A 72,089-nucleotide genomic window follows, 5' to 3' on the forward strand; every position below is an offset into this window, starting at 1 on the left:
TATGTCCAAAAATCATGTTTTGGTGCTTTTTGAACCTTTTTATTCCGGTCAAAAACATCGCACCCGTTTGGGGCAATATTGGCATTAATGGACAAAAGTTCGCCGCGCGAATCAAGAAGTATGTTTTTGCCACAAACGCACCCAATATGTCCAAAAATCATGTTTTGGTTCTTTTTGAACCTTTTCTTTCCGGTCAAAAACATCGCACCCGTGTGAGCCAATATATGCCAATATTGGCATTAATGGACAAAAGTTCACCGCGCGAATCAAGAAGTATGTTTTTTCCACGAACGCACCCAATACACTCCAATATGTCCAAAAATCATGTTTTGGTGCTTTTTCAACCTTTTCGTTCCGGTCAAAAACATCGCACCCGTGTGGGCCAATATATGCCAATATTGGCATTAATTGACAAAAGTTCGCCGCGCGAATCCAGAAGTGTGTTTTTGCCACGAACGCACCCAATACACTCCAATATGTCCAAAAATCATGTTTTGGTGCTTTTTGAACCTTTTTATTCCGGTCAAAAACATCGCACCCGTGTGGGCCAATATATGCCAATGTTGGCATTAATTGACAAAAGTTCGCCGCGCGAATCCAGAAGTGTGTTTTTGCCACGAACGCACCCAATACACTCCAATATGTCCAAAAATCATGTTTTGGTGCTTTTTGAACCTTTTTATTCCGGTCAAAAACATCGCACCCGTTTGGGGCAATATTGGCATTAATGGACAAAAGTTCGCCGCGCGAATCAAGAAGTATGTTTTTGCCACGAACGCACCCAATATGTCCAAAAATCATGTTTTGGTGCTTTTTGAACCTTTTCATTCCGGTCAAAAACATCGCACCCGTGTGGGGCAATATTGGCATTAATTGACAAAAGCTCGCCGCGCGAATCAAGAAGTATGTTTTTGCCACGAACGCACACAATACACTCCAATATGTCCAAAAATCATGTTTTGGTGCCTTTTGAGCTTTTTCATTCCGGTCAAAAACATCGCACCCGTGTGAGCCAATATATGCCAATATTGGCATTAATTGACAAAAGTTCGCTGCGCGAATCCAGAAGTGTGTTTTTGCCACGAACGCACCCAATACACTCCAATATGTCCAAAAATCGTGTTTTGGTGCTTTTCGAACTTTTTTATTCTGGTCAAAAACATCACACCCGTGTGGGGCAATATTGGCATTTATGGACAAAAGTTCGCCGCGCGAATAAAGAAGTAAGTTTTAGCCACGAACGCACCCAATACACTCCAATATGTCCAAAAATCTTGTTTTGGTGCTTTTTGAACCTTTTCATTCCGGTCAAAAACATAGCACTCGTGTGGGCCAATATATGCCAATATTGGCATTAATTGACAAAAGTTCGCCGCGCGAATCCAGAAGTGTCTTTTTGCCACGAACGCACCCAATACACTCCAATATGTCCAAAAATCATGTTTTGGTGCTTTTTGAACAGTTTCATTCCGGTCAAAAACATCGCACCCGTGTGGGGCAATATTGGCATTAATGGACAAAAGTTCGCCGCGCGAATCAAGAAGTATGTTTTTGCCACGAACGCACCCAATATGTCCAAAAATCATGTTTTGGTGCTTTTTGAACCTTTTCATTCCGGTCAAAAACATCGCACCCGTGTGGGGCAATATTGGCATTAATTGACAAAAGCTCGCCGCGCGAATCAAGAAGTATGTTTTTGCCACGAACGCACACAATACACTCCAATATGTCCAAAAATCATGTTTTCGTGCCTTTTGAGCTTTTTCATTCCGGTCAAAAACATCGCACCCGTGTGAGCCAATATATGCCAATATTGGCATTAATTGACAAAAGTTCGCCGCGCGAATCCAGAAGTGTGTTTTTGCCACGAACGCACCCAATACACTCCAATATGTCCAAAAATCGTGTTTTGGTGCTTTTCGAACTTTTTTATTCTGGTCAAAAACATCACACCCGTGTGGGGCAATATTGGCATTTATGGACAAAAGTTCGCCGCGCGAATCAAGAAGTAAGTTTTAGCCACGAACGCACCCAATACACTCCAATATGTCCAAAAATCTTGTTTTGGTGCTTTTTGAACCTTTTCATTCCGGTCAAAAACATAGCACTCGTGTGGGCCAATATATGCCAATATTGGCATTAATTGACAAAAGTTCGCCGCGCGAATCCAGAAGTGTCTTTTTGCCACGAACGCACCCAATACACTCCAATATGTCCAAAAATCATGTTTTGGTGCTTTTTGAACAGTTTCATTCCGGTCAAAAACATCGCACCCGTTTGGGGCAATATTGGCATTAATGGACAAAAGTTCGCCGCGCGAATCAAGAAGTATGTTTTTGCCACGAACGCACCCAATATGTCCAAAAATCATGTTTTGGTTCTTTTTGAACCTTTTCTTTCCGGTCAAAAACATCGCACCCGTGTGAGCCAATATATGCCAATATTGGCATTAATGGACAAAAGTTCGCCGCGCGAATCAAGAAGTATGTTTTTTCCACGAACGCATCCAATACACTCCAATATGTCCAAAAATCATGTTTTGGTGCTTTTTGAACCTTTTCGTTCCGGTCAAAAACATCGCACCCGTGTGGGCCAATATATGCCAATATTGGCATTAATTGACAAAAGTTCGCCGCGCGAATCCAGAAGTGTGTTTTTGCCACGAACGCACCCAATACACTCCAATATGTCCAAAAATCATGTTTTGGTGCTTTTTGAACCTTTTTATTCCGGTCAAAAACATCGCACCCGTTTGGGGCAATATTGGCATTAATGGACAAAAGTTCACCGCGCGAATCAAGAAGTATGTTTTTGCCACAAACGCACCCAATATGTCCAAAAATCATGTTTTGGTTCTTTTTGAACCTTTTCTTTCCGGTCAAAAACATCGCACCCGTGTGAGCCAATATATGCCAATATTGGCATTAATGGACAAAAGTTCACCGCGCGAATCAAGAAGTATGTTTTTTCCACGAACGCACCCAATACACTCCAATATGTCCAAAAATCATGTTTTGGTGCTTTTTCAACCTTTTCGTTCCGGTCAAAAACATCGCACCCGTGTGGGCCAATATATGCCAATATTGGCATTAATTGACAAAAGTTCGCCGCGCGAATCCAGAAGTGTGTTTTTGCCACGAACGCACCCAATACACTCCAATATGTCCAAAAATCATGTTTTGGTGCTTTTTGAACCTTTTTATTCCGGTCAAAAACATCGCACCCGTGTGGGCCAATATATGCCAATGTTGGCATTAATTGACAAAAGTTCGCCGCGCGAATCCAGAAGTGTGTTTTTGCCACGAACGCACCCAATACACTCCAATATGTCCAAAAATCATGTTTTGGTGCTTTTTGAACCTTTTTATTCCGGTCAAAAACATCGCACCCGTTTGGGGCAATATTGGCATTAATGGACAAAAGTTCGCCGCGCGAATCAAGAAGTATGTTTTTGCCACGAACGCACCCAATATGTCCAAAAATCATGTTTTGGTGCTTTTTGAACCTTTTCATTCCGGTCAAAAACATCGCACCCGTGTGGGGCAATATTGGCATTAATTGACAAAAGCTCGCCGCGCGAATCAAGAAGTATGTTTTTGCCACGAACGCACACAATACACTCCAATATGTCCAAAAATCATGTTTTGGTGCCTTTTGAGCTTTTTCATTCCGGTCAAAAACATCGCACCCGTGTGAGCCAATATATGCCAATATTGGCATTAATTGACAAAAGTTCGCCGCGCGAATCCAGAAGTGTGTTTTTGCCACGAACGCACCCAATACACTCCAATATGTCCAAAAATCGTGTTTTGGTGCTTTTCGAACTTTTTTATTCTGGTCAAAAACATCACACCCGTGTGGGGCAATATTGGCATTTATGGACAAAAGTTCGCCGCGCGAATCAAGAAGTAAGTTTTAGCCACGAACGCACCCAATACACTCCAATATGTCCAAAAATCTTGTTTTGGTGCTTTTTGAACCTTTTCATTCCGGTCAAAAACATAGCACTCGTGTGGGCCAATATATGCCAATATTGGCATTAATTGACAAAAGTTCGCCGCGCGAATCCAGAAGTGTCTTTTTGCCACGAACGCACCCAATACACTCCAATATGTCCAAAAATCATGTTTTGGTGCTTTTTGAACAGTTTCATTCCGGTCAAAAACATCGCACCCGTTTGGGGCAATATTGGCATTAATGGACAAAAGTTCGCCGCGCGAATCAAGAAGTATGTTTTTGCCACGAACGCACCCAATATGTCCAAAAATCATGTTTTGGTTCTTTTTGAACCTTTTCTTTCCGGTCAAAAACATCGCACCCGTGTGAGCCAATATATGCCAATATTGGCATTAATGGACAAAAGTTCGCCGCGCGAATCCAGAAGTGTCTTTTTGCCACGAACGCACCCAATACACTCCAATATGTCCAAAAATCATGTTTTGGTGCTTTTTGAACCTTTTTATTCCGGTCAAAAACATCGCACCCGTTTGGGGCAATATTGGCATTAATGGACAAAAGTTCGCCGCGCGAATCAAGAAGTATGTTTTTGCCACGAACGCACCCAATATGTCCAAAAATCATGTTTTGGTTCTTTTTGAACCTTTTCTTTCCGGTCAAAAACATCGCACCCGTGTGAGCCAGTATATGCCAATATTGGCATTAATGGACAAAAGTTCGCCGCGCGAATCAAAAAGTATGTTTTTTCCACGAACGCACCCAATACACTCCAATATGTCCAAAAATCATGTTTTGGTGCTTTTTGAACCTTTTCGTTCCGGTCAAAAACATCGCACCCGTGTGGGCCAATATATGCCAATATTGGCATTAATTGACAAAAGTTCGCCGCGCGAATCCAGAAGTGTGTTTTTGCCACGAACGCACCCAATACACTCCAATATGTCCAAAAATCATGTTTTGGTGCTTTTTGAACAGTTTCATTCCGGTCAAAAACATCGCACCCGTGTGGGGCAATATTGGCATTAATGGACAAAAGTTCGCCGCGCGAATCAAGAAGTATGTTTTTGCCACGAACGCACCCAATATGTCCAAAAATCATGTTTTGGTGCTTTTTGAACCTTTTCATTCCGGTCAAAAACATCGCACCCGTGTGGGGCAATATTGGCATTAATTGACAAAAGCTCGCCGCGCGAATCAAGAAGTATGTTTTTGCCACGAACGCACACAATACACTCCAATATGTCCAAAAATCATGTTTTGGTGCCTTTTGAGCTTTTTCATTCCGGTCAAAAACATCGCACCCGTGTGAGCCAATATATGCCAATATTGGCATTAATTGACAAAAGTTCGCCGCGCGAATCCAGAAGTGTGTTTTTGCCACGAACGCACCCAATACACTCCAATATGTCCAAAAATCGTGTTTTGGTGCTTTTCGAACTTTTTTATTCTGGTCAAAAACATCACACCCGTGTGGGGCAATATTGGCATTTATGGACAAAAGTTCGCCGCGCGAATCAAGAAGTAAGTTTTAGCCACGAACGCACCCAATACACTCCAATATGTCCAAAAATCTTGTTTTGGTGCTTTTTGAACCTTTTCATTCCGGTCAAAAACATAGCACTCGTGTGGGCCAATATATGCCAATATTGGCATTAATTGACAAAAGTTCGCCGCGCGAATCCAGAAGTGTGTTTTTGCCACGAACGCACCCAATACACTCCAATATGTCCAAAAATCATGTTTTGGTGCTTTTTGAACAGTTTCATTCCAGTCAAAAACATCGCACCCGTTTGGGGCAATATTGGCATTAATGGACAAAAGTTCGCCGCGCGAATCAAGAAGTATGTTTTTGCCACGAACGCACCCAATATGTCCAAAAATCATGTTTTGGTTCTTTTTGAACCTTTTCTTTCCGGTCAAAAACATCGCACCCGTGTGAGCCAATATATGCCAATATTGGCATTAATGGACAAAAGTTCGCCGCGCGAATCAAGAAGTATGTTTTTTCCACGAACGCACCCAATACACTCCAATATGTCCAAAAATCATGTTTTGGTGCTTTTTCAACCTTTTCGTTCCGGTCAAAAACATCGCACCCGTGTGGGCCAATATATGCCAATATTGGCATTAATTGACAAAAGTTCGCCGCGCGAATCCAGAAGTGTGTTTTTGCCACGAACGCACCCAATACACTCCAATATGTCCAAAAATCATGTTTTGGTGCTTTTTGAACCTTTTTATTCCGGTCAAAAACATCGCACCCGTGTGGGCCAATATATGCCAATATTGGCATTAATTGACAAAAGTTCGCCGCGCGAATCCAGAAGTGTCTTTTTGCCACGAACGCACCCAATACACTCCAATATGTCCAAAAATCATGTTTTGGTGCTTTTTGAACAGTTTCATTCCGGTCAAAAACATCGCACCCGTGTGGGGCAATATTGGCATTAATGGACAAAAGTTCGCCGCGCGAATCAAGATGTATGTTTTTGCCACGAACGCACCCAATATGTCCAAAAATCATGTTTTGGTTCTTTTTGAACCTTTTCTTTCCGGTCAAAAACATCGCACCCGTGTGAGCCAAAATATGCCAATATTGGCATTAATGGACAAAAGTTCGCCGCGCGAATCAAGAAGTATGTTTTTTCCACGAACGCACCCAATACACTCCAATATGTCCAAAAATCATGTTTTGGTGCTTTTTCAACCTTTTAGTTCCGGTCAAAAACATCGCACCCGTGTGGGCCAATATATGCCAATATTGGCATTAATTGACAAAAGTTCGCCGCGCGAATCCAGAAGTGTGTTTTTGCCACGAACGCACCCAATACACTCCAATATGTCCAAAAATCATGTTTTGGTGCTTTTTGAACCTTTTTATTCCGGTCAAAAACATCGCACCCGTGTGGGCCAATATATGCCAATGTTGGCATTAATTGACAAAAGTTCGCCGCGCGAATCCAGAAGTGTCTTTTTGCCACGAACGCACCCAATACACTCCAATATGTCCAAAAATCATGTTTTGGTGCTTTTTGAACAGTTTCATTCCGGTCAAAAACATCGCACCCGTGTGGGGCAATATTGGCATTAATGGACAAAAGTTCGCCGCGCGAATCAAGAAGTATGTTTTTGCCACGAACGCACCCAATATGTCCAAAAATCATGTTTTGGTGCTTTTTGAACCTTTTCATTCCGGTCAAAAACATCGCACCCGTGTGGGGCAATATTGGCATTAATTGACAAAAGCTCGCCGCGCGAATCAAGAAGTATGTTTTTGCCACGAACGCACCCAATATGTCCAAAAATCATGTTTTGGTTCTTTTTGAACCTTTTCTTTCCGGTCAAAAACATCGCACCCGTGTGAGCCAATATATGCCAATATTGGCATTAATGGACAAAAGTTCGCCGCGCGAATCAAGAAGTATGTTTTTTCCACGAACGCACCCAATACACTCCAATATGTCCAAAAATCATGTTTTGGTGCTTTTTGAACATTTTCGTTCCGGTCAAAAACATCGCACCTGTGTGGGCCAATATATGCCAATATTGGCATTAATTGACAAAAGTTCGCCGCGCGAATCCAGAAGTGTGTTTTTGCCACGAACGCACCCAATACACTCCAATATGTCCAAAAATCATGTTTTGGTGCTTTTTGAACCTTTTTATTCCGGTCAAAAACATCGCACCCGTTTGGGGCAATATTGGCATTAATGGACAAAAGTTCGCCGCGCGAATCAAGAAGTATGTTTTTGCCACGAACGCACCCAATATGTCCAAAAATCATGTTTTGGTTCTTTTTGAACCTTTTCTTTCCGGTCAAAAACATCGCACCCGTGTGAGCCAATATATGCCAATATTGGCATTAATGGACAAAAGTTCGCCGCGCGAATCAAGAAGTATGTTTTTTCCACGAACGCACCCAATACACTCCAATATGTCCAAAAATCATGTTTTGGTGCTTTTTGAACCTTTTCGTTCCGGTCAAAAACATCGCACCCGTGTGGGCCAATATATGCCAATATTGGCATTAATTGACAAAAGTTCGCCGCGCGAATCCAGAAGTGTGTTTTTGCCACGAACGCACCCAATACACTCCAATATGTCCAAAAATCATGTTTTGGTGCTTTTTGAACCTTTTTATTCCGGTCAAAAACATCGCACCCGTGTGGGCCAATATATGCCAATATTGGCATTAATTGACAAAAGTTCGCCGCGCGAATCCAGAAGTGTCTTTTTGCCACGAACGCACCCAATACACTCCAATATGTCCAAAAATCATGTTTTGGTGCTTTTTGAACCTTTTTATTCCGGTCAAAAACATCGCACCCGTTTGGGGCAATATTGGCATTAATGGACAAAAGTTCGCCGCGCGAATCAAGAAGTATGTTTTTGCCACGAACGCACCCAATATGTCCAAAAATCATGTTTTGGTTCTTTTTGAACCTTTTCTTTCCGGTCAAAAACATCGCACCCGTGTGAGCCAATATATGCCAATATTGGCATTAATGGACAAAAGTTCGCCGCGCGAATCAAGAAGTATGTTTTTTCCACGAACGCACCCAATACACTCCAATATGTCCAAAAATCATGTTTTGGTGCTTTTTGAACCTTTTCGTTCCGGTCAAAAACATCGCAGCCGTGTGGGCCAATATATGCCAATATTGGCATTAATTGACAAAAGTTCGCCGCGCGAATCCAGAAGTGTGTTTTTGCCACGAACGCACCCAATACACTCCAATATGTCCAAAAATCATGTTTTGGTGCTTTTTGAACCTTTTTCTTCCGGTCAAAAACATCGCACCCGTGTGGGCCAATATATGCCAATATTGGCATTAATTGACAAAAGTTCGCCGCGCGAATCCAGAAGTGTCTTTTTGCCACGAACGCACCCAATACACTCCAATATGTCCAAAAATCATGTTTTGGTGCTTTTTGAACAGTTTCATTCCGGTCAAAAACATCGCACCCGTGTGGGGCAATATTGGCATTAATGGACAAAAGTTCGCCGCGCGAATCAAGAAGTATGTTTTTGCCACGAACGCACCCAATATGTCCAAAAATCATGTTTTGGTGCTTTTTGAACCTTTTCATTCCGGTCAAAAACATCGCACCCGTGTGGGGCAATATTGGCATTAATTGACAAAAGCTCGCCGCGCGAATCAAGAAGTATGTTTTTGCCACGAACGCACACAATACACTCCAATATGTCCAAAAATCATGTTTTCGTGCCTTTTGAGCTTTTTCATTCCGGTCAAAAACATCGCACCCGTGTGAGCCAATATATGCCAATATTGGCATTAATTGACAAAAGTTCGCCGCGCGAATCCAGAAGTGTGTTTTTGCCACGAACGCACCCAATACACTCCAATATGTCCAAAAATCGTGTTTTGGTGCTTTTCGAACTTTTTTATTCTGGTCAAAAACATCACACCCGTGTGGGGCAATATTGGCATTTATGGACAAAAGTTCGCCGCGCGAATCAAGAAGTAAGTTTTAGCCACGAACGCACCCAATACACTCCAATATGTCCAAAAATCTTGTTTTGGTGCTTTTTGAACCTTTTCATTCCGGTCAAAAACATAGCACTCGTGTGGGCCAATATATGCCAATATTGGCATTAATTGACAAAAGTTCGCCGCGCGAATCCAGAAGTGTCTTTTTGCCACGAACGCACCCAATACACTCCAATATGTCCAAAAATCATGTTTTGGTGCTTTTTGAACAGTTTCATTCCGGTCAAAAACATCGCACCCGTTTGGGGCAATATTGGCATTAATGGACAAAAGTTCGCCGCGCGAATCAAGAAGTATGTTTTTGCCACGAACGCACCCAATATGTCCAAAAATCATGTTTTGGTTCTTTTTGAACCTTTTCTTTCCGGTCAAAAACATCGCACCCGTGTGAGCCAATATATGCCAATATTGGCATTAATGGACAAAAGTTCGCCGCGCGAATCAAGAAGTATGTTTTTTCCACGAACGCATCCAATACACTCCAATATGTCCAAAAATCATGTTTTGGTGCTTTTTGAACCTTTTCGTTCCGGTCAAAAACATCGCACCCGTGTGGGCCAATATATGCCAATATTGGCATTAATTGACAAAAGTTCGCCGCGCGAATCCAGAAGTGTGTTTTTGCCACGAACGCACCCAATACACTCCAATATGTCCAAAAATCATGTTTTGGTGCTTTTTGAACCTTTTTATTCCGGTCAAAAACATCGCACCCGTTTGGGGCAATATTGGCATTAATGGACAAAAGTTCACCGCGCGAATCAAGAAGTATGTTTTTGCCACAAACGCACCCAATATGTCCAAAAATCATGTTTTGGTTCTTTTTGAACCTTTTCTTTCCGGTCAAAAACATCGCACCCGTGTGAGCCAATATATGCCAATATTGGCATTAATGGACAAAAGTTCACCGCGCGAATCAAGAAGTATGTTTTTTCCACGAACGCACCCAATACACTCCAATATGTCCAAAAATCATGTTTTGGTGCTTTTTCAACCTTTTCGTTCCGGTCAAAAACATCGCACCCGTGTGGGCCAATATATGCCAATATTGGCATTAATTGACAAAAGTTCGCCGCGCGAATCCAGAAGTGTGTTTTTGCCACGAACGCACCCAATACACTCCAATATGTCCAAAAATCATGTTTTGGTGCTTTTTGAACCTTTTTATTCCGGTCAAAAACATCGCACCCGTGTGGGCCAATATATGCCAATGTTGGCATTAATTGACAAAAGTTCGCCGCGCGAATCCAGAAGTGTGTTTTTGCCACGAACGCACCCAATACACTCCAATATGTCCAAAAATCATGTTTTGGTGCTTTTTGAACCTTTTTATTCCGGTCAAAAACATCGCACCCGTTTGGGGCAATATTGGCATTAATGGACAAAAGTTCGCCGCGCGAATCAAGAAGTATGTTTTTGCCACGAACGCACCCAATATGTCCAAAAATCATGTTTTGGTGCTTTTTGAACCTTTTCATTCCGGTCAAAAACATCGCACCCGTGTGGGGCAATATTGGCATTAATTGACAAAAGCTCGCCGCGCGAATCAAGAAGTATGTTTTTGCCACGAACGCACACAATACACTCCAATATGTCCAAAAATCATGTTTTGGTGCCTTTTGAGCTTTTTCATTCCGGTCAAAAACATCGCACCCGTGTGAGCCAATATATGCCAATATTGGCATTAATTGACAAAAGTTCGCTGCGCGAATCCAGAAGTGTGTTTTTGCCACGAACGCACCCAATACACTCCAATATGTCCAAAAATCGTGTTTTGGTGCTTTTCGAACTTTTTTATTCTGGTCAAAAACATCACACCCGTGTGGGGCAATATTGGCATTTATGGACAAAAGTTCGCCGCGCGAATCAAGAAGTAAGTTTTAGCCACGAACGCACCCAATACACTCCAATATGTCCAAAAATCTTGTTTTGGTGCTTTTTGAACCTTTTCATTCCGGTCAAAAACATAGCACTCGTGTGGGCCAATATATGCCAATATTGGCATTAATTGACAAAAGTTCGCCGCGCGAATCCAGAAGTGTCTTTTTGCCACGAACGCACCCAATACACTCCAATATGTCCAAAAATCATGTTTTGGTGCTTTTTGAACAGTTTCATTCCGGTCAAAAACATCGCACCCGTTTGGGGCAATATTGGCATTAATGGACAAAAGTTCGCCGCGCGAATCAAGAAGTATGTTTTTGCCACGAACGCACCCAATATGTCCAAAAATCATGTTTTGGTTCTTTTTGAACCTTTTCTTTCCGGTCAAAAACATCGCACCCGTGTGAGCCAATATATGCCAATATTGGCATTAATGGACAAAAGTTCGCCGCGCGAATCCAGAAGTGTCTTTTTGCCACGAACGCACCCAATACACTCCAATATGTCCAAAAATCATGTTTTGGTGCTTTTTGAACCTTTTTATTCCGGTCAAAAACATCGCACCCGTTTGGGGCAATATTGGCATTAATGGACAAAAGTTCGCCGCGCGAATCAAGAAGTATGTTTTTGCCACGAACGCACCCAATATGTCCAAAAATCATGTTTTGGTTCTTTTTGAACCTTTTCTTTCCGGTCAAAAACATCGCACCCGTGTGAGCCAGTATATGCCAATATTGGCATTAATGGACAAAAGTTCGCCGCGCGAATCAAAAAGTATGTTTTTTCCACGAACGCACCCAATACACTCCAATATGTCCAAAAATCATGTTTTGGTGCTTTTTGAACCTTTTCGTTCCGGTCAAAAACATCGCACCCGTGTGGGCCAATATATGCCAATATTGGCATTAATTGACAAAAGTTCGCCGCGCGAATCCAGAAGTGTGTTTTTGCCACGAACGCACCCAATACACTCCAATATGTCCAAAAATCATGTTTTGGTGCTTTTTGAACAGTTTCATTCCGGTCAAAAACATCGCACCCGTGTGGGGCAATATTGGCATTAATGGACAAAAGTTCGCCGCGCGAATCAAGAAGTATGTTTTTGCCACGAACGCACCCAATATGTCCAAAAATCATGTTTTGGTGCTTTTTGAACCTTTTCATTCCGGTCAAAAACATCGCACCCGTGTGGGGCAATATTGGCATTAATTGACAAAAGCTCGCCGCGCGAATCAAGAAGTATGTTTTTGCCACGAACGCACACAATACACTCCAATATGTCCAAAAATCATGTTTTGGTGCCTTTTGAGCTTTTTCATTCCGGTCAAAAACATCGCACCCGTGTGAGCCAATATATGCCAATATTGGCATTAATTGACAAAAGTTCGCCGCGCGAATCCAGAAGTGTGTTTTTGCCACGAACGCACCCAATACACTCCAATATGTCCAAAAATCGTGTTTTGGTGCTTTTCGAACTTTTTTATTCTGGTCAAAAACATCACACCCGTGTGGGGCAATATTGGCATTTATGGACAAAAGTTCGCCGCGCGAATCAAGAAGTAAGTTTTAGCCACGAACGCACCCAATACACTCCAATATGTCCAAAAATCTTGTTTTGGTGCTTTTTGAACCTTTTCATTCCGGTCAAAAACATAGCACTCGTGTGGGCCAATATATGCCAATATTGGCATTAATTGACAAAAGTTCGCCGCGCGAATCCAGAAGTGTGTTTTTGCCACGAACGCACCCAATACACTCCAATATGTCCAAAAATCATGTTTTGGTGCTTTTTGAACAGTTTCATTCCAGTCAAAAACATCGCACCCGTTTGGGGCAATATTGGCATTAATGGACAAAAGTTCGCCGCGCGAATCAAGAAGTATGTTTTTGCCACGAACGCACCCAATATGTCCAAAAATCATGTTTTGGTTCTTTTTGAACCTTTTCTTTCCGGTCAAAAACATCGCACCCGTGTGAGCCAATATATGCCAATATTGGCATTAATGGACAAAAGTTCGCCGCGCGAATCAAGAAGTATGTTTTTTCCACGAACGCACCCAATACACTCCAATATGTCCAAAAATCATGTTTTGGTGCTTTTTCAACCTTTTCGTTCCGGTCAAAAACATCGCACCCGTGTGGGCCAATATATGCCAATATTGGCATTAATTGACAAAAGTTCGCCGCGCGAATCCAGAAGTGTGTTTTTGCCACGAACGCACCCAATACACTCCAATATGTCCGAAAATCATGTTTTGGTGCTTTTTGAACCTTTTTATTCCGGTCAAAAACATCGCACCCGTGTGGGCCAATATATGCCAATATTGGCATTAATTGACAAAAGTTCGCCGCGCGAATCCAGAAGTGTCTTTTTGCCACGAACGCACCCAATACACTCCAATATGTCCAAAAATCATGTTTTGGTGCTTTTTGAACAGTTTCATTCCGGTCAAAAACATCGCACCCGTGTGGGGCAATATTGGCATTAATGGACAAAAGTTCGCCGCGCGAATCAAGATGTATGTTTTTGCCACGAACGCACCCAATATGTCCAAAAATCATGTTTTGGTTCTTTTTGAACCTTTTCTTTCCGGTCAAAAACATCGCACCCGTGTGAGCCAAAATATGCCAATATTGGCATTAATGGACAAAAGTTCGCCGCGCGAATCAAGAAGTATGTTTTTTCCACGAACGCACCCAATACACTCCAATATGTCCAAAAATCATGTTTTGGTGCTTTTTCAACCTTTTAGTTCCGGTCAAAAACATCGCACCCGTGTGGGCCAATATATGCCAATATTGGCATTAATTGACAAAAGTTCGCCGCGCGAATCCAGAAGTGTGTTTTTGCCACGAACGCACCCAATACACTCCAATATGTCCAAAAATCATGTTTTGGTGCTTTTTGAACCTTTTTATTCCGGTCAAAAACATCGCACCCGTGTGGGCCAATATATGCCAATGTTGGCATTAATTGACAAAAGTTCGCCGCGCGAATCCAGAAGTGTCTTTTTGCCACGAACGCACCCAATACACTCCAATATGTCCAAAAATCATGTTTTGGTGCTTTTTGAACAGTTTCATTCCGGTCAAAAACATCGCACCCGTGTGGGGCAATATTGGCATTAATGGACAAAAGTTCGCCGCGCGAATCAAGAAGTATGTTTTTGCCACGAACGCACCCAATATGTCCAAAAATCATGTTTTGGTGCTTTTTGAACCTTTTCATTCCGGTCAAAAACATCGCACCCGTGTGGGGCAATATTGGCATTAATTGACAAAAGCTCGCCGCGCGAATCAAGAAGTATGTTTTTGCCACGAACGCACCCAATATGTCCAAAAATCATGTTTTGGTTCTTTTTGAACCTTTTCTTTCCGGTCAAAAACATCGCACCCGTGTGAGCCAATATATGCCAATATTGGCATTAATGGACAAAAGTTCGCCGCGCGAATCAAGAAGTATGTTTTTTCCACGAACGCACCCAATACACTCCAATATGTCCAAAAATCATGTTTTGGTGCTTTTTGAACATTTTCGTTCCGGTCAAAAACATCGCACCTGTGTGGGCCAATATATGCCAATATTGGCATTAATTGACAAAAGTTCGCCGCGCGAATCCAGAAGTGTGTTTTTGCCACGAACGCACCCAATACACTCCAATATGTCCAAAAATCATGTTTTGGTGCTTTTTGAACCTTTTTATTCCGGTCAAAAACATCGCACCCGTTTGGGGCAATATTGGCATTAATGGACAAAAGTTCGCCGCGCGAATCAAGAAGTATGTTTTTGCCACGAACGCACCCAATATGTCCAAAAATCATGTTTTGGTTCTTTTTGAACCTTTTCTTTCCGGTCAAAAACATCGCACCCGTGTGAGCCAATATATGCCAATATTGGCATTAATGGACAAAAGTTCGCCGCGCGAATCAAGAAGTATGTTTTTTCCACGAACGCACCCAATACACTCCAATATGTCCAAAAATCATGTTTTGGTGCTTTTTGAACCTTTTCGTTCCGGTCAAAAACATCGCACCCGTGTGGGCCAATATATGCCAATATTGGCATTAATTGACAAAAGTTCGCCGCGCGAATCCAGAAGTGTGTTTTTGCCACGAACGCACCCAATACACTCCAATATGTCCAAAAATCATGTTTTGGTGCTTTTTGAACCTTTTTATTCCGGTCAAAAACATCGCACCCGTGTGGGCCAATATATGCCAATATTGGCATTAATTGACAAAAGTTCGCCGCGCGAATCCAGAAGTGTCTTTTTGCCACGAACGCACCCAATACACTCCAATATGTCCAAAAATCATGTTTTGGTGCTTTTTGAACCTTTTTATTCCGGTCAAAAACATCGCACCCGTTTGGGGCAATATTGGCATTAATGGACAAAAGTTCGCCGCGCGAATCAAGAAGTATGTTTTTGCCACGAACGCACCCAATATGTCCAAAAATCATGTTTTGGTTCTTTTTGAACCTTTTCTTTCCGGTCAAAAACATCGCACCCGTGTGAGCCAATATATGCCAATATTGGCATTAATGGACAAAAGTTCGCCGCGCGAATCAAGAAGTATGTTTTTTCCACGAACGCACCCAATACACTCCAATATGTCCAAAAATCATGTTTTGGTGCTTTTTGAACCTTTTCGTTCCGGTCAAAAACATCGCAGCCGTGTGGGCCAATATATGCCAATATTGGCATTAATTGACAAAAGTTCGCCGCGCGAATCCAGAAGTGTGTTTTTGCCACGAACGCACCCAATACACTCCAATATGTCCAAAAATCATGTTTTGGTGCTTTTTGAACCTTTTTCTTCCGGTCAAAAACATCGCACCCGTGTGGGCCAATATATGCCAATATTGGCATTAATTGACAAAAGTTCGCCGCGCGAATCCAGAAGTGTCTTTTTGCCACGAACGCACCCAATACACTCCAATATGTCCAAAAATCATGTTTTGGTGCTTTTTGAACAGTTTCATTCCGGTCAAAAACATCGCACCCGTGTGGGGCAATATTGGCATTAATGGACAAAAGTTCGCCGCGCGAATCAAGAAGTATGTTTTTGGCACGAACGCACCCAATATGTCCAAAAATCATGTTTTGGTTCTTTTTGAACCTTTTCTTTCCGGTCAAAAACATCGCACCCGTGTGAGCCAATATATGCCAATATTGGCATTAATGGACAAAAGTTCGCCGCGCGAATCAAGAAGTATGTTTTTTCCACGAACGCACCCAATACACTCCAATATGTCCAAAAATCATGTTTTGGTGCTTTTTCAACCTTTTCGTTCCGGTCAAAAATATCGCACCCGTGTGGGCCAATATATGCCAATATTGGCATTAATTGACAAAAGTTCGCCGCGCGAATCCAGAAGTGTCTTTTTGCCACGAACGCAGCCAATACACTCCAATATGTCCAAAAATCATGTTTTGGTGCTTTTTGAACAGTTTCATTCCGGTCAAAAACATCCTACCCGTGTGGGGCAATATTGGCATTAATTGACAAAAGTTCGCCGCGCGAATCAAGAAGTAAATTTTTGCCACGAACGCACCCAATACACTCCAATATGTCCAAAAATCATGTTTTGGTGCTTTTTGAGCTTTTTCATTCCGGTCAAAAACATCGCACCCGTGTGGGGCAATATTGGCATTAATTGACAAAAGTTCGCCGCGCGAATCCAGAAGTGTGTTTTTGCCACGAACGGACCAAATACACTCCAATATGTCCAAAAATCATGTTTTGGTGCCTTTTGAGCTTTTTCATTCCGGTCAAAAACATCGCACCCGTGTGAGCCAATATATGCCAATATTGGCATTAATTGACAAAAGTTCGCCGCGCGAATCCAGAAGTGTGTTTTTGCCACGAACGCACCCAATACACTCCAATATGTCCAAAAATCGTGTTTTGGTGCTTTTCGAACTTTTTTATTCTGGTCAAAAACATCACACCCGTGTGGGGCAATATTGGCATTTATGGACAAAAGTTCGCCGCGCGAATCAAGAAGTAAGTTTTAGCCACGAACGCACCCAATACACTCCAATATGTCCAAAAATCTTGTTTTGGTGCTTTTTGAACCTTTTCATTCCGGTCAAAAACATAGCACTCGTGTGGGCCAATATATGCCAATATTGGCATTAATTGACAAAAGTTCGCCGCGCGAATCCAGAAGTGTCTTTTTGCCACGAACGCACCCAATACACTCCAATATGTCCAAAAATCATGTTTTGGTGCTTTTTGAACAGTTTCATTCCGGTCAAAAACATCGCACCCGTTTGGGGCAATATTGGCATTAATGGACAAAAGTTCGCCGCGCGAATCAAGAAGTATGTTTTTGCCACGAACGCACCCAATATGTCCAAAAATCATGTTTTGGTTCTTTTTGAACCTTTTCTTTCCGGTCAAAAACATCGCACCCGTGTGAGCCAATATATGCCAATATTGGCATTAATGGACAAAAGTTCGCCGCGCGAATCAAGAAGTATGTTTTTTCCACGAACGCACCCAATACACTCCAATATGTCCAAAAATCATGTTTTGGTGCTTTTTGAACCTTTTCGTTCCGGTCAAAAACATCGCACCCGTGTGGGCCAATATATGCCAATATTGGCATTAATTGACAAAAGTTCGCCGCGCGACTCCAGAAGTGTCTTTTTGCCACGAACGCACCCAATACACTCCAATATGTCCAAAAATCATGTTTTGGTGCTTTTTGAACAGTTTCATTCCGGTCAAAAACATCGCACCCGTGTGGGGCAATATTGGCATTAATGGACAAAAGTTCGCCGCGCGAATCAAGAAGTATGTTTTTGCCACGAACGCACCCAATATGTCCAAAAATCATGTTTTGGTGCTTTTTGAACCTTTTCATTCCGGTCAAAAACATCGCACCCGTGTGGGGCAATATTGGCATTAATCGATAAAAGTTCGCCCCACGAATAAAGAAGTGTGTTTTTGCCACGAACGCACCCAATACACTCCAATATTTCCAAAAATCATGTTTTGGTGCTTTTTGAACAGTTTCATTCCGGTCAAAGACATCGCACCCGTGTGGGGCAATATTGGCATTAATGGACAAAAGTTCGCCGGGCGAATCAAGAAGTATGTTTTTGCCACGAACGCACCCAATATGTCCAAAAATCATGTTTTGGTGCTTTTTGAACCTTTTCTTTCCGGTCAAAAACATCGCACCCGTGTGAGCCAATATATGCCAATATTGGCATTAATGGACAAATTATCGCCGCGCGAATCAAGAAGTATGTTTTTTCCACGAACGCACCCAATACACTCCAATATGTCCAAAAATCATGTTTTGGTGCTTTTTGAACAGTTTCATTCCGGTCAAAAACATCGCACCCGTGTGGGGCAATATTGGCATTTATGGATAAAAGTTCGCCGCGCGAATCAAGAAGTAAGTTTTTGGCACGAACGCACCCAATACACTCCAATATGTCCAAAAATCATGTTTTGGTGCTTTTTGAGCTTTTTCATTCCGGTCAAAAACATCGCACCCGTGTGGGGCAATATTGGCATTTATGGATAAAAGTTCGCCGCGCGAATCAAGAAGTAAGTTTTTGGCACGAACGCACCCAATACACTCCAATATGTCCAAAAATCATGTTTTGGTGCTTTTTGAGCTTTTTCATTCCGGTCAAAAACATCGCACCCGTGTGGGCCATATATGCCAATATTGGCATTAATGGACAAAAGTTCGCCGCACGAATAAAGAAGTGTGTTTTTGCCACGAACGCACCCAATACACTCCAATATGTCCAAAAATCATGTTTTGGTGCTTTTTGAATAGTTTCATTCCGGTCAAAAACATCGCACCCGTGTGGGGCAATATTGGCATTAATCGACAAAAGTTCGCCCCACGAATAAAGAAGTGTGTTTTTGCCACGAACGCACCCAATACACTCCAATATTTCCAAAAATCATGTTTTGGTGCTTTTTGAACAGTTTCATTCCGGTCAAAAACATCGCACCCGTGTGGGGCAATATTGGCATTAATGGACAAAAGTTCGCCGGGCGAATCAAGAAGTAAGTTTTTGCCACGAACGCATCCAATACACTCCAATATGTCCAAAAATCATGTTTTGGTGCTTTTTGAACTTTTTTATTCCGGTCAAAAACATCGCACCCGTGTTGGCCAATATATGCCAATATTGGCATTAATTGACAAAAGTTCGCCGCGCGAATCACGAAGTGAGTTTTTGCCACGAACGCACCCAATACACTCCAATATGTCCAAAAATCATGTTTCGGTGCTTTTTGAGCTTTTTCATTCCGGTCAAAAACATCGCACCCGTGTGGGCCAATATATGCCAATATTGGCATTAATTGACAAAAGTTCGCCGCGCGAATCCAGAAGTGTGTTTTTGCCACGAACGCACCCAATACACTCCAATATGTCCAAAAATCATGTTTTGGTGCTTTTTGAACCTTTTCATTCCGGTCAAAAACATCACACCCGTGTGAGCGAATATATGCCAATATTGGCATTAATAGACAAAAGTTCACCGCGCGAATCAAGAAGTACGTTTTTGCCACGAACGCACAAAATACACTCCAATATGTCCAAAAATCATGTTTTCGTGCTTTTTGAGCTTTTTCATTCCGGTCAAAAACATCGCACCCGTGTGGGCCAATATATGCCAATATTGGCATTAATTGACAAAAGTTCGCCACGCGAATTTAGAAGTGTCTTTTTGCCACGAACGCACCCAATACACTCCAATATGTCCAAAAATCTTGTTTTGGTGCTTTTAGAACCTTTTCATTCCGGTCAAAAACATAGCGCTCGTGTGGGCCAATATATGCCAATATTGGCATTAATTGACAAAAGTTCGCCGCGCGAATCCAGAAGTGTGTTTTTGCCACGAACGCACCCAATACACTCCAATATGTCCAAAAATCATGTTTTGGTGCTTTTTGAACAGTTTCATTCCGGTCAAAAACATCGCACCCGTGTGGGGCAATATTGGCATTTATGGATAAAAGTTCGCCGCGCGAATCAAGAAGTAAGTTTTTGCCACGAACGCACCCAATACACTCCAATATGTCCAAAAATCATGTTTTGGTGCTTTTTGAGCTTTTTCATTCCAGTCAAAAACATCGCACCCGTGTGAGCCAATATATGCCAATATTGGCATTAATGGACAAAAGTTCGCCGCGCGAATCAAGAAGTAAGTTTTTTCCACGAAAGCACACAATCTGTCCAAAAATCCCGTTTTGGTGCTTTTTGAACATTTTCATTCCGGTCAAAAACATCGCACCCGTGTGGGCCAATATATGCCAATATTGGCATTAATGGACAAAAGTTCGCCGCACGAATAAAGAAGTGTGTTTTTGCCACAAACGCACCCAATACACTCCAATATGTCCAAAAATCATGTTTTGGTGCTTTTTGAACAGTTTCATTCCGGTCAAAAACATCGCACCCGTGTGGGGCAATATTGGCATTAATGGATAAAAGTTCGCCGCGCGAATCAAGAAGTAAGTTTTAGCCACGAACGCACCCAATACACTCCAATATGTCCAAAAATCATGTTTTGGTGCTTTTTGTACCTTTTCTTTCCGGTCAAAAACATCGCACCCGTGTGAGCCAATATATGCCAATATTGGCATTAATTGACAAAAGTTCGCCGCGCGAATCCAGAAGTGTATTTTTGCCACGAACGCACCCAATACACTCCAATATGTCCAAAAATCGTGTTTTGGTGCTTTTCGAACTTTTTTATTCTGGTCAAAAACATCACACCCGTGTGGGGCAATATTGGCATTTATGGACAAAAGTTCGCCGCGCGAATCAAGAAGTAAGTTTTTGCCACGAACGCACCCAATACACTCCAATATGTCCAAAATTCATGTTTTGGTGCTTTCTGTACCTTTTCTTTCCGGTCAAAAACATCGCACCCGTGTGAGCCAATATATGCCAATATTGGCATTAATTGACAAAAGCCCGCCGCGCGAATCAAGAAGTAAGTTTTTGCCACGAACGCACACAATACACTCTAATATGTCGAAAAATCATGTTTTGGTGCTTTTTTGAACATTTTCATTCCGGTCAAAAACATCGCACCCGTGTGGGGCAATATTGGCATTAATGGACAAAAGTTCGCCGCGCGAATCCAGAAGTAAGTTTTTGCCACGAACGCACCCAATACACTCCAATATGTCCAAAATTCATGTTTTGGTGCTTTTTGTACCTTTTCTTTCCGGTCAAAAACATCGCACCCGTGTGAGCCAATATATGCCAATATTGGCATTAATTGACAAAAGTCCGCCGCGCGAATCAAGAAGTAAGTTTTTGCCACGTACGCACACAATACACTCTAATATGTCGAAAAATCATGTTTTGGTGCTTTTTGAGCTTTTTCCTTACGGTTAAAAACATCGCACCCGTGTGGGCCAATATATGCCAATATTGGCATTAGTTGACAAAAGTTCGCCGCGCGAATCCAGAAGTGTGTTTTTAACAGGAACGCACCCAATACACTCCAATATGTCCAAAAATCATGTTTTGGTGCTTTTTGTACCTTTTCCTTCCGGTCAAAAACATCGCACACGTGTGAGCCAATATATGCCAATATTGGCATTAATTGACAAAAGTTCGCCGCGCGAATCCAGAAGTGTGTTTTTGCCACGAACGCACCCAATACACTCCAATATGTCCAAAAATCATGTTATGGTGCTTTTTAAACCTTTTCTTTCCGGTCAAAAACATCGCACCCGTGTGAGCCAATATATGCCAATATTGGCATTAATGGACAAATTTTCGCCGCGCGAATCAAGAAGTAAGTTTTTGCCACGAACGCACCCAATACACTCCAATGTGTCCAAAAATCATGTTTTGGTGCTTTTTGAGCTTTTTCATTCCGGTTAAAAACATCGCACCCGTGTGGGCCAATATATGCCAATATTGGCATTAATTGACAAAAGTTCGCCGCGCGAATCGAGAAGTAAGTTTTTTCCACGAAAGCACACAATATGTCCAAAAATCATGTTTTGGTGCTTTTTGAACATTTTCATTCCGGTCAAAAACATCGCACCCGTGTGGGCCAATATATGCCAATAAGGGCATTAATTGCCAAAGGTCGCCGCGAGAATCCAGAAGTGTGTTTTTGCCACGAACGCACCCAATACACTCCGATATGTCCAAAAATCATGTTTTGGTGCATTTTGAACTTTTTCATTCCGGTCAAAAACATCGCACCCGTGTGAGTCAATATATGCCAATATTGGCATTAATTGACAAAAGCTCGCCGCACGAATCAGGAAGTAAGTTTTTGCCACGAACGCACACAATACACTCCAATATGTCCAAAAATCATGTTTTGGTGCTTTTTGAGCTTTTTCATTCCGGTTAAAAACATCGCACCCGTGTGGGCCAATATATGCCAATATTGGCATTAATTGACAAAAGTTCGCCGCGCGAATCGAGAAGTAAGTTTTTTCCACGAAAGCACACAATATGTCCAAAAATCATGTTTTGGTGCTTTTTTGAACATTTTCATTCCGGTCAAAAACATCGCACCCGTGTGGGGCAATATTGGCATTAATGGACAAAAGTTCGCCGCGCGAATCAAGAAGTAAGTTTTTGCCACGAACGCACCCAATACACTCCAATATGTCCAAAATTCATGTTTTGGTGCTTTTTGTACCTTTTCTTTCCGGTCAAAAACATCGCACCCGTGTGAGCCAATATATGCCAATATTGGCATTAATTGACAAAAGTCCGCCGCGCGAATCAAGAAGTAAGTTTTTGCCACGAACGCACACAATACACTCTAATATGTCGAAAAATCATGTTTTGGTGCTTTTTGAGCTTTTTCCTTACGGTTAAAAACATCGCACCTGTGTGGGCCAATATATGCCAATATTGGCATTAGTTGACAAAAGTTCGCCGCGCGAATCCAGAAGTGTATTTTTGCCACGAACGCACCCAATACACTCCAATATGTCCAAAAATCATGTTATGGTGCTTTTTGAACCTTTTCTTTCCGGTCAAAAACATCGCACCCGTGTGAGCCAATATATGCCAATATTGGCATTAATGGACAAATTTTCGCCGCGCGAATCAAGAAGTAAGTTTTTGCCACGAACGCACCCAATACACTCCAATGTGTCCAAAAATCATGTTTTGGTGCTTTTTGAGCTTTTTCATTCCGGTTAAAAACATCGCACCCGTGTGAGCCAATATATGCCAATATTGGCATTAATTGACAAAAGTCCGCCGCGCGAATCAAGAAGTAAGTTTTTGCCACGAACGCACACAATACACTCTAATATGTCGAAAAATCATGTTTTGGTGCTTTTTGAGCTTTTTCCTTACGGTTAAAAATATCGCACCTGTGTGGGCCAATATATGCCAATATTGGCATTAGTTGACAAAAGTTCGCCGCGCGAATCCAGAAGTGTATTTTTGCCACGAACGCACCCAATACACTCCAATATGTCCAAAAATCATGTTATGGTGCTTTTTGAACCTTTTCTTTCCGGTCAAAAACATCGCACCCGTGTGAGCCAATATATGCCAATATTGGCATTAATGGACAAATTTTCGCCGCGCGAATCAAGAAGTAAGTTTTTGCCACGAACGCACACAATACACTCTAATATGTCCAAAAATCATGTTTTGGTGCTTTTTGAGCTTTTTCCTTACGGTTAAAAACATCGCACCCGTGTGGGCCAATATATGCCAATATTGGCATTAGTTGACAAAAGTTCGCCGCGCGAATCCAGAAGTGTGTTTTTAACAGGAACGCACCCAATACACTCCAATATGTCCAAAAATCATGTTTTGGTGCTTTTTGAACCTTTTCGTTCCGGTCAAAAACATCGCACCCGTGTGGGCCAATATATGCCAATATTGGCATTAATTGACAAAAGTTCGCCGCGCGACTCCAGAAGTGTCTTTTTGCCACGAACGCACCCAATACACTCCAATATGTCCAAAAATCATGTTTTGGTGCTTTTTGAACAGTTTCATTCCGGTCAAAAACATCGCACCCGTGTGGGGCAATATTGGCATTAATGGACAAAAGTTCGCCGCGCGAATCAAGAAGTATGTTTTTGCCACGAACGCACCCAATATGTCCAAAAATCATGTTTTGGTGCTTTTTGAACCTTTTCATTCCGGTCAAAAACATCGCACCCGTGTGGGGCAATATTGGCATTAATCGATAAAAGTTCGCCCCACGAATAAAGAAGTGTGTTTTTGCCACGAACGCACCCAATACACTCCAATATTTCCAAAAATCATGTTTTGGTGCTTTTTGAACAGTTTCATTCCGGTCAAAGACATCGCACCCGTGTGGGGCAATATTGGCATTAATGGACAAAAGTTCGCCGGGCGAATCAAGAAGTATGTTTTTGCCACGAACGCACCCAATATGTCCAAAAATCATGTTTTGGTGCTTTTTGAACCTTTTCTTTCCGGTCAAAAACATCGCACCCGTGTGAGCCAATATATGCCAATATTGGCATTAATGGACAAATTATCGCCGCGCGAATCAAGAAGTATGTTTTTTCCACGAACGCACCCAATACACTCCAATATGTCCAAAAATCATGTTTTGGTGCTTTTTGAACAGTTTCATTCCGGTCAAAAACATCGCACCCGTGTGGGGCAATATTGGCATTTATGGATAAAAGTTCGCCGCGCGAATCAAGAAGTAAGTTTTTGGCACGAACGCACCCAATACACTCCAATATGTCCAAAAATCATGTTTTGGTGCTTTTTGAGCTTTTTCATTCCGGTCAAAAACATCGCACCCGTGTGGGGCAATATTGGCATTTATGGATAAAAGTTCGCCGCGCGAATCAAGAAGTAAGTTTTTGGCACGAACGCACCCAATACACTCCAATATGTCCAAAAATCATGTTTTGGTGCTTTTTGAGCTTTTTCATTCCGGTCAAAAACATCGCACCCGTGTGGGCCATATATGCCAATATTGGCATTAATGGACAAAAGTTCGCCGCACGAATAAAGAAGTGTGTTTTTGCCACGAACGCACCCAATACACTCCAATATGTCCAAAAATCATGTTTTGGTGCTTTTTGAATAGTTTCATTCCGGTCAAAAACATCGCACCCGTGTGGGGCAATATTGGCATTAATCGACAAAAGTTCGCCCCACGAATAAAGAAGTGTGTTTTTGCCACGAACGCACCCAATACACTTGAATATTTCCAAAAATCATGTTTTGGTGCATTTTGAACAGTTTCATTCCGGTCAAAAACATCGCACCCGTGTGGGGCAATATTGGCATTAATGGACAAAAGTTCGCCGGGCGAATCAAGAAGTAAGTTTTTGCCACGAACGCACCCAATACACTCCAATATGTCCAAAAATCATGTTTTGGTGCTTTTTGAACTTTTTTATTCCGGTCAAAAACATCGCACCCGTGTTGGCCAATATATGCCAATATTGGCATTAATTGACAAAAGTTCGCCGCGCGAATCACGAAGTGAGTTTTTGCCACGAACGCACCCAATACACTCCAATATGTCCAAAAATCATGTTTCGGTGCTTTTTGAGCTTTTTCATTCCGGTCAAAAACATCGCACCCGTGTGGGCCAATATATGCCAATATTGGCATTAATTGACAAAAGTTCGCCGCGCGAATCCAGAAGTGTGTTTTTGCCACGAACGCACCCAATACACTCCAATATGTCCAAAAATCATGTTTTGGTGCTTTTTGAACCTTTTCATTCCGGTCAAAAACATCACACCCGTGTGAGCGAATATATGCCAATATTGGCATTAATAGACAAAAGTTCACCGCGCGAATCAAGAAGTACGTTTTTGCCACGAACGCACAAAATACACTCCAATATGTCCAAAAATCATGTTTTCGTGCTTTTTGAGCTTTTTCATTCCGGTCAAAAACATCGCACCCGTGTGGGCCAATATATGCCAATATTGGCATTAATTGACAAAAGTTCGCCACGCGAATTTAGAAGTGTCTTTTTGCCACGAACGCACCCAATACACTCCAATATGTCCAAAAATCTTGTTTTGGTGCTTTTTGAACCTTTTCATTCCGGTCAAAAACATAGCGCTCGTGTGGGCCAATATATGCCAATATTGGCATTAATTGACAAAAGTTCGCCGCGCGAATCCAGAAGTGTGTTTTTGCCACGAACGCACCCAATACACTCCAATATGTCCAAAAATCATGTTTTGGTGCTTTTTGAACAGTTTCATTCCGGTCAAAAACATCGCACCCGTGTGGGGCAATATTGGCATTTATGGATAAAAGTTCGCCGCGCGAATCAAGAAGTAAGTTTTTGCCACGAACGCACCCAATACACTCCAATATGTCCAAAAATCATGTTTTGGTGCTTTTTGAGCTTTTTCATTCCAGTCAAAAACATCGCACCCGTGTGAGCCAATATATGCCAATATTGGCATTAATGGACAAAAGTTCGCCGCGCGAATCAAGAAGTAAGTTTTTTCCACGAAAGCACACAATCTGTCCAAAAATCCCGTTTTGGTGCTTTTTGAACATTTTCATTCCGGTCAAAAACATCGCACCCGTGTGGGCCAATATATGCCAATATTGGCATTAATGGACAAAAGTTCGCCGCACGAATAAAGAAGTGTGTTTTTGCCACAAACGCACCCAATACACTCCAATATGTCCAAAAATCATGTTTTGGTGCTTTTTGAACAGTTTCATTCCGGTCAAAAACATCGCACCCGTGTGGGGCAATATTGGCATTAATGGATAAAAGTTCGCCGCGCGAATCAAGAAGTAAGTTTTAGCCACGAACGCACCCAATACACTCCAATATGTCCAAAAATCATGTTTTGGTGCTTTTTGTACCTTTTCTTTCCGGTCAAAAACATCGCACCCGTGTGAGCCAATATATGCCAATATTGGCATTAATTGACAAAAGTTCGCCGCGCGAATCCAGAAGTGTATTTTTGCCACGAACGCACCCAATACACTCCAATATGTCCAAAAATCGTGTTTTGGTGCTTTTCGAACTTTTTTATTCTGGTCAAAAACATCACACCCGTGTGGGGCAATATTGGCATTTATGGACAAAAGTTCGCCGCGCGAATCAAGAAGTAAGTTTTTGCCACGAACGCACCCAATACACTCCAATATGTCCAAAATTCATGTTTTGGTGCTTTCTGTACCTTTTCTTTCCGGTCAAAAACATCGCACCCGTGTGAGCCAATATATGCCAATATTGGCATTAATTGACAAAAGCCCGCCGCGCGAATCAAGAAGTAAGTTTTTGCCACGAACGCACACAATACACTCTAATATGTCGAAAAATCATGTTTTGGTGCTTTTTTGAACATTTTCATTCCGGTCAAAAACATCGCACCCGTGTGGGGCAATATTGGCATTAATGGACAAAAGTTCGCCGCGCGAATCCAGAAGTAAGTTTTTGCCACGAACGCACCCAATACACTCCAATATGTCCAAAATTCATGTTTTGGTGCTTTTTGTACCTTTTCTTTCCGGTCAAAAACATCGCACCCGTGTGAGCCAATATATGCCAATATTGGCATTAATTGACAAAAGTCCGCCGCGCGAATCAAGAAGTAAGTTTTTGCCACGTACGCACACAATACACTCTAATATGTCGAAAAATCATGTTTTGGTGCTTTTTGAGCTTTTTCCTTACGGTTAAAAACATCGCACACGTGTGAGCCAATATATGCCAATATTGGCATTAATTGACAAAAGTTCGCCGCGCGAATCCAGAAGTGTGTTTTTGCCACGAACGCACCCAATACACTCCAATATGTCCAAAAATCATGTTATGGTGCTTTTTAAACCTTTTCTTTCCGGTCAAAAACATCGCACCCGTGTGAGCCAATATATGCCAATATTGGCATTAATGGACAAATTTTCGCCGCGCGAATCAAGAAGTAAGTTTTTGCCACGAACGCACCCAATACACTCCAATGTGTCCAAAAATCATGTTTTGGTGCTTTTTGAGCTTTTTCATTCCGGTTAAAAACATCGCACCCGTGTGGGCCAATATATGCCAATATTGGCATTAATTGACAAAAGTTCGCCGCGCGAATCGAGAAGTAAGTTTTTTCCACGAAAGCACACAATATGTCCAAAAATCATGTTTTGGTGCTTTTTGAACATTTTCATTCCGGTCAAAAACATCGCACCCGTGTGGGCCAATATATGCCAATAAGGGCATTAATTGCCAAAGGTCGCCGCGAGAATCCAGAAGTGTGTTTTTGCCACGAACGCACCCAATACACTCCGATATGTCCAAAAATCATGTTTTGGTGCATTTTGAACTTTTTCATTCCGGTCAAAAACATCGCACCCGTGTGAGTCAATATATGCCAATATTGGCATTAATTGACAAAAGCTCGCCGCACGAATCAGGAAGTAAGTTTTTGCCACGAACGCACACAATACACTCCAATATGTCCAAAAATCATGTTTTGGTGCTTTTTGAGCTTTTTCATTCCGGTTAAAAACATCGCACCCGTGTGGGCCAATATATGCCAATATTGGCATTAATTGACAAAAGTTCGCCGCGCGAATCGAGAAGTAAGTTTTTTCCACGAAAGCACACAATATGTCCAAAAATCATGTTTTGGTGCTTTTTTGAACATTTTCATTCCGGTCAAAAACATCGCACCCGTGTGGGGCAATATTGGCATTAATGGACAAAAGTTCGCCGCGCGAATCAAGAAGTATGTTTTTGCCACGAACGCACACAATATGTCCAAAAATCATGTTTTGGTGCTTTTTGAACATTTTCATTTCCGGCCAAAAACATCGCACCCGTGTGGGGCAATATTAGCATTAATTGACAAAAGCTCGCCGCGCGAATCAAGAAGTAAGTTTTTTGCCACGAACGCACACAATACACTCCAATATGTCCAAAAATCATGTTTTGGTGCTTTTTGAGCTTTTTCATTCCGGTCAAAAACATCGCACACGTGTGGGCCAATATATGCCAATATTGGCATCAATTGACAAAAGTTCGCCGCGCGAATCCAGATGTGTATTTTTGCCACGAACGCACCCAATACACTCCAATATGTCCAAAAATCATGTTTTGGTGCTTTTTGAACCTTTTCTTTCCGGTCAAAAACATCGCACCCGTGTGAGCCAATATATGCCAATATTGGCATTAATGGACAAAAGTTCGCCACGCGAATCAAGAAATAAGTTTTTTCCACAAAAGCACACAATATGTCCAAAAATCATGTTTTGGTGCTTTTTGAACATTTTCATTCCGGTCAAAAACATCGCACCCGTGTGAGCCAATTTATGCCAATATTGGCACTAATTGACAAAAGCTCGCCGCGCGAATCAAGAAGTAAGTTTTTGCCACGAACGCACACAATACACTCCAATATGTCCAAAAATCATATTTTGGTGCTTTTTGAGCTTTTTCATTCCGGTTAAAAACATCGCACCCGTGTGGGCCAATATATGCCAATATTGGCATTAATTGACAAAAGTTCGCCGCGCGAATCGAGAATATGTTTTTTCCACGAAAGCACACAATATGTCCAAAAATCATGTTTTGGTGCTTTTTGAACATTTTCATTCCGGTCAAAAACATCGTACCCGTGTGGGGCAATATTGGCATTAATGGACAAAAGTTCGCCGCGCGAATCAAGAAGTAAGTTTTTGCCACGAACGCACACAATATGTCCAAAAATCATGCTTTGGTGCTTTTTGAACATTTTCATTCCGGTCAAAAACATCGCACCCGTGTGGGGCAATATTGGCATTAATTGACAAAAGCTCGCCGCGCGAATCAAGAAGTAAGTTTTTGCCACGAACGCACACAATACACTCCAATATGTTTTGGTGCCTTTTGAGCTTTTTCATTCCGGTCAAAAACAACGCACCCGTGTGGGCCAATATATGCCAATATTGGCATTAATTGACAAAAGTATGCCGCGCGAATCCAGAAATGTGTTTTTAACAGGAACGCACCCAATACACTCCAATATGTCCAAAAATCATGTTTTGGTGCTTTTTGTACCTTTTCTTTCCGGTCAAAAACATCGCACCCGTGTGAGCCAATATATGCCAATATTGGCATTAATGGACAAATTTTCGCCGCGCGAATCAAGAAGTAAGTTTTTGCCACGAACGCACCCAATACACTCCAATGTGTCCAAAAATCATGTTTTGGTGCTTTTTGAGCTTTTTCATTCCGGTTAAAAACATCGCACCCGTGTGGGCCAATATATGCCAATATTGGCATTAATTGACAAAAGTTCGCCGCGCGAATCGAGAAGTAAGTTTTTTCCACGAAAGCACACAATATGTCCAAAAATCATGTTTTGGTGCTTTTTGAACATTTTCATTCCGGTCAAAAACATCGCACCCGTGTTGGCCAATATATGCCAATAAGGGCATTAATTGCCAAAGGTCGCCGCGAGAATCCAGAAGTGTGTTTTTGCCACGAACGCACCCAATACACTCCAATATGTCCAAAAATCAAGTTTTGGTGCATTTTGAACTTTTTCATTCCGGTCAAAAACATCGCACCCGTGTGAGTCAATATATGCCAATATTGGCATTAATTGACAAAAGCTCGCCGCGCGAATCAGGAAGTAAGTTTTTGCCACGAACGCACACAATACACTCCAATATGTCCAAAAATCATGTTTTGGTGCTTTTTGAGCTTTTTCATTCCGGTTAAAAACATCGCACCCGTGTGGGCCAATATATGCCAATATTGGCATTAATTGACAAAAGTTCGCCGCGCGAATCAAGAAGTAAGTTTTTTCCACGAAAGCACACAATATGTCCAAAAATCATGTTTTGGTGCTTTTTTGAACATTTTTATTCCGGTCAAAAACATCGCACCCGTGTGGGGCAATATTGGCATTAATGGACAAAAGTTCGCCGCGCGAATCAAGAAGTAAGTTTTTGCCACGAACGCACACAATACACTCCAATATGTCCAAAAATCATGTTTTGGTGCTTTTTGAGCTTTTTCATTCCGGTTAAAAACATCGCACCCGTGTGGGCCAATATATGCCAATATTGGCATTAATTGACAAAAGTTCGCCGCGCGAATCGAGAAGTAAGTTTTTTCCACGAAAGCACACAATATGTCTAAAAATCATGTTTTGGTGCTTTTTGAACATTTTCATTCCGGTCAAAAACATCGCACCCGTGTGGGGCAATATTGGCATTAATTGACAAAAGCTCGCCACGCGAATCAAGAAGTAAGTTTTTGCCACGAACGCACACAATACACTCCAATATGTCCAAAAATCATGTTTTGGTGCTTTTTGAGCTTTTTCATTCCGGTCAAAAACATCGCACCCGTGTGGGCCAATATATGCCAATATTGGCAGTAATTGTCAAAAGTTCGCCGCGCGAATCCAGAAGTGTATTTTTGACACGAACGCACCCAATACACTCCAATATGTCCAAAAATCATGTTTTGGTGCTTTTTGAACCTTTTCTTTCCGGTCAAAAACATCGCACCCGTGTGAGCCAATTTATGCCAATATTGGCATTAATGGACAAAAGTTCGCCGCGCGAATCAAGAAGTAAGTTTTTTCCACGAACGCACCCAATACACTCCAATATGTCCAAAAATCATGTTTTGGTGCTTTTTGTACCTTTTCTTTCCGGTGAAAAACATCGCACCCGTGTGAGCCAATATATGCCAATATTGGCACTAATTGACAAAAGCTCGCCGCGCGAATCAAGAAGTAAGTTTTTGCCACGAACGCACACAATACACTCCAATATGTCCAAAAATCATATTTTGGTGCTTTTTGAGCTTTTTCATTCCGGTTAAAAACATCGCACCCGTGTGGCCAATATATGCCAATATTGGCATTAATTGACAAAAGTTCGCCGCGCGAATCGAGAATATGTTTTTTCCACGAAAGCACACAATATGTCCAAAAATCATGTTTTCGTGCTTTTTGAACATTTTCATTCCGGTCAAAAACATCGCACCCGTGTGGGGCAATATTGGCATTAATTGACAAAAGCTCGCCGCGTGAATCAAGAAGTAAGTTTTTGCCACGAACGCACACAATATGTCCAAAAATCATGTTTTGGTGCTTTTTGAACATTTTCATTCCGGTCAAAAACATCGCACCCGTGTGGGGCAATATTGGCATTAATTGACAAAAGCTCGCCGCGCGAATCAAGAAGTAAGTTTTTGCCACGAACGCACACAATACACTCCAATATGTTTTGGTGCCTTTTGAGCTTTTTCATTCCGGTCAAAAACAACGCACCCGTGTGGGCCAATATATGCCAATATTGGCATTAATTGACAAAAGTATGCCGCGCGAATCCAGAAGTGTGTTTTTAACAGGAACGCACCCAATACACTCCAATATGTCCAAAAATCATGTTTTGGTGCTTTTTGTACCTTTTCCTTCCGGTCAAAAACATCGCACACGTGTGAGCCAATATATGCCAATATTGGCATTAATTGACAAAAGTTTGCCGCGCGAATCCAGAAGTGTGTTTTTGCCACGAACGCACCCAATACACTCCAATATGTCCAAAAATCGTGTTTTGGTGCTTTTTGAACTTTTTCATTCCGGTCAAAAACATCACACCCGTGTGGGGCAATATTGGAATTTATGGACAAAAGTTCGCCGCGCGAATCAAGAAGTATGTTTTTGCCACGAACGCACCCAATACACTCCAATATGTCCAAAAATCATGTTTTGGTGCTTTTTGAGCTTTTTTATTCTGGTCAAAAACATCGCACCCGTGTGAGCCAATATATGCCAATATTGGCATTAATGGAGAAAAGTTCACCGCGCGAATCAAGAAGTAAGTTTCTTCCACGAAAGCACACAATATGTCCAAAAATCATGTTTTGGTGCTTTTTAAGCTTTTTCATTCCGGTCAAAAACATCGCACCCGTGTGGGCCAATATATGCCAATATTGGCATTAATTGCCAAAGGTCGCCGCGCGAATCCAGAAGTGTGTTTTTGCGACGAACGCACCCAATACACTCCAATATGTCCAAAAATCAAGTTTTGGTGCATTTTGAACTTTTTCATTCCGGTCAAAAACATCGCACCCGTGTGAGTCAATATATGCCAATATTGGCATTAATTGACAAAAGCTCGCCGCGCGAATCAGGAAGTAAGTTTTTGCCACGAACGCACACAATACACTCCAATATGTCCAAAAATCATGTTTTGGTGCTTTTTGAGCTTTTTCATTCCGGTTAAAAACATCGCACCCGTGTGGGCCAATATATGCCAATATTGGCATTAATTGACAAAAGTTCGCCGCGCGAATCGAGAAGTAAGTTTTTTCCACGAAAGCACACAATATGTCCAAAAATCATGTTTTGGTGCTTTTTTGAACATTTTTATTCCGGTCAAAAACATCGCACCCGTGTGGGGCAATATTGGCATTAATGGACAAAAGTTCGCCGCGCGAATCAAGAAGTAAGTTTTTGCCACGAACGCACACAATACACTCCAATATGTCCAAAAATCATGTTTTGGTGCTTTTTGAGCTTTTTCATTCCGGTTAAAAACATCGCACCCGTGTGGGCCAATATATGCCAATATTGGCATTAATTGACAAAAGTTCGCCGCGCGAATCGAGAAGTAAGTTTTTTCCACGAAAGCACACAATATGTCTAAAAATCATGTTTTGGTGCTTTTTGAACATTTTCATTCCGGTCAAAAACATCGCACCCGTGTGGGGCAATATTGGCATTAATTGACAAAAGCTCGCCACGCGAATCAAGAAGTAAGTTTTTGCCACGAACGCACACAATACACTCCAATATGTCCAAAAATCATGTTTTGGTGCTTTTTGAGCTTTTTCATTCCGGTCAAAAACATCGCACCCGTGTGGGCCAATATATGCCAATATTGGCAGTAATTGTCAAAAGTTCGCCGCGCGAATCCAGAAGTGTATTTTTGACACGAACGCACCCAATACACTCCAATATGTCCAAAAATCATGTTTTGGTGCTTTTTGAACCTTTTCTTTCCGGTCAAAAACATCGCACCCGTGTGAGCCAATTTATGCCAATATTGGCATTAATGGACAAAAGTTCGCCGCGCGAATCAAGAAGTAAGTTTTTTCCACGAACGCACCCAATACACTCCAATATGTCCAAAAATCATGTTTTGGTGCTTTTTGTACCTTTTCTTTCCGGTGAAAAACATCGCACCCGTGTGAGCCAATATATGCCAATATTGGCACTAATTGACAAAAGCTCGCCGCGCGAATCAAGAAGTAAGTTTTTGCCACGAACGCACACAATACACTCCAATATGTCCAAAAATCATATTTTGGTGCTTTTTGAGCTTTTTCATTCCGGTTAAAAACATCGCACCCGTGTGGCCAATATATGCCAATATTGGCATTAATTGACAAAAGTTCGCCGCGCGAATCGAGAATATGTTTTTTCCACGAAAGCACACAATATGTCCAAAAATCATGTTTTGGTGCTTTTTGAACATTTTCATTCCGGTCAAAAACATCGCACCCGTGTGGGGCAATATTGGCATTAATTGACAAAAGCTCGCCGCGGGAATCAAGAAGTAAGTTTTTGCCACGAACGCACACAATATGTCCAAAAATCATGTTTTGGTGCTTTTTGAACATTTTCATTCCGGTCAAAAACATCGCACCCGTGTGGGGCAATATTGGCATTAATTGACAAAAGCTCGCCGCGCGAATCAAGAAGTAAGTTTTTGCCACGAACGCACACAATACACTCCAATATGTTTTGGTGCCTTTTGAGCTTTTTCATTCCGGTCAAAAACAACGCACCCGTGTGGGCCAATATATGCCAATATTGGCATTAATTGACAAAAGTATGCCGCGCGAATCCAGAAGTGTGTTTTTAACAGGAACGCACCCAATACACTCCAATATGTCCAAAAATCATGTTTTGGTGCTTTTTGTACCTTTTCCTTCCGGTCAAAAACATCGCACACGTGTGAGCCAATATATGCCAATATTGGCATTAATTGACAAAAGTTTGCCGCGCGAATCCAGAAGTGTGTTTTTGCCACGAACGCACCCAATACACTCCAATATGTCCAAAAATCGTGTTTTGGTGCTTTTTGAACTTTTTCATTCCGGTCAAAAACATCACACCCGTGTGGGGCAATATTGGCATTTATGGACAAAAGTTCGCCGCGCGAATCAAGAAGTATGTTTTTGCCACGAACGCACCCAATACACTCCAATATGTCCAAAAATCATGTTTTGGTGCTTTTTGAGCTTTTTTATTCTGGTCAAAAACATCGCACCCGTGTGAGCCAATATATGCCAATATTGGCATTAATGGAGAAAAGTTCACCGCGCGAATCAAGAAGTAAGTTTCTTCCACGAAAGCACACAATATGTCCAAAAATCATGTTTTGGTGCTTTTTAAGCTTTTTCATTCCGGTCAAAAACATCGCACCCGTGTGGGCCAATATATGCCAATATTGGCATTAATTGCCAAAGGTCGCCGCGCGAATCCAGAAGTGTGTTTTTGCGACGAACGCACCCAATACACTCCAATATGTCCAAAAATCAAGTTTTGGTGCATTTTGAACTTTTTCATTCCGGTCAAAAACATCACACCCGTGTGAGCCAATATATGCCAATATTGGCATTAATTGACAAAAGCTCGCCGCGCCAATCAAGAAGTAAGTTTTTGCCACGAACGCACACAATACACTCCAATATGTCCAAAAATCATGTTTTGGTGCTTTTTGAGCTTTTTCATTCCGGTTAAAAACATCGCACCCGTGTGGGCCAATATATGCCAATATTGGCATTAATTGACAAAAGTTCGCCGCGCGAATCGAGAATATGTTTTTTCCACGAAAGCACACAATATGTCCAAAAATCATGTTTTGGTGCTTTTTGAACATTTTCATTCCGGTCAAAAACATCGCACCCGTGTGGGGCAATATTGGCATTAATTGACAAAAGCTCGCCGCGCGAATCAAGAAGTAAGTTTTTGCCACGAACGCACACAATATGTCCAAAAATCATGTTTTGGTGCTTTTTGAACATTTTCATTCCGGTCAAAAACATCGCACCCGTGTGAGCCAATATATGCCAATATTGGCACTAATTGACAAAAGCTCGCCGCGCGAATCAAGAAGTAAGTTTTTGCCACGAACGCACACAATACACTCCAATATGTCCAAAAATCATATTTTGGTGCTTTTTGAGCTTTTTCATTCCGGTTAAAAACATCGCACCCGTGTGGCCAATATATGCCAATATTGGCATTAATTGACAAAAGTTCGCCGCGCGAATCGAGAATATGTTTTTTCCACGAAAGCACACAATATGTCCAAAAATCATGTTTTGGTGCTTTTTGAACATTTTCATTCCGGTCAAAAACATCGCACCCGTGTGGGGCAATATTGGCATTAATTGACAAAAGCTCGCCGCGGGAATCAAGAAGTAAGTTTTTGCCACGAACGCACACAATATGTCCAAAAATCATGTTTTGGTGCTTTTTGAACATTTTCATTCCGGTCAAAAACATCGCACCCGTGTGGGGCAATATTGGCATTAATTGACAAAAGCTCGCCGCGCGAATCAAGAAGTAAGTTTTTGCCACGAACGCACACAATACACTCCAATATGTTTTGGTGCCTTTTGAGCTTTTTCATTCCGGTCAAAAACAACGCACCCGTGTGGGCCAATATATGCCAATATTGGCATTAATTGACAAAAGTATGCCGCGCGAATCCAGAAGTGTGTTTTTAACAGGAACGCACCCAATACACTCCAATATGTCCAAAAATCATGTTTTGGTGCTTTTTGTACCTTTTCCTTCCGGTCAAAAACATCGCACACGTGTGAGCCAATATATGCCAATATTGGCATTAATTGACAAAAGTTTGCCGCGCGAATCCAGAAGTGTGTTTTTGCCACGAACGCACCCAATACACTCCAATATGTCCAAAAATCGTGTTTTGGTGCTTTTTGAACTTTTTCATTCCGGTCAAAAACATCACACCCGTGTGGGGCAATATTGGCATTTATGGACAAAAGTTCGCCGCGCGAATCAAGAAGTATGTTTTTGCCACGAACGCACCCAATACACTCCAATATGTCCAAAAATCATGTTTTGGTGCTTTTTGAGCTTTTTTATTCTGGTCAAAAACATCGCACCCGTGTGAGCCAATATATGCCAATATTGGCATTAATGGAGAAAAGTTCACCGCGCGAATCAAGAAGTAAGTTTCTTCCACGAAAGCACACAATATGTCCAAAAATCATGTTTTGGTGCTTTTTAAGCTTTTTCATTCCGGTCAAAAACATCGCACCCGTGTGGGCCAATATATGCCAATATTGGCATTAATTGCCAAAGGTCGCCGCGCGAATCCAGAAGTGTGTTTTTGCGACGAACGCACCCAATACACTCCAATATGTCCAAAAATCAAGTTTTGGTGCATTTTGAACTTTTTCATTCCGGTCAAAAACATCACACCCGTGTGAGCCAATATATGCCAATATTGGCATTAATTGACAAAAGCTCGCCGCGCCAATCAAGAAGTAAGTTTTTGCCACGAACGCACACAATACACTCCAATATGTCCAAAAATCATGTTTTGGTGCTTTTTGAGCTTTTTCATTCCGGTTAAAAACATCGCACCCGTGTGGGCCAATATATGCCAATATTGGCATTAATTGACAAAAGTTCGCCGCGCGAATCGAGAATATGTTTTTTCCACGAAAGCACACAATATGTCCAAAAATCATGTTTTGGTGCTTTTTGAACATTTTCATTCCGGTCAAAAACATCGCACCCGTGTGGGGCAATATTGGCATTAATTGACAAAAGCTCGCCGCGCGAATCAAGAAGTAAGTTTTTGCCACGAACGCACACAATATGTCCAAAAATCATGTTTTGGTGCTTTTTGAACATTTTCATTCCGGTCAAAAACATCGCACCCGTGTGGGGCAATATTGGCATTAATTGACAAAAGCTCGCCGCGCGAATCAAGAAGTAAGTTTTTGCCACGAACGCACACAATACACTCCAATATGTTTTGGTGCCTTTTGAGCTTTTTCATTCCGGTCAAAAACAACGCACCCGTGTGGGCCAATATATGCCAATATTGGCATTAATTGACAAAAGTATGCCGCGCGAATCCAGAAGTGTGTTTTTAACAGGAACGCACCCAATACACTCCAATATGTCCAAAAATCATGTTTTGGTGCTTTTTGTACCTTTTCCTTCCGGTCAAAAACATCGCACACGTGTGAGCCAATATATGCCAATATTGGCATTAATTGACAAAAGTTTGCCGCGCGAATCCAGAAGTGTGTTTTTGCCACGAACGCACCCAATACACTCCAATATGTCCAAAAATCGTGTTTTGGTGCTTTTTGAACTGTTTCATTCCGGTCAAAAACATCACACCCGTGTGGGGCAATATTGGCATTTATGGACAAAAGTTCGCCGCGCGAATCAAGAAGTATGTTTTTGCCACGAACGCACCCAATACACTCCAATATGTCCAAAAATCATGTTTTGGTGCTTTTTGAGCTTTTTTATTCTGGTCAAAAACATCGCACCCGTGTGAGCCAATATATGCCAATATTGGCATTAATGGAGAAAAGTTCACCGCGCGAATCAAGAAGTAAGTTTCTTCCACGAAAGCACACAATATGTCCAAAAATCATGTTTTGGTGCTTTTTAAGCTTTTTCATTCCGGTCAAAAACATCGCACCCGTGTGGGCCAATATATGCCAATATTGGCATTAATTGCCAAAGGTCGCCGCGCGAATCCAGAAGTGTGTTTTTGCCACGAACGCACCCAATACACTCCAATATGTCCAAAAATCAAGTTTTGGTGCATTTTGAACTTTTTCATTCCGGTCAAAAACATCGCACCCGTGTGAGCCAATATATGCCAATATTGGCATTAATTGACAAAAGCTCGCCGCGCGAATCAAGAAGTAACTTTTTGCCACGAACGCACACAATACACTCCAATATGTCCAAAAATCATGTTTTGGTGCTTTTTGAGCTTTTTCATTCCGGTTAAAAACATCGCACCCGTGTGGGCCAATATATGCCAATATTGGCATTAATTGACAAAAGTTCGCCGCGCGAATCGAGAATATGTTTTTTCCACGAAAGCACACAATATGTCCAAAAATCATGTTTTGGTGCTTTTTGAACATTTTCATTCCGGTCAAAAACATCGTACCCGTGTGGGGCAATATTGGCATTAATGGACAAAAGTTCGCCGCGCGAATCAAGAAGTAAGTTTTTGCCACGAACGCACACAATATGTCCAAAAATCATGTTTTGGTGCTTTTTGAACATTTTCATTCCGGTCAAAAACATCGCACCCGTGTGGGGCAATATTGGCATTAATTGACAAAAGCTCGCCACGCGAATCAAGAAGTAAGTTTTTGCCACGAACGCACACAATACACTCCAATATGTCCAAAAATCATGTTTTGGTGCTTTTTGAGCTTTTTCATTCCGGTCAAAAACATCGCACCCGTGTGGGCCAATATATGCCAATATTGGCAGTAATTGTCAAAAGTTCGCCGCGCGAATCCAGAAGTGTATTTTTGACACGAACGCACCCAATACACTCCAATATGTCCAAAAATCATGTTTTGGTGCTTTTTGAACCTTTTCTTTCCGGTCAAAAACATCGCACCCGTGTGAGCCAATATATGCCAATATTGGCACTAATTGACAAAAGCTCGCCGCGCGAATCAAGAAGTAAGTTTTTGCCACGAACGCACACAATACACTCCAATATGTCCAAAAATCATGTTTTGGTGCTTTTTGAGCTTTTTCATTCCGGTCAAAAACATCGCACCCGTGTGGGCCAATATATGCCAATATTGGCAGTAATTGTCAAAAGTTCGCCGCGCGAATCCAGAAGTGTATTTTTGACACGAACGCACCCAATACACTCCAATATGTCCAAAAATCATGTTTTGGTGCTTTTTGAACCTTTTCTTTCCGGTCAAAAACATCGCACCCGTGTGAGCCAATTTATGCCAATATTGGCATTAATGGACAAAAGTTCGCCGCGCGAATCAAGAAGTAAGTTTTTTCCACGAACGCACCCAATACACTCCAATATGTCCAAAAATCATGTTTTGGTGCTTTTTGTACCTTTTCTTTCCGGTCAAAAACATCGCACCCGTGTGAGCCAATATATGCCAATATTGGCACTAATTGACAAAAGCTCGCCGCGCGAATCAAGAAGTAAGTTTTTGCCACGAACGCACACAATACACTCCAATATGTCCAAAAATCATATTTTGGTGCTTTTTGAGCTTTTTCATTCCGGTTAAAAACATCGCACCCGTGTGGCCAATATATGCCAATATTGGCATTAATTGACAAAAGTTCGCCGCGCGAATCGAGAATATGTTTTTTCCACGAAAGCACACAATATGTCCAAAAATCATGTTTTGGTGCTTTTTGAACATTTTCATTCCGGTCAAAAACATCGTACCCGTGTGGGGCAATATTGGCATTAATGGACAAAAGCTCGCCGCGCGAATCAAGAAGTAAGTTTTTGCCACGAACGCACACAATATGTCCAAAAATCATGTTTTGGTGCTTTTTGAACATTTTCATTCCGGTCAAAAACATCGCACCCGTGTGGGGCAATATTGGCATTAATTGACAAAAGCTCGCCACGCGAATCAAGAAGTAAGTTTTTGCCACGAACGCACACAATACACTCCAATATGTCCAAAAATCATGTTTTGGTGCTTTTTGAGCTTTTTCATTCCGGTCAAAAACATCGCACCCGTGTGGGCCAATATATGCCAATATTGGCAGTAATTGTCAAAAGTTCGCCGCGCGAATCCAGAAGTGTATTTTTGACACGAACGCACCCAATACACTCCAATATGTCCAAAAATCATGTTTTGGTGCTTTTTGAACCTTTTCTTTCCGGTCAAAAACATCGCACCCGTGTGAGCCAATATATGCCAATATTGGCACTAATTGACAAAAGCTCGCCGCGCGAATCAAGAAGTAAGTTTTTGCCACGAACGCACACAATACACTCCAATATGTCCAAAAATCATATTTTGGTGCTTTTTGAGCTTTTTCATTCCGGTTAAAAACATCGCACCCGTGTGGCCAATATATGCCAATATTGGCATTAATTGACAAAAGTTCGCTGCGCGAATCGAGAATATGTTTTTTCCACGAAAGCACACAATATGTCCAAAAATCATGTTTTGGTGCTTTTTGAACATTTTCATTCCGGTCAAAAACATCGTACCCGTGTGGGGCAATATTGGCATTAATGGACAAAAGTTCGCCGCGCGAATCAAGAAGTAAGTTTTTGCCACGAACGCACACAATATGTCCAAAAATCATGTTTTGGTGCTTTTTGAACATTTTCATTCCGGTCAAAAACATCGCACCCGTGTGGGGCAATATTGGCATTAATTGACAAAAGCTCGCCACGCGAATCAAGAAGTAAGTTTTTGCCACGAACGCACACAATACACTCCAATATGTCCAAAAATCATGTTTTGGTGCTTTTTGAGCTTTTTCATTCCGGTCAAAAACATCGCACCCGTGTGGGCCAATATATGCCAATATTGGCAGTAATTGTCAAAAGTTCGCCGCGCGAATCCAGAAGTGTATTTTTGACACGAACGCACCCAATACACTCCAATATGTCCAAAAATCATGTTTTGGTGCTTTTTGAACCTTTTCTTTCCGGTCAAAAACATCGCACCCGTGTGAGCCAATTTATGCCAATATTAGCATTAATGGACAAAAGTTCACCGCGCGAATCAAGAAGTAAGTTTCTTCCACGAAAGCACACAATATGTCCAAAAATCATGTTTTGGTGCTTTTTAAGCTTTTTCATTCCGGTCAAAAACATCGCACCCGTGTGGGCCAATATATGCCAATATTGGCATTAATTGCCAAAGGTCGCCGCGCGAATCCAGAAGTGTGTTTTTGCCACGAACGCACCCAATACACTCCAATATGTCCAAAAATCAAGTTTTGGTGCATTTTGAACTTTTTCATTCCGGTCAAAAACATCGCACCCGTGTGAGCCAATATATGCCAATATTGGCATTAATTGACAAAAGCTCGCCGCGCGAATCAAGAAGTAAGTTTTTGCCACGAACGCACACAATACACTCCAATATGTCCAAAAATCATGTTTTGGTGCTTTTTGAGCTTTTTCATTCCGGTTAAAAACATCGCACCCGTGTGGGCCAATATATGCCAATATTGGCATTAATTGACAAAAGTTCGCCGCGCGAATCGAGAAGTAAGTTTTTTCCACGAAAGCACACAATATGTCCAAAAATCATGTTTTGGTGCTTTTTGAACATTTTCATTCCGGTCAAAAACATCGCACCCGTGTGGGGCAATATTGGCATTAATTGACAAAAGCTCGCCACGCGAATCAAGAAGTAAGTTTTTGCCACGAACGCACACAATACACTCCAATATGTCCAAAAATCATGTTTTGGTGCTTTTTGAGCTTTTTCATTCCGGTCAAAAACATCGCACCCGTGTGGGCCAATATATGCCAATATTGGCAGTAATTGTCAAAAGTTCGCCGCGCGAATCTAGAAGTGTATTTTTGACACGAACGCACCCAATACACTCCAATATGTCCAAAAATCATGTTTTGGTGCTTTTTGAACCTTTTCTTTCTGGTCAAAAACATCGCACCCGTGTGAGCCAATTTATGCCAATATTGGCATTAATGGACAAAAGTTCACCGCGCGAATCAAGAAGTAAGTTTCTTCCACGAAAGCACACAATATGTCCAAAAATCATGTTTTGGTGCTTTTTAAGCTTTTTCATTCCGGTCAAAAACATCGCACCCGTGTGGGCCAATATATGCCAATATTGGCATTAATTGCCAAAGGTCGCCGCGCGAATCCAGAAGTGTGTTTTTGCCACGAACGCACCCAATACACTCCAATATGTCCAAAAATCAAGTTTTGGTGCATTTTGAACTTTTTCATTCCGGTCAAAAACATCGCACCCGTGTGAGCCAATATATGCCAATATTGGCATTAATTGACAAAAGCTCGCCGCGCGAATCAAGAAGTAAGTTTTTGCCACGAACGCACACAATACACTCCAATATGTCCAAAAATCATGTTTTGGTGCTTTTTGAGCTTTTTCATTCCGGTTAAAAACATCGCACCCGTGTGGGCCAATATATGCCAATATTGGCATTAATTGACAAAAGTTCGCCGCGCGAATCGAGAAGTAAGTTTTTTACACGAAAGCACACAATATGTCCAAAAATCATGTTTTGGTGCTTTTTGAACATTTTCATTCCGGTCAAAAACATCGCACCCGTGTGGGGCAATATTGGCATTAATTGACAAAAGCTCGCCACGCGAATCAAGAAGTAAGTTTTTGCCACGAACGCACACAATACACTCCAATATGTCCAAAAATCATGTTTTGGTGCTTTTTGAGCTTTTTCATTCCGGTCAAAAACATCGCACCCGTGTGGGCCAATATATGCCAATATTGGCAGTAATTGTCAAAAGTTCGCCGCGCGAATCCAGAAGTGTATTTTTGACACGAACGCACCCAATACACTCCAATATGTCCAAAAATCATGTTTTGGTGCTTTTTGAACCTTTTCTTTCCGGTCAAAAACATCGCACCCGTGTGAGCCAATTTATGCCAATATTGGCATTAATGGACAAAAGTTCGCCGCGCGAATCAAGAAGTAAGTTTTTTCCACGAACGCACCCAATACACTCCAATATGTCCAAAAATCATGTTTTGGTGCTTTTTGTACCTTTTCTTTCCGGTCAAAAACATCGCACCCGTGTGAGCCAATATATGCCAATATTGGCACTAATTGACAAAAGCTCGCCGCGCGAATCAAGAAGTAAGTTTTTGCCACGAACGCACACAATACACTCCAATATGTCCAAAAATCATATTTTGGTGCTTTTTGAGCTTTTTCATTCCGGTTAAAAACATCGCACCCGTGTGGCCAATATATGCCAATATTGGCATTAATTGACAAAAGTTCGCCGCGCGAATCGAGAATATGTTTTTTCCACGAAAGCACACAATATGTCCAAAAATCATGTTTTGGTGCTTTTTGAACATTTTCATTCCGGTCAAAAACATCGTACCCGTGTGGGGCAATATTGGCATTAATGGACAAAAGTTCGCCGCGCGAATCAAGAAGTAAGTTTTTGCCACGAACGAACACAATATGTCCAAAAATCATGTTTTGGTGCTTTTTGAACATTTTCATTCCGGTCAAAAACATCGCACCCGTGTGGGGCAATATTGGCATTAATTGACAAAAGCTCGCCGCGCGAATCAAGAAGTAAGTTTTTGCCACGAACGCACACAATACACTCCAATATGTTTTGGTGCCTTTTGAGCTTTTTCATTCCGGTCAAAAACAACGCACCCGTGTGGGCCAATATATGCCAATATTGGCATTAATTGACAAAAGTATGCCGCGCGAATCCAGAAGTGTGTTTTTAACAGGAACGCACCCAATACACTCCAATATGTCCAAAAATCATGTTTTGGTGCTTTTTGTACCTTTTCCTTCCGGTCAAAAACATCGCACACGTGTGAGCCAATATATGCCAATATTGGCATTAATTGACAAAAGTTTGCCGCGCGAATCCAGAAGTGTGTTTTTGCCACGAACGCACCCAATACACTCCAATATGTCCAAAAATCGTGTTTTGGTGCTTTTTGAACTTTTTCATTCCGGTCAAAAACATCACACCCATGTGGGGCAATATTGGCATTTATGGACAAAAGTTCGCCGCGCGAATCAAGAAGTATGTTTTTGCCACGAACGCACCCAATACACTCCAATATGTCCAAAAATCATGTTTTGGTGCTTTTTGAGCTTTTTTATTCTGGTCAAAAACATCGCACCCGTGTGAGCCAATATATGCCAATATTGGCATTAATGGAGAAAAGTTCACCGCGCGAATCAAGAAGTAAGTTTCTTCCACGAAAGCACACAATATGTCCAAAAATCATGTTTTGGTGCTTTTTAAGCTTTTTCATTCCGGTCAAAAACATCGCACCCGTGTGGGCCAATATATGCCAATATTGGCATTAATTGCCAAAGGTCGCCGCGCGAATCCAGAAGTGTGTTTTTGCCACGAACGCACCCAATACACTCCAATATGTCCAAAAATCAAGTTTTGGTGCATTTTGAACTTTTTCATTCCGGTCAAAAACATCGCACCCGTGTGAGCCAATATATGCCAATATTGGCATTAATTGACAAAAGCTCGCCGCGCGAATCAAGAAGTAAGTTTTTGCCACGAACGCACACAATACACTCCAATATGTCCAAAAATCATGGTTTGGTGCTTTTTGAGCTTTTTCATTCCGGTTAAAAACATCGCACCCGTGTGGGCCAATATATGCCAATATTGGCATTAATTGACAAAAGTTCGCCGCGCGAATCGAGAAGTAAGTTTTTTCCACGAAAGCACACAATATGTCCAAAAATCATGTTTTGGTGCTTTTTGAACATTTTCATTCCGGTCAAAAACATCGCACCCGTGTGGGGCAATATTGGCATTAATTGACAAAAGCTCGCCACGCGAATCAAGAAGTAAGTTTTTGCCACGAACGCACACAATACACTCCAATATGTCCAAAAATCATGTTTTGGTGCTTTTTGAGCTTTTTCATTCCGGTCAAAAACATCGCACCCGTGTGGGCCAATATATGCCCATATTGGCAGTAATTGTCAAAAGTTCGCCGCGCGAATCCAGAAGTGTATTTTTGACACGAACGCACCCAATACACTCCAATATGTCCAAAAATCATGTTTTGGTGCTTTTTGAACCTTTTTTCTTTCCGGTCGAAAACATCGCACCCGTGTGAGCCAATTTATGCCAATATTGGCATTAATGGACAAAAGTTCGCCGCGCGAATCAAGAAGTAAGTTTTTTCCACGAACGCACCCAATACACTCCAATATGTCCAAAAATCATGTTTTGGTGCTTTTTAAGCTTTTTCATTCCGGTCAAAAACATCGCACCCGTGTGGGCCAATATATGCCAATATTGGCATTAATTGCCAAAGGTCGCCGCGCGAATCCAGAAGTGTGTTTTTGCCACGAACGCACCCAATACACTCCAATATGTCCAAAAATCAAGTTTTGGTGCATTTTGAACTTTTTCATTCCGGTCAAAAACATCGCACCCGTGTGAGCCAATATATGCCAATATTGGCATTAATTGACAAAAGCTCGCCGCGCGAATCAAGAAGTAAGTTTTTGCCACGAACGCACACAATACACTCCAATATGTCCAAAAATCATGGTTTGGTGCTTTTTGAGCTTTTTCATTCCGGTTAAAAACATCGCACCCGTGTGGGCCAATATATGCCAATATTGGCATTAATTGACAAAAGTTCGCCGCGCGAATCGAGAAGTAAGTTTTTTCCACGAAAGCACACAATATGTCCAAAAATCATGTTTTGGTGCTTTTTGAACATTTTCATTCCGGTCAAAAACATCGCACCCGTGTGGGGCAATATTGGCATTAATTGACAAAAGCTCGCCACGCGAATCAAGAAGTAAGTTTTTGCCACGAACGCACACAATACACTCCAATATGTCCAAAAATCATGTTTTGGTGCTTTTTGAGCTTTTTCATTCCGGTCAAAAACATCGCACCCGTGTGGGCCAATATATGCCCATATTGGCAGTAATTGTCAAAAGTTCGCCGCGCGAATCCAGAAGTGTATTTTTGACACGAACGCACCCAATACACTCCAATATGTCCAAAAATCATGTTTTGGTGCTTTTTGAACCTTTTTTCTTTCCGGTCGAAAACATCGCACCCGTGTGAGCCAATTTATGCCAATATTGGCATTAATGGACAAAAGTTCGCCGCGCGAATCAAGAAGTAAGTTTTTTCCACGAACGCACCCAATACACTCCAATATGTCCAAAAATCATGTTTTGGTGCTTTTTGTACCTTTTCTTTCCGGTCAAAAACATCGCACCCGTGTGAGCCAATATATGCCAATATTGGCACTAATTGACAAAAGCTCGCCGCGCGAATCAAGAAGTAAGTTTTTGCCACGAACGCACACAATACACTCCAATATGTCCAAAAATCATATTTTGGTGCTTTTTGAGCTTTTTCATTCCGGTTAAAAACATCGCACCCGTGTGGCCAATATATGCCAATATTGGCATTAATTGACAAAAGTTCGCCGCGTGAATCGAGAATATGTTTTTTCCACGAAAGCACACAATATGTCCAAAAATCATGTTTTGGTGCTTTTTGAACATTTTCATTCCGGTCAAAAACATCGTACCCGTGTGGGGCAATATTGGCATTAATGGACAAAAGTTCGCCGCGCGAATCAAGAAGTAAGTTTTTGCCACGAACGCACACAATATGTCCAAAAATCATGTTTTGGTGCTTTTTGAACATTTTCATTCCGGTCAAAAACATCGCACCCGTGTGGGGCATTATTGGCATTAATTGACAAAAGCTCGCCGCGCGAATCAAGAAGTAAGTTTTTGCCACGAACGCACACAATACACTCCAATATGTTTTGGTGCCTTTTGAGCTTTTTCATTCCGGTCAAAAACAACGCACCCGTGTGGGCCAATATATGCCAATATTGGCATTAATTGACAAAAGTATGCCGCGCGAATCCAGAAGTGTGTTTTTAACAGGAACGCACCCAATACACTCCAATATGTCCAAAAATCATGTTTTGGTGCTTTTTGTACCTTTTCCTTCCGGTCAAAAACATCGCACACGTGTGAGCCAATATATGCCAATATTGGCATTAATTGACAAAAGTTTGCCGCGCGAATCCAGAAGTGTGTTTTTGCCACGAACGCACCCAATACACTCCAATATGTCCAAAAATCGTGTTTTGGTGCTTTTTGAACTTTTTCATTCCGGTCAAAAACATCACACCCGTGTGGGGCAATATTGGCATTTATGGACAAAAGTTCGCCGCGCGAATCAAGAAGTATGTTTTTGCCACGAACGCACCCAATACACTCCAATATGTCCAAAAATCATGTTTTGGTGCTTTTTGAGCTTTTTTATTCTGGTCAAAAACATCGCACCCGTGTGAGCCAATATATGCCAATATTAGCATTAATGGAGAAAAGTTCACCGCGCGAATCAAGAAGTAAGTTTCTTCCACGAAAGCACACAATATGTCCAAAAATCATGTTTTGGTGCTTTTTAAGCTTTTTCATTCCGGTCAAAAACATCGCACCCGTGTGGGCCAATATATGCCAATATTGGCATTAATTGCCAAAGGTCGCCGCGCGAATCCAGAAGTGTGTTTTTGCCACGAACGCACCCAATACACTCCAATATGTCCAAAAATCAAGTTTTGGTGCATTTTGAACTTTTTCATTCCGGTCAAAAACATCGCACCCGTGTGAGCCAATATATGCCAATATTGGCATTAATTGACAAAAGCTCGCCGCGCGAATCAAGAAGTAAGTTTTTGCCACGAACGCACACAATACACTCCAATATGTCCAAAAATCATGGTTTGGTGCTTTTTGAGCTTTTTCATTCCGGTTAAAAACATCGCACCCGTGTGGGCCAATATATGCCAATATTGGCATTAATTGACAAAAGTTCGCCGCGCGAATCGAGAAGTAAGTTTTTTCCACGAAAGCACACAATATGTCCAAAAATCATGTTTTGGTGCTTTTTGAACATTTTCATTCCGGTCAAAAACATCGCACCCGTGTGGGGCAATATTGGCATTAATTGACAAAAGCTCGCCACGCGAATCAAGAAGTAAGTTTTTGCCACGAACGCACACAATACACTCCAATATGTCCAAAAATCATGTTTTGGTGCTTTTTGAGCTTTTTCATTCCGGTCAAAAACATCGCACCCGTGTGGGCCAATATATGCCCATATTGGCAGTAATTGTCAAAAGTTCGCCGCGCGAATCCAGAAGTGTATTTTTGACACGAACGCACCCAATACACTCCAATATGTCCAAAAATCATGTTTTGGTGCTTTTTGAACCTTTTTTCTTTCCGGTCGAAAACATCGCACCCGTGTGAGCCAATTTATGCCAATATTGGCATTAATGGACAAAAGTTCGCCGCGCGAATCAAGAAGTAAGTTTTTTCCACGAACGCACCCAATACACTCCAATATGTCCAAAAATCATGTTTTGGTGCTTTTTGTACCTTTTCTTTCCGGTCAAAAACATCGCACCCGTGTGAGCCAATATATGCCAATATTGGCACTAATTGACAAAAGCTCGCCGCGCGAATCAAGAAGTAAGTTTTTGCCACGAACGCACACAATACACTCCAATATGTCCAAAAATCATATTTTGGTGCTTTTTGAGCTTTTTCATTCCGGTTAAAAACATCGCACCCGTGTGGCCAATATATGCCAATATTGGCATTAATTGACAAAAGTTCGCCGCGCGAATCGAGAATATGTTTTTTCCACGAAAGCACACAATATGTCCAAAAATCATGTTTTGGTGCTTTTTGAACATTTTCATTCCGGTCAAAAACATCGTACCCGTGTGGGGCAATATTGGCATTAATGGACAAAAGTTCGCCGCGCGAATCAAGAAGTAAGTTTTTGCCACGAACGCACACAATATGTCCAAAAATCATGTTTTGGTGCTTTTTGAACATTTTCATTCCGGTCAAAAACATCGCACCCGTGTGGGGCATTATTGGCATTAATTGACAAAAGCTCGCCGCGCGAATCAAGAAGTAAGTTTTTGCCACGAACGCACACAATACACTCCAATATGTTTTGGTGCCTTTTGAGCTTTTTCATTCCGGTCAAAAACAACGCACCCGTGTGGGCCAATATATGCCAATATTGGCATTAATTGACAAAAGTATGCCGCGCGAATCCAGAAGTGTGTTTTTAACAGGAACGCACCCAATACACTCCAATATGTCCAAAAATCATGTTTTGGTGCTTTTTGTACCTTTTCCTTCCGGTCAAAAACATCGCACACGTGTGAGCCAATATATGCCAATATTGGCATTAATTGACAAAAGTTTGCCGCGCGAATCCAGAAGTGTGTTTTTGCCACGAACGCACCCAATACACTCCAATATGTCCAAAAATCGTGTTTTGGTGCTTTTTGAACTTTTTCATTCCGGTCAAAAACATCACACCCGTGTGGGGCAATATTGGCATTTATGGACAAAAGTTCGCCGCGCGAATCAAGAAGTATGTTTTTGCCACGAACGCACCCAATACACTCCAATATGTCCAAAAATCATGTTTTGGTGCTTTTTGAGCTTTTTTATTCTGGTCAAAAACATCGCACCCGTGTGAGCCAATATATGCCAATATTAGCATTAATGGAGAAAAGTTCACCGCGCGAATCAAGAAGTAAGTTTCTTCCACGAAAGCACACAATATGTCCAAAAATCATGTTTTGGTGCTTTTTAAGCTTTTTCATTCCGGTCAAAAACATCGCACCCGTGTGGGCCAATATATGCCAATATTGGCATTAATTGCCAAAGGTCGCCGCGCGAATCCAGAAGTGTGTTTTTGCCACGAACGCACCCAATACACTCCAATATGTCCAAAAATCAAGTTTTGGTGCATTTTGAACTTTTTCATTCCGGTCAAAAACATCGCACCCGTGTGAGCCAATATATGCCAATATTGGCATTAATTGACAAAAGCTCGCCGCGCGAATCAAGAAGTAAGTTTTTGCCACGAACGCACACAATACACTCCAATATGTCCAAAAATCATGTTTTGGTGCTTTTTGAGCTTTTTCATTCCGGTTAAAAACATCGCACCCGTGTGGGCCAATATATGCCAATATTGGCATTAATTGACAAAAGTTCGCCGCGCGAATCGAGAAGTAAGTTTTTTCCACGAAAGCACACAATATGTCCAAAAATCATGTTTTGGTGCTTTTTGAACATTTTCATTCCGGTCAAAAACATCGCACCCGTGTGGGGCAATATTGGCATTAATTGACAAAAGCTCGCCACGCGAATCAAGAAGTAAGTTTTTGCCACGAACGCACACAATACACTCCAATATGTCCAAAAATCATGTTTTGGTGCTTTTTGAGCTTTTTCATTCCGGTCAAAAACATCGCACCCGTGTGGGCCAATATATGCCCATATTGGCAGTAATTGTCAAAAGTTCGCCGCGCGAATCCAGAAGTGTATTTTTGACACGAACGCACCCAATACACTCCAATATGTCCAAAAATCATGTTTTGGTGCTTTTTGAACCTTTTCTTTCCGGTCGAAAACATCGCACCCGTGTGAGCCAATTTATGCCAATATTGGCATTAATGGACAAAAGTTCGCCGCGCGAATCAAGAAGTAAGTTTTTTCCACGAACGCACCCAATACACTCCAATATGTCCAAAAATCATGTTTTGGTGCTTTTTGTACCTTTTCTTTCCGGTCAAAAACATCGCACCCGTGTGAGCCAATATATGCCAATATTGGCACTAATTGACAAAAGCTCGCCGCGCGAATCAAGAAGTAAGTTTTTGCCACAAACGCACACAATACACTCCAATATGTCCAAAAATCATATTTTGGTGCTTTTTGAGCTTTTTCATTCCGGTTAAAAACATCGCACCCGTGTGGCCAATATATGCCAATATTGGCATTAATTGACAAAAGTTCGCCGCGCGAATCGAGAATATGTTTTTTCCACGAAAGCACACAATATGTCCAAAAATCATGTTTTGGTGCTTTTTGAACATTTTCATTCCGGTCAAAAACATCGTACCCGTGTGGGGCAATATTGGCATTAATGGACAAAAGTTCGCCGCGCGAATCAAGAAGTAAGTTTTTGCCACGAACGCACACAATATGTCCAAAAATCATGTTTTGGTGCTTTTTGAACATTTTCATTCCGGTCAAAAACATCGCACCCGTGTGGGGCATTATTGGCATTAATTGACAAAAGCTCGCCGCGCGAATCAAGAAGTAAGTTTTTGCCACGAACGCACACAATACACTCCAATATGTTTTGGTGCCTTTTGAGCTTTTTCATTCCGGTCAAAAACAACGCACCCGTGTGGGCCAATATATGCCAATATTGGCATTAATTGACAAAAGTATGCCGCGCGAATCCAGAAGTGTGTTTTTAACAGGAACGCACCCAATACACTCCAATATGTCCAAAAATCATGTTTTGGTGCTTTTTGTACCTTTTCCTTCCGGTCAAAAACATCGCACACGTGTGAGCCAATATATGCCAATATTGGCATTAATTGACAAAAGTTTGCCGCGCGAATCCAGAAGTGTGTTTTTGCCACGAACGCACCCAATACACTCCAATATGTCCAAAAATCGTGTTTTGGTGCTTTTTGAACTTTTTCATTCCGGTCAAAAACATCACACCCGTGTGGGGCAATATTGGCATTTATGGACAAAAGTTCGCCGCGCGAATCAAGAAGTATGTTTTTGCCACGAACGCACCCAATACACTCCAATATGTCCAAAAATCATGTTTTGGTGCTTTTTGAGCTTTTTTATTCTGGTCAAAAACATCGCACCCGTGTGAGCCAATATATGCCAATATTAGCATTAATGGAGAAAAGTTCACCGCGCGAATCAAGAAGTAAGTTTTTTCCACGAAAGCACACAATATGTCCAAAAATCATGTTTTGGTGCTTTTTAAGCTTTTTCATTCCGGTCAAAAACATCGCACCCGTGTGGGCCAATATATGCCAATATTGGCATTAATTGCCAAAGGTCGCCGCGCGAATCCAGAAGTGTGTTTTTGCCACGAACGCACCCAATACACTCCAATATGTCCAAAAATCAAGTTTTGGTGCATTTTGAACTTTTTCATTCCGGTCAAAAACATCGCACCCGTGTGAGCCAATATATGCCAATATTGGCATTAATTGACAAAAGCTCGCCGCGCGAATCAAGAAGTAAGTTTTTGCCACGAACGCACACAATACACTCCAATATGTCCAAAAATCATGTTTTGGTGCTTTTTGAGCTTTTTCATTCCGGTCAAAAACATCGCACCCGTGTGGGCCAATATATGCCAATATTGGCAGTAATTGTCAAAAGTTCGCCGCGCGAATCCAGAAGTGTATTTTTGACACGAACGCACCCAATACACTCCAATATGTCCAAAAATCATGTTTTGGTGCTTTTTGAACCTTTTCTTTCCGGTCAAAAACATCGCACCCGTGTGAGCCAATCTATGCCAATATTGGCATTAATGGACAAAAGTTCGCCGCGCGAATCAAGAAGTAAGTTTTTTCCACGAACGCACCCAATACACTCCAATATGTCCAAAAATCATGTTTTGGTGCTTTTTGTACCTTTTCTTTCCGGTCAAAAACATCGCACCCGTGTGAGCCAATATATGCCAATATTGGCACTAATTGACAAAAGCTCGCCGCGCGAATCAAGAAGTAAGTTTTTGCCACGAACGCACACAATACACTCCAATATGTCCAAAAATCATATTTTGGTGCTTTTTGAGCTTTTTCATTCCGGTTAAAAACATCGCACCCGTGTGGGCCAATATATGACAATATTGGCATTAATTGACAAAAGTTCGCCGCGCGAATCGAGAATATGTTTTTTCCACGAAAGCACACAATATGTCCAAAAATCATGTTTTGGTGCTTTTTGAACATTTTCATTCCAGTCAAAAACATCGTACCCGTGTGGGGCAATATTGGCATTAATGGACAAAAGTTCGCCGCGCGAATCAAGAAGTAAGTTTTTGCCACGAACGCACACAATATGTCCAAAAATCATGTTTTGGTGCTTTTTGAACATTTTCATTCCGGTCAAAAACATCGCACCCGTGTGGGGCAATATTGGCATTAATTGACAAAAGCTCGCCGCGCGAATCAAGAAGTAAGTTTTTGCCACGAACGCACACAATACACTCCAATATGTTTTGGTGCCTTTTGAGCTTTTTCATTCCGGTCAAAAACAACGCACCCGTGTGGGCCAATATATGCCAATATTGGCATTAATTGACAAAAGTATGCCGCGCGAATCCAGAAGTGTGTTTTTAACAGGAACGCACCCAATACACTCCAATATGTCCAAAAATCATGTTTTGGTGCTTTTTGTACCTTTTCCTTCCGGTCAAAAACATCGCACACGTGTGAGCCAATATATGCCAATATTGGCATTAATTGACAAAAGTTTGCCGCGCGAATCCAGAAGTGTGTTTTTGCCACGAACGCACCCAATACACTCCAATATGTCCAAAAATCGTGTTTTGGTGCTTTTTGAACTTTTTCATTCCGGTCAAAAACATCACACCCGTGTGGGGCAATATTGGCATTTATGGACAAAAGTTCGCCGCGCGAATCAAGAAGTATGTTTTTGCCACGAACGCACCCAATACACTCCAATATGTCCAAAAATCATGTTTTGGTGCTTTTTGAGCTTTTTTATTCTGGTCAAAAACATCGCACCCGTGTGAGCCAATATATGCCAATATTAGCATTAATGGAGAAAAGTTCACCGCGCGAATCAAGAAGTAAGTTTTTTCCACGAAAGCACACAATATGTTCAAAAATCATGTTTTGGTGCTTTTTAAGCTTTTTCATTCCGGTCAAAAACATCGCACCCGTGTGGGCCAATATATGCCAATATTGGCATTAATTGCCAAAGGTCGCCGCGCGAATCCAGAAGTGTGTTTTTGCCACGAACGCACCCAATACACTCCAATATGTCCAAAAATCATGTTTTGGTGCATTTTGAACTTTTTCATTCCGGTCAAAAACATCGCACCCGTGTGAGCCAATATATGCCAATATTGGCATTAATTGACAAAAGCTCGCCGCGCGAATCAAGAAGTAACTTTTTGCCACGAACGCACACAATACACTCCAATATGTCCAAAAATCATGTTTTGGTGCTTTTTGAGCTTTTTCATTCCGGTTAAAAACATCGCACCCGTGTGGGCCAATATATGCCAATATTGGCATTAATTGACAAAAGTTCGCCGCGCGAATCGAGAAGTAAGTTTTTTCCACGAAAGCACACAATATGTCCAAAAATCATGTTTTGGTGCTTTTTGAACATTTTCATTCCGGTCAAAAACATCGCACCCGTGTGGGGCAATATTGGCATTAATTGACAAAAGCTCGCCACGCGAATCAAGAAGTAAGTTTTTGCCACGAACGCACACAATACACTCCAATATGTCCAAAAATCATGTTTTGGTGCTTTTTGAGCTTTTTCATTCCGGTCAAAAACATCGCACCCGTGTGGGCCAATATATGCCAATATTGGCATTAATTGACAAAAGTTCGCCGCGCGAATCCAGATGTGTATTTTTGCCACGAACGCACCCAATACACTCCAATATGTCCAAAAATAATGTTTTGGTGCTTTTTGAACCTTTTCTTTCCGGTCAAAAACATCGCACCCGTGTGAGCCAATATATGCCAATATTTGCATTAATGGACAAAAGTTCGCCACGCGAATCAAGAAATAAGTTTTTTCCTCAAAAGCACACAATATGTCCAAAAAGCATGTTTTGGTGCTTTTTGAACATTTTCATTCCGGTCAAAAACATCGCACCCGTGTGAGCCAATTTATGCCAATATTGGCATTAATGGACAAAAGTTCGCCGCGCGAATCAAGAAGTAAGTTTTTTCCACGAACGCACCCAATACACTCCAATATGTCCAAAAATCATGTTTTGGTGCTTTTTGTACCTTTTCTTTCCAGTCAAAAACATCGCACCCGTGTGAGCCAATATATGCCAATATTGGCACTAATTGACAAAAGCTCGCCGCGCGAATCAAGAAGTAAGTTTTTGCCACGAACGCACACAATACACTCCAATATGTCCAAAAATCATATTTTGGTGCTTTTTGAGCTTTTTCATTCCGGTTAAAAACATCGCACCCGTGTGGGGCAATATTGGCATTAATTGACAAAAGCTCGCCACGCGAATCAAGAAGTAAGTTTTTTTCCACGAACGCACACAATACACTCCAATATGTCCAAAAATCATGTTTTGGTGCTTTTTGAGCTTTTTCATTCCGGTCAAAAACATCGCACCCGTGTGGGCCAATATATGCCAATATTGGCATTAATTGACAAAAGTTCGCCGCGCGAATCCGGAAGTAAGTTTTTGCCACGAACGCACCCAATACACTCCAATATGTCCAAAATTCATGTTTTGGTGCTTTTTGTACCTTTTCTTTCCGGTCAAAAACATCGCACCCGTGTGAGCCAATATATGCCAATATTGGCATTAATTGACAAAAGCCCGCCGCGCGAATCAAGAAGTAAGTTTTTGCCACGAACGCACACAATACACTCCAATATGTCCAAAAATCATGTTTTGGTGCTTTTTGAACCTTATCTTTCCGGTCAAAAGCATCGCACCCGTGTGGGCCAATATATGCCAATATTGGCATTAATTGACAAAAGTTCGCCGCGCGAATCAAAAAATCATGTTTTGGTGCTTTTTGAACGTTTTCATTCCGGTCAAAAACATCGCACACGTGTGGGCCAATATATGCCAATATTGGCATTAATTGACAAAAGTTCGCCGTGCGAATCAAAAAATCATGTTTCGGTGCTTTTTCAACGTTTTCATTCCGGTCAAAAACATCGCACCCGTGTGGGCCAATATATGCCAATATTGGCATTAATTGACAAAAGTTCGCCGCGCGAATCCAGAAGTGTATTTTTGCCACGAACGCACCCAATACACTCCAATATGTCCAAAAATCATGTTATGGTGCTTTTTGAACCTTTTCTTTCCGGTCAAAAACATCGCACCCGTGTGAGCCAATATATGCCAATATTGGCATTAATGCACAAATTTTCGCCGCGCGAATCAAGAAGTAAGTTTTTTCCACGAACGCACCCAATACACTCCAATATGTCCAAAAATCATGTTTTGGTGCTTTTTGAACATTTTCATTCCGGTTAAAAACATCGCACCCGTGTGGGCCAATATATGCCAATATTGGCATTAATTGACAAAAGTTCGCCGCGCGAATCCAGAAGTGTATTTTTTCCACGAACGCACCCAATACACTCCAATATGTCCAAAAATCATGTTTTGGTGCTTTTTGAGCTTTTTCATTCCGGTCAAAAACATCGCACCCGTGTGGGCCAATATATGCCAATATTGGCATTAATTGCCAAAGGTCGCCGCGCGAATCCAGAAGTGTGTTTTTGCCACGAACGCACCCAATACACTCCAATATGTCCAAAAATCATGTTTTGGTGCATTTTGAACTTTTTCATTCCGGTCAAAAACATCGCACCCGTGTGAGCCAATATATGCCAATATTGGCATTAATTGACAAAAGCTCGCCGCGCGAATCAAGAAGTAAGTTTTTGCCACGAACGCACACAATACACTCCAATATGTCCAAAAATCATGTTTTGGTGCTTTTTGAGCTTTTTCATTCCGGTTAAAAACATCGCACCCGTGTGGGCCAATATATGCCAATATTGGCATTAATTGACAAAAGTTCGCCGCGCGAATCGAGAAGTAAGTTTTTTCCACGAAAGCACACAATATGTCCAAAAATCATGTTTTGGTGCTTTTTAAGCTTTTTCATTCCGGTCAAAAACATCGCACCCGTGTGGGCCAATATATGCCAATATTGGCATTAATTGCCAAAGGTCGCCGCGCGAATCCAGAAGTGTGTTTTTGCCACGAACGCACCCAATACACTCCAATATGTCCAAAAATCATGTTTTGGTGCATTTTGAACTTTTTCATTCCGGTCAAAAACATCGCACCCGTGTGAGCCAATATATGCCAATATTGGCATTAATTGACAAAAGCTCGCCGCGCGAATCAAGAAGTAAGTTTTTGCCACGAACGCACACAATACACTCCAATATGTCCAAAAATCCTGTTTTGGTGCTTTTTGAGCTTTTTCATTCCGGTTAAAAACATCGCACCCGTGTGGGCCAATATATGCCAATATTGGCATTAATTGACAAAAGTTCGCCGCGCGAATCGAGAATATGTTTTTTCCACGAAAGCACACAATATGTCCAAAAATCATGTTTTGGTGCTTTTTGAACATTGTCATTCCGGTCAAAAACATCGTACCCGTGTGGGGCAATATTGGCATTAATGGACAAAAGCTCGCCGCGCGAATCAAGAAGTAAGTTTTTGCCACGAACGCACCAATACACTCCAATATGTCCAAAAATCATGTTTTGGTGCTTTTTGAGCTTTTTCATTCCGGTCAAAAACATCGCACCCGTGTGGGCCAATATATGCCAATATTGGCATTAATTGCCAAAGGTCGCCGCGCGAATCCAGAAGTGTATTTTTGACACGAACGCACCCAATACACTCCAATATGTCCAAAAATCATGTTTTGGTGCTTTTTGAACCTTTTCTTTCCGGTCAAAAACATCGCACCCGTGTGAGCCAATTTATGCCAATATTGGCATTAATGGACAAAAGTTCGCCGCGCGAATCAAGAAGTAAGTTTTTTCCACGAACGCACCCAATACACTCCAATATGTCCAAAAATCATGTTTTGGTGCTTTTTGTACCTTTTCTTTCCGGTCAAAAACATCGCACCCGTGTGAGCCAATATATGCCAATATTGGCACTAATTGACAAAAGCTCGCCGCGCGAATCAAGAAGTAAGTTTTTGCCACGAACGCACACAATACACTCCAATATGTCCAAAAATCATATTTTGGTGCTTTTTGAGCTTTTTCATTCCGGTTAAAAACATCGCACCCGTGTGGCCAATATATGCCAATATTGGCATTAATTGACAAAAGTTCGCCGCGCGAATCGAGAATATGTTTTTTCCACGAAAGCACACAATATGTCCAAAAATCATGTTTTGGTGCTTTTTGAACATTTTCATTCCGGTCAAAAACATCGCACCCGTGTGGGGCAATATTGGCATTAATTGACAAAAGCTCGCCGCGCGAATCAAGAAGTAAGTTTTTGCCACGAACGCACACAATACACTCCAATATGTTTTGGTGCCTTTTGAGCTTTTTCATTCCGGTCAAAAACAACGCACCCGTGTGGGCCAATATATGCCAATATTGGCATTAATTGACAAAAGTATGCCGCGCGAATCCAGAAGTGTGTTTTTAACAGGAACGCACCCAATACACTCCAATATGTCCAAAAATCATGTTTTGGTGCTTTTTGTACCTTTTCCTTCCGGTCAAAAACATCGCACACGTGTGAGCCAATATATGCCAATATTGGCATTAATTGACAAAAGTTTGCCGCGCGAATCCAGAAGTGTGTTTTTGCCACGAACGCACCCAATACACTCCAATATGTCCAAAAATCGTGTTTTGGTGCTTTTTGAACTTTTTCATTCCGGTCAAAAACATCACACCCGTGTGGGGCAATATTGGCATTTATGGACAAAAGTTCGCCGCGCGAATCAAGAAGTATGTTTTTGCCACGAACGCACCCAATACACTCCAATATGTCCAAAAATCATGTTTTGGTGCTTTTTGAGCTTTTTTATTCTGGTCAAAAACATCGCACCCGTGTGAGCCAATATATGCCAATATTAGCATTAATGGAGAAAAGTTCACCGCGCGAATCAAGAAGTAAGTTTTTTCCACGAAAGCACACAATATGTCCAAAAATCATGTTTTGGTGCTTTTTAAGCTTTTTCATTCCGGTCAAAAACATCGCACCCGTGTGGGCCAATATATGCCAATATTGGCATTAATTGCCAAAGGTCGCCGCGCGAATCCAGAAGTGTGTTTTTGCCACGAACGCACCCAATACACTCCAATATGTCCAAAAATCAAGTTTTGGTGCATTTTGAACTTTTTCATTCCGGTCAAAAACATCGCACCCGTGTGAGCCAATATATGCCAATATTGGCATTAATTGACAAAAGCTCGCCGCGCGAATCAAGAAGTAAGTTTTTGCCACGAACGCACACAATACACTCCAATATGTCCAAAAATCATGTTTTGGTGCTTTTTGAGCTTTTTCATTCCGGTCAAAAACATCGCACCCGTGTGGGCCAATATATGCCAATATTGGCAGTAATTGTCAAAAGTTCGCCGCGCGAATCCAGAAGTGTATTTTTGACACGAACGCACCCAATACACTCCAATATGTCCAAAAATCATGTTTTGGTGCTTTTTGAACCTTTTCTTTCCGGTCAAAAACATCGCACCCGTGTGAGCCAATTTATGCCAATATTGGCATTAATGGACAAAAGTTCGCCGCGCGAATCAAGAAGTAAGTTTTTTCCACGAACGCACCCAATACACTCCAATATGTCCAAAAATCATGTTTTGGTGCTTTTTGTACCTTTTCTTTCCGGTCAAAAACATCGCACCCGTGTGAGCCAATATATGCCAATATTGGCACTAATTGACAAAAGCTCGCCGCGCGAATCAAGAAGTAAGTTTTTGCCACGAACGCACACAATACACTCCAATATGTCCAAAAATCATATTTTGGTGCTTTTTGAGCTTTTTCATTCCGGTTAAAAACATCGCACCCGTGTGGCCAATATATGCCAATATTGGCATTAATTGACAAAAGTTCGCCGCGCGAATCGAGAATATGTTTTTTCCACGAAAGCACACAATATGTCCAAAAATCATGTTTTGGTGCTTTTTGAACATTTTCATTCCGGTCAAAAACATCGTACCCGTGTGGGGCAATATTGGCATTAATGGACAAAAGTTCGCCGCGCGAATCAAGAAGTAAGTTTTTGCCACGAACGCACACAATATGTCCAAAAATCATGTTTTGGTGCTTTTTGAACATTTTCATTCCGGTCAAAAACATCGCACCCGTGTGGGGCAATATTGGCATTAATTGACAAAAGCTCGCCGCGCGAATCAAGAAGTAAGTTTTTGCCACGAACGCACACAATACACTCCAATATGTTTTGGTGCCTTTTGAGCTTTTTCATTCCGGTCAAAAACAACGCACCCGTGTGGGCCAATATATGCCAATATTGGCATTAATTGACAAAAGTATGCCGCGCGAATCCAGAAGTGTGTTTTTAACAGGAACGCACCCAATACACTCCAATATGTCCAAAAATCATGTTTTGGTGCTTTTTGTACCTTTTCCTTCCGGTCAAAAACATCGCACACGTGTGAGCCAATATATGCCAATATTGGCATTAATTGACAAAAGTTTGCCGCGCGAATCCAGAAGTGTGTTTTTGCCACGAACGCACCCAATACACTCCAATATGTCCAAAAATCGTGTTTTGGTGCTTTTTGAACTTTTTCATTCCGGTCAAAAACATCACACCCGTGTGGGGCAATATTGGCATTTATGGACAAAAGTTCGCCGCGCGAATCAAGAAGTATGTTTTTGCCACGAACGCACCCAATACACTCCAATATGTCCAAAAATCATGTTTTGGTGCTTTTTGAGCTTTTTTATTCTGGTCAAAAACATCGCACCCGTGTGAGCCAATATATGCCAATATTAGCATTAATGGAGAAAAGTTCACCGCGCGAATCAAGAAGTAAGTTTTTTCCACGAAAGCACACAATATGTCCAAAAATCATGTTTTGGTGCTTTTTAAGCTTTTTCATTCCGGTCAAAAACATCGCACCCGTGTGGGCCAATATATGCCAATATTGGCATTAATTGCCAAAGGTCGCCGCGCGAATCCAGAAGTGTGTTTTTGCCACGAACGCACCCAATACACTCCAATATGTCCAAAAATCATGTTTTGGTGCATTTTGAACTTTTTCATTCCGGTCAAAAACATCGCACCCGTGTGAGCCAATATATGCCAATATTGGCATTAATTGACAAAAGCTCGCCGCGCGAATCAAGAAGTAAGTTTTTGCCACGAACGCACACAATACACTCCAATATGTCCAAAAATCATGTTTTGGTGCTTTTTGAGCTTTTTCATTCCGGTTAAAAACATCGCACCCGTGTGGGCCAATATATGCCAATATTGGCATTAATTGACAAAAGTTCGCCGCGCGAATCGAGAAGTAAGTTTTTTCCACGAAAGCACACAATATGTCCAAAAATCATGTTTTGGTGCTTTTTGAACATTTTCATTCCGGTCAAAAACATCGCACCCGTGTGAGCCAATATATGCCAATATTGGCATTAATTGACAAAAGCTCGCCGCGCGAATCAAGAAGTAAGTTTTTGCCACGAACGCACACAATACACTCCAATATGTCCAAAAATCATGTTTTGGTGCTTTTTGAGCTTTTTCATTCCGGTCAAAAACATCGCACCCGTGTGGGCCAATATATGCCAATATTGGCAGTAATTGTCAAAAGTTCGCCGCGCGAATCCAGAAGTGTATTTTTGACACGAACGCACCCAATACACTCCAATATGTCCAAAAATCATGTTTTGGTGCTTTTTGAACCTTTTCTTTCCGGTCAAAAACATCGCACCCGTGTGAGCCAATCTATGCCAATATTGGCATTAATGGACAAAAGTTCGCCGCGCGAATCAAGAAGTAAGTTTTTTCCACGAACGCACCCAATACACTCCAATATGTCCAAAAATCATGTTTTGGTGCTTTTTGTACCTTTTCTTTCCGGTCAAAAACATCGCACCCGTGTGAGCCAATATATGCCAATATTGGCACTAATTGACAAAAGCTCGCCGCGCGAATCAAGAAGTAAGTTTTTGCCACGAACGCACACAATACACTCCAATATGTCCAAAAATCATATTTTGGTGCTTTTTGAGCTTTTTCATTCCGGTTAAAAACATCGCACCCGTGTGGGCCAATATATGACAATATTGGCATTAATTGACAAAAGTTCGCCGCGCGAATCGAGAATATGTTTTTTCCACGAAAGCACACAATATGTCCAAAAATCATGTTTTGGTGCTTTTTGAACATTTTCATTCCAGTCAAAAACATCGTACCCGTGTGGGGCAATATTGGCATTAATGGACAAAAGTTCGCCGCGCGAATCAAGAAGTAAGTTTTTGCCACGAACGCACACAATATGTCCAAAAATCATGTTTTGGTGCTTTTTGAACATTTTCATTCCGGTCAAAAACATCGCACCCGTGTGGGGCAATATTGGCATTAATTGACAAAAGCTCGCCGCGCGAATCAAGAAGTAAGTTTTTGCCACGAACGCACACAATACACTCCAATATGTTTTGGTGCCTTTTGAGCTTTTTCATTCCGGTCAAAAACAACGCACCCGTGTGGGCCAATATATGCCAATATTGGCATTAATTGACAAAAGTATGCCGCGCGAATCCAGAAGTGTGTTTTTAACAGGAACGCACCCAATACACTCCAATATGTCCAAAAATCATGTTTTGGTGCTTTTTGTACCTTTTCCTTCCGGTCAAAAACATCGCACACGTGTGAGCCAATATATGCCAATATTGGCATTAATTGACAAAAGTTTGCCGCGCGAATCCAGAAGTGTGTTTTTGCCACGAACGCACCCAATACACTCCAATATGTCCAAAAATCGTGTTTTGGTGCTTTTTGAACTTTTTCATTCCGGTCAAAAACATCACACCCGTGTGGGGCAATATTGGCATTTATGGACAAAAGTTCGCCGCGCGAATCAAGAAGTATGTTTTTGCCACGAACGCACCCAATACACTCCAATATGTCCAAAAATCATGTTTTGGTGCTTTTTGAGCTTTTTTATTCTGGTCAAAAACATCGCACCCGTGTGAGCCAATATATGCCAATATTAGCATTAATGGAGAAAAGTTCACCGCGCGAATCAAGAAGTAAGTTTTTTCCACGAAAGCACACAATATGTCCAAAAATCATGTTTTGGTGCTTTTTAAGCTTTTTCATTCCGGTCAAAAACATCGCACCCGTGTGGGCCAATATATGCCAATATTGGCATTAATTGCCAAAGGTCGCCGCGCGAATCCAGAAGTGTGTTTTTGCCACGAACGCACCCAATACACTCCAATATGTCCAAAAATCATGTTTTGGTGCATTTTGAACTTTTTCATTCCGGTCAAAAACATCGCACCCGTGTGAGCCAATATATGCCAATATTGGCATTAATTGACAAAAGCTCGCCGCGCGAATCAAGAAGTAAGTTTTTGCCACGAACGCACACAATACACTCCAATATGTCCAAAAATCATGTTTTGGTGCTTTTTGAGCTTTTTCATTCCGGTTAAAAACATCGCACCCGTGTGGGCCAATATATGCCAATATTGGCATTAATTGACAAAAGTTCGCCGCGCGAATCGAGAAGTAAGTTTTTTCCACGAAAGCACACAATATGTCCAAAAATCATGTTTTGGTGCTTTTTGAACATTTTCATTCCGGTCAAAAACATCGCACCCGTGTGGGGCAATATTGGCATTAATTGACAAAAGCTCGCCACGCGAATCAAGAAGTAAGTTTTTGCCACGAACGCACACAATACACTCCAATATGTCCAAAAATCATGTTTTGGTGCTTTTTGAGCTTTTTCATTCCGGTCAAAAAGATCGCACCCGTGTGGGCCAATATATGCCAATATTGGCATTAATTGACAAAAGTTCGCCGCGCGAATCCAGATGTGTATTTTTGCCACGAACGCACCCAATACACTCCAATATGTCCAAAAATAATGTTTTGGTGCTTTTTGAACCTTTTCTTTCCGGTCAAAAACATCGCACCCGTGTGAGCCAATATATGCCAATATTTGCATTAATGGACAAAAGTTCGCCACGCGAATCAAGAAATAAGTTTTTTCCTCAAAAGCACACAATATGTCCAAAAATCATGTTTTGGTGCTTTTTGTACCTTTTCTTTCCGGTCAAAAACATCGCACCCGTGTGAGCCAATATATGCCAATATTGGCACTAATTGACAAAAGCTCGCCGCGCGAATCAAGAAGTAAGTTTTTGCCACGAACGCACACAATACACTCCAATATGTCCAAAAATCATATTTTGGTGCTTTTTGAGCTTTTTCATTCCGGTTAAAAACATCGCACCCGTGTGGGCCAATATATGCCAATATTGGCATTAATTGACAAAAGTTCGCCGCGCGAATCGAGAAGTAAGTTTTTTCCACGAAAGCACACAATATGTCCAAAAATCATGTTTTGGTGCTTTTTGAACATTTTCATTCCGGTCAAAAACATCGCACCCGTGTGGGGCAATATTGGCATTAATTGACAAAAGCTCGCCACGCGAATCAAGAAGTAAGTTTTTGCCACGAACGCACACAATACACTCCAATATGTCCAAAAATCATGTTTTGGTGCTTTTTGAGCTTTTTCATTCCGGTCAAAAAGATCGCACCCGTGTGGGCCAATATATGCCAATATTGGCATTAATTGACAAAAGTTCGCCGCGCGAATCCAGATGTGTATTTTTGCCACGAACGCACCCAATACACTCCAATATGTCCAAAAATAATGTTTTGGTGCTTTTTGAACCTTTTCTTTCCGGTCAAAAACATCGCACCCGTGTGAGCCAATATATGCCAATATTTGCATTAATGGACAAAAGTTCGCCACGCGAATCAAGAAATAAGTTTTTTCCTCAAAAGCACACAATATGTCCAAAAATCATGTTTTGGTGCTTTTTGTACCTTTTCTTTCCGGTCAAAAACATCGCACCCGTGTGAGCCAATATATGCCAATATTGGCACTAATTGACAAAAGCTCGCCGCGCGAATCAAGAAGTAAGTTTTTGCCACGAACGCACACAATACACTCCAATATGTCCAAAAATCATATTTTGGTGCTTTTTGAGCTTTTTCATTCCGGTTAAAAACATCGCACCCGTGTGGGCCAATATATGACAATATTGGCATTAATTGACAAAAGTTCGCCGCGCGAATCGAGAATATGTTTTTTCCACGAAAGCACACAATATGTCCAAAAATCATGTTTTGGTGCTTTTTGAACATTTTCATTCCAGTCAAAAACATCGTACCCGTGTGGGGCAATATTGGCATTAATGGACAAAAGTTCGCCGCGCGAATCAAGAAGTAAGTTTTTGCCACGAACGCACACAATATGTCCAAAAATCATGTTTTGGTGCTTTTTGAACATTTTCATTCCGGTCAAAAACATCGCACCCGTGTGGGGCAATATTGGCATTAATTGACAAAAGCTCGCCGCGCGAATCAAGAAGTAAGTTTTTGCCACGAACGCACACAATACACTCCAATATGTTTTGGTGCCTTTTGAGCTTTTTCATTCCGGTCAAAAACAACGCACCCGTGTGGGCCAATATATGCCAATATTGGCATTAATTGACAAAAGTATGCCGCGCGAATCCAGAAGTGTGTTTTTAACAGGAACGCACCCAATACACTCCAATATGTCCAAAAATCATGTTTTGGTGCTTTTTGTACCTTTTCCTTCCGGTCAAAAACATCGCACACGTGTGAGCCAATATATGCCAATATTGGCATTAATTGACAAAAGTTTGCCGCGCGAATCCAGAAGTGTGTTTTTGCCACGAACGCACCCAATACACTCCAATATGTCCAAAAATCGTGTTTTGGTGCTTTTTGAACTTTTTCATTCCGGTCAAAAACATCACACCCGTGTGGGGCAATATTGGCATTTATGGACAAAAGTTCGCCGCGCGAATCAAGAAGTATGTTTTTGCCACGAACGCACCCAATACACTCCAATATGTCCAAAAATCATGTTTTGGTGCTTTTTGAGCTTTTTTATTCTGGTCAAAAACATCGCACCCGTGTGAGCCAATATATGCCAATATTAGCATTAATGGAGAAAAGTTCACCGCGCGAATCAAGAAGTAAGTTTTTTCCACGAAAGCACACAATATGTCCAAAAATCATGTTTTGGTGCTTTTTAAGCTTTTTCATTCCGGTCAAAAACATCGCACCCGTGTGGGCCAATATATGCCAATATTGGCATTAATTGCCAAAGGTCGCCGCGCGAATCCAGAAGTGTGTTTTTGCCACGAACGCACCCAATACACTCCAATATGTCCAAAAATCATGTTTTGGTGCATTTTGAACTTTTTCATTCCGGTCAAAAACATCGCACCCGTGTGAGCCAATATATGCCAATATTGGCATTAATTGACAAAAGCTCGCCGCGCGAATCAAGAAGTAAGTTTTTGCCACGAACGCACACAATACACTCCAATATGTCCAAAAATCATGTTTTGGTGCTTTTTGAGCTTTTTCATTCCGGTTAAAAACATCGCACCCGTGTGGGCCAATATATGCCAATATTGGCATTAATTGACAAAAGTTCGCCGCGCGAATCGAGAAGTAAGTTTTTTCCACGAACGCACCCAATACACTCCAATATGTCCAAAAATCATGTTTTGGTGCTTTTTGTACCTTTTCTTTCCAGTCAAAAACATCGCACCCGTGTGAGCCAATATATGCCAATATTGGCACTAATTGACAAAAGCTCGCCGCGCGAATCAAGAAGTAAGTTTTTGCCACGAACGCACACAATACACTCCAATATGTCCAAAAATCATATTTTGGTGCTTTTTGAGCTTTTTCATTCCGGTTAAAAACATCGCACCCGTGTGGGGCAATATTGGCATTAATTGACAAAAGCTCGCCACGCGAATCAAGAAGTAAGTTTTTTTCCACGAACGCACACAATACACTCCAATATGTCCAAAAATCATGTTTTGGTGCTTTTTGAGCTTTTTCATTCCGGTCAAAAACATCGCACCCGTGTGGGCCAATATATGCCAATATTGGCATTAATTGACAAAAGTTCGCCGCGCGAATCCAGAAGTAAGTTTTTGCCACGAACGCACCCAATACACTCCAATATGTCCAAAATTCATGTTTTGGTGCTTTTTGAACCTTATCTTTCCGGTCAAAAGCATCGCACCCGTGTGGGCCAATATATGCCAATATTGGCATTAATTGACAAAAGTTCGCCGCGCGAATCAAAAAATCATGTTTTGGTGCTTTTTGAACGTTTTCATTCCGGTCAAAAACATCGCACACGTGTGGGCCAATATATGCCAATATTGGCATTAATTGACAAAAGTTCGCCGTGCGAATCAAAAAATCATGTTTTGGTGCTTTTTCAACGTTTTCATTCCGGTCAAAAACATCGCACCCGTGTGGGCCAATATATGCCAATATTGGCATTAATTGACAAAAGTTCGCCGCGCGAATCCAGAAGTGTATTTTTGCCACGAACGCACCCAATACACTCCAATATGTCCAAAAATCATGTTATGGTGCTTTTTGAACCTTTTCTTTCCGGTCAAAAACATCGCACCCGTGTGAGCCAATATATGCCAATATTGGCATTAATGCACAAATTTTCGCCGCGCGAATCAAGAAGTAAGTTTTTTCCACGAACGCACCCAATACACTCCAATATGTCCAAAAATCATGTTTTGGTGCTTTTTGAACATTTTCATTCCGGTTAAAAACATCGCACCCGTGTGGGCCAATATATGCCAATATTGGCATTAATTGACAAAAGTTCGCCGCGCGAATCCAGAAGTGTATTTTTTCCACGAACGCACCCAATACACTCCAATATGTCCAAAAATCATGTTTTGGTGCTTTTTGAGCTTTTTCATTCCGGTCAAAAACATCGCACCCGTGTGGGCCAATATATGCCAATATTGGCATTAATTGCCAAAGGTCGCCGCGCGAATCCAGAAGTGTGTTTTTGCCACGAACGCACCCAATACACTCCAATATGTCCAAAAATCATGTTTTGGTGCATTTTGAACTTTTTCATTCCGGTCAAAAACATCGCACCCGTGTGAGCCAATATATGCCAATATTGGCACTAATTGACAAAAGCTCGCCACGCGAATCAAGAAGTAAGTTTTTGCCACGAACGCACCAATACACTCCAATATGTCCAAAAATCATGTTTTGGTGCTTTTTGAGCTTTTTCATTCCGGTCAAAAACATCGCACCCGTGTGGGCCAATATATGCCAATATTGGCAGTAATTGTCAAAAGTTCGCCGCGCGAATCCAGAAGTGTATTTTTGACACGAACGCACCCAATACACTCCAATATGTCCAAAAATCATGTTTTGGTGCTTTTTGAACCTTTTCTTTCCGGTCAAAAACATCGCACCCGTGTGAGCCAATTTATGCCAATATTGGCATTAATGGACAAAAGTTCGCCGCGCGAATCAAGAAGTAAGTTTTTTCCACGAACGCACCGAATACACTCCAATATGTCCAAAAATCATGTTTTGGTGCTTTTTGTACCTTTTCTTTCCGGTCAAAAACATCGCACCCGTGTGAGCCAATATATGCCAATATTGGCACTAATTGACAAAAGCTCGCCGCGCGAATCAAGAAGTAAGTTTTTGCCACGAACGCACACAATACACTCCAATATGTCCAAAAATCATATTTTGGTGCTTTTTGAGCTTTTTCATTCCGGTTAAAAACATCGCACCCGTGTGGGGCAATATTGGCATTAATTGACAAAAGCTCGCCACGCGAATCAAGAAGTAAGTTTTTTTCCACGAACGCACACAATACACTCCAATATGTCCAAAAATCATGTTTTGGTGCTTTTTGAGCTTTTTCATTCCGGTCAAAAACATCGCACCCGTGTGGGCCAATATATGCCAATATTGGCATTAATTGACAAAAGTTCGCCGCGCGAATCCAGAAGTAAGTTTTTGCCACGAACGCACCCAATACACTCCAATATGTCCAAAATTCATGTTTTGGTGCTTTTTGTACCTTTTCTTTCCGGTCAAAAACATCGCACCCGTGTGAGCCAATATATGCCAATATTGGCATTAATTGACAAAAGCCCGCCGCGCGAATCAAGAAGTAAGTTTTTGCCACGAACGCACACAATACACTCCAATATGTCCAAAAATCATGTTTTGGTGCTTTTTGAACCTTATCTTTCCGGTCAAAAGCATCGCACCCGTGTGGGCCAATATATGCCAATATTGGCATTAATTGACAAAAGTTCGCCGCGCGAATCAAAAAATCATGTTTTGGTGCTTTTTGAACGTTTTCATTCCGGTCAAAAACATCGCACACGTGTGGGCCAATATATGCCAATATTGGCATTAATTGACAAAAGTTCGCCGTGCGAATCAAAAAATCATGTTTTGGTGCTTTTTCAACGTTTTCATTCCGGTCAAAAACATCGCACCCGTGTGGGCCAATATATGCCAATATTGGCATTAATTGACAAAAGTTCGCCGCGCGAATCCAGAAGTGTATTTTTGCCACGAACGCACCCAATACACTCCAATATGTCCAAAAATCATGTTATGGTGCTTTTTGAACCTTTTCTTTCCGGTCAAAAACATCGCACCCGTGTGAGCCAATATATGCCAATATTGGCATTAATGCACAAATTTTCGCCGCGCGAATCAAGAAGTAAGTTTTTTCCACGAACGCACCCAATACACTCCAATATGTCCAAAAATCATGTTTTGGTGCTTTTTGAACATTTTCATTCCGGTTAAAAACATCGCACCCGTGTGGGCCAATATATGCCAATATTGGCATTAATTGACAAAAGTTCGCCGCGCGAATCCAGAAGTGTATTTTTTCCACGAACGCACCCAATACACTCCAATATGTCCAAAAATCATGTTTTGGTGCTTTTTGAGCTTTTTCATTCCGGTCAAAAACATCGCACCCGTGTGGGCCAATATATGCCAATATTGGCATTAATTGCCAAAGGTCGCCGCGCGAATCCAGAAGTGTGTTTTTGCCACGAACGCACCCAATACACTCCAATATGTCCAAAAATCATGTTTTGGTGCATTTTGAACTTTTTCATTCCGGTCAAAAACATCGCACCCGTGTGAGCCAATATATGCCAATATTGGCATTAATTGACAAAAGCTCGCCGCGCGAATCAAGAAGTAAGTTTTTGCCACGAACGCACACAATACACTCCAATATGTCCAAAAATCCTGTTTTGGTGCTTTTTGAGCTTTTTCATTCCGGTTAAAAACATCGCACCCGTGTGGGCCAATATATGCCAATATTGGCATTAATTGACAAAAGTTCGCCGCGCGAATCGAGAATATGTTTTTTCCACGAAAGCACACAATATGTCCAAAAATCATGTTTTGGTGCTTTTTGAACATTTTCATTCCGGTCAAAAACATCGTACCCGTGTGGGGCAATATTGGCATTAATGGACAAAAGCTCGCCGCGCGAATCAAGAAGTAAGTTTTTGCCACGAACGCACACAATATGTCCAAAAATCATGTTTTGGTGCTTTTTGAACATTTTCATTCCGGTCAAAAACATCGCACCCGTGTGGGGCAATATTGGCATTAATTGACAAAAGCTCGCCACGCGAATCAAGAAGTAAGTTTTTGCCACGAACGCACCAATACACTCCAATATGTCCAAAAATCATGTTTTGGTGCTTTTTGAGCTTTTTCATTCCGGTCAAAAACATCGCACCCGTGTGGGCCAATATATGCCAATATTGGCAGTAATTGTCAAAAGTTCGCCGCGCGAATCCAGAAGTGTATTTTTGACACGAACGCACCCAATACACTCCAATATGTCCAAAAATCATGTTTTGGTGCTTTTTGAACCTTTTCTTTCCGGTCAAAAACATCGCACCCGTGTGAGCCAATTTATGCCAATATTGGCATTAATGGACAAAAGTTCGCCGCGCGAATCAAGAAGTAAGTTTTTTCCACGAACGCACCGAATACACTCCAATATGTCCAAAAATCATGTTTTGGTGCTTTTTGTACCTTTTCTTTCCGGTCAAAAACATCGCACCCGTGTGAGCCAATATATGCCAATATTGGCACTAATTGACAAAAGCTCGCCGCGCGAATCAAGAAGTAAGTTTTTGCCACGAACGCACACAATACACTCCAATATGTCCAAAAATCATATTTTGGTGCTTTTTGAGCTTTTTCATTCCG

The sequence above is a fragment of the Oryza sativa genome, chromosome 11, assembly GCF_034140825.1.
Source record: "Oryza sativa Japonica Group chromosome 11, ASM3414082v1".
Taxonomy (NCBI): domain Eukaryota; kingdom Viridiplantae; phylum Streptophyta; class Magnoliopsida; order Poales; family Poaceae; genus Oryza; species Oryza sativa.